The 72,089-nt window shown below is 37.1% G+C and overlaps 2 protein-coding genes across 3 annotated transcripts; one reads left to right on the top strand and one right to left on the bottom strand.

Moving 5' to 3' along the window:
* Nucleotides 1-18,073: 18,073 nt before the first annotated feature.
* On the top strand, nt 18,074-42,023 carry LOC104898863 (protein CHROMATIN REMODELING 4). Of its 2 annotated transcripts, none has more exons than XM_010685991.4 (11): nt 18,074-18,474; nt 19,143-19,564; nt 19,683-19,784; nt 19,904-20,698; nt 23,943-24,041; nt 24,175-26,811; nt 29,753-29,904; nt 30,845-30,959; nt 35,237-35,319; nt 39,007-39,625; nt 39,753-42,023. In XM_010685991.4, the coding sequence occupies exons 2-11, from the start codon at nt 19,322-19,324 to the stop codon at nt 41,670-41,672; spliced, it is 6,765 nt and encodes a 2,254-aa protein (XP_010684293.2). In that variant the 5' UTR covers nt 18,074-18,474; nt 19,143-19,321; the 3' UTR covers nt 41,673-42,023. The 2 variants fall into 2 exon arrangements, with proteins under 2 accessions (XP_010684293.2, XP_010684295.2); XM_010685993.4 differs by having other exon boundaries at nt 18,075-18,474; nt 19,143-19,543.
* A 12,752-nt stretch (nt 42,024-54,775) lies between these two features.
* Nucleotides 54,776-65,498, bottom strand: LOC104898864 (uncharacterized). Its single transcript, XM_010685994.4, has 7 exons — nt 65,239-65,498; nt 61,136-61,196; nt 60,947-61,041; nt 60,830-60,863; nt 58,353-58,407; nt 58,212-58,254; nt 54,776-55,067 (listed from the first exon to the last, which is right to left on the bottom strand). The coding sequence occupies exons 1-7, from the start codon at nt 65,419-65,421 to the stop codon at nt 54,996-54,998; spliced, it is 543 nt and encodes a 180-aa protein (XP_010684296.2). The 5' UTR covers nt 65,422-65,498; the 3' UTR covers nt 54,776-54,995.
* Nucleotides 65,499-72,089: the final 6,591 nt, after the last annotated feature.

Raw genomic sequence — 72,089 nt, 5'->3', positions numbered from 1 at the left:
CAATCGCCCGATCGGGCGAAGACCGAATTACGACTGGGCATAAACGCCCGATCGGGCCCGCAGCAAGAACATGAAATCTGTATTTCGCCCGATCGGGCTGGGCCGCCTGATCCTGTCGGGCCGATCAGCTTATGCATCGTTTCTTGTTCTTCCTTTGCTCAAAGTCCCGGAAATCATCCTCGGGATCTAGAAACTCGGCATCTAACCTCTCTAATCCACTGTGCAATCATGTAAAGTAGGTAATAGCTTCCAAAACCTACAATTCAATACAAAATAGCAAACCACAACTAGATGGAGAGAGTTAGTACCAAATGGCTCCTAAGAGCACCATAACCACAACTTTTAGCACATAAATAGGGGATAAAACTCCATACAAAACCATAATATCAAGGCTATGAAAGCCCACATTCAGGAGGAGCTCAGAGTGGAGATGACTCAAAATTTCAACGCCATGTTGGCACAGATGGGCTTACCGACTTTTGGTGCTTTCCAACAGGGCAGTGTTCCTACGCAGCCTGATCCGGTTTCGACATTCACGGTAATCACTTAATATCACAACTATTGTTCTTAAATGCATGAAATTCTTACTATATATATATGTTGTTTCATAATAGACTAACTATGAATAAAGTTTTTTTTTAAAGGAAGAGACACCATGTGAGCTATTAGCTCGAGGGGATGGTCATGGCAGTTTCATTCTCGTTGCTTATGGCCAAGCACAACCCCTAGGGACCGGGTACGATTGCACAACCAGGCAGTCGCTGATATTCACTATGTGGTCAGCGTTTTAGAGATTGTGCCCGGTTTCGAAGAATTACCTTTTTCGCTGCCGAATGCAGAAGTTAGTCTACAGTCAGTGACTGATGCCCTTGGCAGTTACGTTCTATGGCCGCGTGCATTAGTGCGGTTATCAGATGAGGTACAATGATTAACATAATATATATATATATATATATATATATATATATATATATATATATATATATATATATATATATATATTATATATATATATATATATATATATATATATATATATATATATATATTTATTGTTTTCTTTTATAGTTCCTATATATATGATTGTCAGTAATATCTTTTTAATTTGACTCACCAATTCCACTACTTTGAGGATACATCGACCTTCATTTCTAAGGTTGATATAGGAGAATTTTTACGTGGGGAAGAGTTGAATGTTTCGATGATACAAACATTCATGAGGTAATACTTTAGTATATAAATTAAATATGCATATTATATATATATATATATATAGTTTTCTTTTAATCAATATGATGCCTCAGGCTATTATACAATGAATTGCGTGCATCTAGTGAGCCAATGTTTGGTTGGTTCTGTCCAAGCTTAGTACGAGATAACAGTTGCTTAAATAACAAAAAGGAGGTGAAAGAGTATCTCAAGTCTTCTTTGAAAACATGTTCTCGTCTTGGACATAAGATTGTTCTTCTTCGTTACCTTGAATCGTATGCTTCTTAAACTCACTTTACTTTAATTAAATTGACCTATTAGCTGTTCTACGATTAAATAATAACTATATTTTATTGTTGTAGGAATCATTGGACACTGATTGTAATTTGTTTGTCACGTAATGAAGCTTACTACCACTTTGATTTTTTTGCGTAAAGAAACAATGCGGTCCTTACTAGTCAAATCATTGTTAAATAGGTAGCCTAATCGAAACTCAATATATGCGCACTTATTAATATTAAATGTACATCTAATCTTATAATAAAGTGTATTGATGTAGTGTGATGAAGGAGGTTAATGCAATAGGAATTCGACCAACAAAATCTCCTGTTTGGCATTCAGTCGAGGTAACATGACTAATTTTTTTTTTTTTGCTTATATAGAAACACATAATACACATCTAACATGAACCTTTGGTGAATTTAGTGTCCGCTACAAGAAGATAAACTTGCGCGTGGGTATTACGTCATGAGGTTCATACTCGATATCGTCAACCGTTGCAAACATGTTGATGATCTTCAAAATGTATGTAACTTATTAATTAATTTTTAGTATATGTTAGTTTCTGCCTATTTTGGTCTTTTCGCTCCCAAAATGTACTTATCAAGTGATTTAACCCCAAATATTCTTTGAACATGATTATATGAGGCATAATATAACTAGTATGTAAATTCTTAGGCTTTAATTTGTTGTTGGTTGCATTTCGGGAACGAAAAGGCCATTTCCGGCCTATTTTAGCCTTTTCACTCCCAAAATGTACTTATCAAGTCATTTAACCCCAAATTCTCTTTGAACATCATTATATGAGGCATAATATAACTAGTATGTAGATTCTTAGACTTGCATATGTTGTTGGTTGCATTTCGGGAACGAAAAGGCCATTTCCGACCTATTTTGGCCTTTTCGCTCCCAATATGTACTTATCAAGTCATTTAACCCCAAATTTTCTTTGAACATGATTATATGAGGCAGAATATAACTAGTATGTAGATTCTTAGGCTATAATTTGTTGTTGGTTGCATTTCGGGAACAAGAAGGCCATTTCCGGCCTATTTTGGCCTTTTCGCTCCCAAAATGTACTTATCAAGTCATTTAACCCCAAATTTTCTTTGAACATCATTATATGGGACATATTATAACTAGTATGTAAATTCTTAGGCTTTAATTTGTTGTTGGTTGCATTTCGGGAACGAAAAGGCCGTTTCCGGCCTATTTTGGCCTTTTCACTCCCAAAATGTACTTATCAAGTCATTTAACCCCATATTCTCTTTGAATATCATTATATGTGGCATAATATAACTAGTGTGTAGATTCTTAGACTTGCATAGGTTGTTGGTTGCATTTCGGGAACGAAAAGGCCATTTCCGACCTATTTTGGCCTTTTCGCTCCCAAAATGTACTTATCAAGTCATTTAACCCCAAAATTTCTTTGAACATGATTATATGAGGCATAATATAACTAGTATGTAGATTCTTAGGCTTTAATTTGTTGTTGGTTGCATTTCGGGAACGAAAATGCCATTTCCGGCTATTTTGGCCTTTTCGCTCCAAAATGTACTTATCAAGTCATTTAACCCCAAATTTTCTTTGAACATCATTATATGAGGCATATTATAACTAGTGTGTAGACTTTTAGGCTTGCATCTATTTTTGATTGAATTTCGGGAAGGTATATGTCATTTTTAGAACTACTAACTACGGTAAAATGATTGAATTCTTATATATGTGTTTATTCCTTGGTTGTTTTGTAAGGTTTATAAGAATTTCACACCAAGTTCGAGGAACTTCACCACAGAAGAAATAGATGAAGTTCGGGATAAGTTGGCGTCCCACATTACCGATGATTGCATATGATACATTTTAGCTCGAATGTACTATTTTCTATCAATTCTATGTACATTTTTTACATTATTAAATATATTTGAAGATAATTATTACCTTTCTCCACATGTCATATATTATTGCATTTTTTTTGTCCAAGGAAGGTTTTGGGTGGGGGGTGGGGATGGGGTGGTGGGGCTGCTGGGTGGGCTGGGGATTGGGGTGCAGGGTTAGTGGTTGGGGTGAGGTAGAGGGGTGGGCAGGGGGGTGTAGTTGGGGTGATGTAGAGGGGTGAGTTGGGGGCTGTGCAGGGGTGGGCAGGGGGTGGGCGGGGGTGGGCTGGGGGTGGGCAGGGGGGTGGGCAGCAGGTCTGGGTGGGCAGCAGGTCTGGGTGGGCTAGGGGTGGGTAGGGGTGTGGGCTGAGGTGGGATGGGAGCTGTGCAAGGGTGGGCAGGGGTGGGCAGGGGTGGGCTGGGGGTGGTTAGGGGGGTGGACAGGGGTGGGAAGGGGTGGGGGTGGGTGTGGGCTGAGGTGGGCAGAGGCTGTGGGTGGGAAGGGATGCATGCTGCAGGGTGCTGTATTAATTTACAAAAAAAAAAAATTAACACAAGGGCTGCGCTAGTTTTCAAAAAGCGCAGCCCTTCTTCTTAGAAGGGCTGCGCTTTTTGAACTAGTGCAGCCCTTCTAAGCAGCCTTTCAAGCTTAGAAGGGTTGCGCTTCTTAAAAAAAGCGCAACCCTTCAAGCTTAGAAGGGCTGCACTTTTTTTAACAAGCGCAGCTCTAAGCTTGAAGGGCTGCGCTTTTCAGTAAAACGCGCAGCCCTTCGTTGTGAAGGGATGCGCTTGTAAAGCACAGCCCTACTTAAAAAGTGAAGGGCTGCTATTGAAAGGGCTGCTGTCAAAAAGCGCAGCCCTACAGCCCATTTTCAGCGCAGCCCTTCTTCATTTTTCCACTAGTGTCAATTCAATATTGAAAATGATGAAGCCAAGAAGAATATATTTCTATCCGCGGTTGCCCAGAGATTCAGAGACTTCAAGTCCAAGTTAGTGTCGGGGTGGATCACGAAGCTAGAGAAAAGTAGTGGGTACAAAGAAGAAAAAAATCTACGGGGGAGAAACACACACCGGTTCTGAGGATTCACCGGACACATCATTTGAGGAGCCCTCCCAGTTACCATATCAGATATGGAGGCATATCACACCTGAGGAGTGGCAAGCATTTGTTGCACAAAAAACAACCCCGAAAGTTGTTGTAAGAATATTTTACTTGCTAAGATTTAATACTCTTAGATCCAGTATTATTGTATAACACCTAACCTTTGTTTATAATTGTGTGTTTTAGGCATCTCGTGAGAAAAGTAGCGCAAAATGCAAAAGCTAGGAAGTACTATCACCATCTGGGTGCTCAGTCGTACGGGCAGGCGAGAGATACGTGGATGTATAGCCATTACCCCACGATTGGGTCGACAACGGCAACGGGCACTAGCTCTACGATGACAGTTGCACAGCCTCGGCAACCAGATAGAGTGCTCGATTGGTGGTGTTCGATGCATGGGGTTGATGCAAAGGGACAGAGAGTCTTGCCTGATCCCGGAACACATCAGATAGCTAATGCCATTGTAAGTACATATTATAAGTTTTGATAAGGTATATATAATATAACTTGTGCACTCACGAGCATTTCTCTCTTATCCTTATGTAGATTGGCTTGAAGGAAAAGTAGGCAACTGGTGAGTTCACTCCTAAAGGACAAATTGATGCTTACACGAGACTTTAGGACGGGACCAATATGGACGTGTGAGGGGCGTAGGAGGTGTCCGCCTCGGGGTGAGAAAGGTGTATGGTGATCAATACACCTCTATGTCAAAATCCAGTGCCTCTAGTGTGAATTCGGCAGCTTCCATAGATGTGGAGGCTATGAAAGCTGCAATTCGGGAGGAGCTCAGAGCGGAGATAACTCAGAATTTCAACGCCATTTTGGCGCAGATGGGCTTACCGACTTTTGGTGCTGTCCAGCAGGGCAGTGTTCCTACGCAGCCTGATCCAGTTCCGGAGTTCACAGTAATCACTTAATATCACAACTATTGTTCTTAAATGCATGAAATTCTTACTATATATATATGTTGTTTCATAGACTAACTATGAATAGAGTTTTTTTTTAAAGGAAGAGACACCATGTGAGCTATTAGCTCGAGGGGATGGTCATGGCAGTTTCATTCTCGTTGCTTATGGCTAAGCACAACCCCCTAGGGACCGGGTACGATTGCACAACCAGGCAGTCGCTGATATTCACTATGTGGTCAGCGTTTCAGAGATTGTGCCCGGTTTCGAAGAATTACCTTTTTTCGCTGCCGAATGCAGAAGTTGGTCTACAGTCAGTGACTAATGCCCTTGGCAGTTACGTTCTATGGCCGCGTGCATTGGTGCGGTTATTAGATGAGGTACAATGATTAACATAATATATATATATATATATATATTATATTGTTTTCTTTTATAGTTCCAATATATATGATTGTCAGTAATATCTTTTTAATTTGACTAATTACTAGGGTTCGGGGAAGGCCGACAAGAAGGGAAAGAAGACATGTTCACCTCAGGAAGGCCGACGTGATGAAGTGAAGAAAGTAAATGTTTCTATGACAAAGTGTCCACTCATTACGGAGATCGAGGTGGTGCAAGGCCTTACTTTTCCGTGCTTTTGGCTACATGAGTGCGCTAGCGATGTAGCCGATGAAGCAATGATTGAGATTCAGTTATCGCACCACCAATTCCACTACTTTGAGGATACATCGACCTTCATTTCTAAGGTTGATATAGGAGAATTTTTACGTGGGGAAGAGTTGAATGTTTCGATGATACCAACATTAATGAGGTAATACTTTAGTATATAAATTAAATATGCATATTATATATATATACATATATATGCCTTAATTAAGTAGTTTTCAATCCAACTAACTTCCATAATGAGTAAGTTTTCTTTTAGTCAATATGATGTCTCGGGCTATTATACAATGAATTGCGTGCATCTAGTGAGCCAATGTTTGGTTGATTATGTCCAAGGTTAGTACGAGATAACAGTTGCTTAAATAACAAAAAGGAGGTGAAAGAGTATCTCAAGTCTTCTTTGAAAACATGTTCTCGTCTTGGACATAAGATCGTTCTTCTTCCTTACATTGAATCGTATGCTTCTCAAACTCACTTTACTTTAATTAAATTGACCTATTAGTTGTTCTACAATTAAATAATAACTATATTTTATTGTTGTAGGAATCATTGGACACTGATTGCAATATGTTTGTCACGTAATGAAGCCTACCACTTTGATTCTTTGCGTAAAGAAACAATGCGGTCCTTACTAGTCAAATCATTGTTAAATAGGTAGCCTAATCGAAACTCAATATATGCGCACTTATTAATATTAAATGTACATCTAATCTTATAATAATGTGTATTGATGTAGTATGATGAAGGAGGTTAATGCAATAGGACTTCGAGCACCAAAATCTCCTGTTTGGCATTCAGTCGAGGTAACATGACTAATTTTTTTTTCCTTATATAGAAACACATAATACACATCTAACATCAATGTCATTTATTGCATCCTTTGGTGAACTTAGTTTCCGCAACCAGAAAGGTGGACTTGCGTGTGGGTATTACGTCATGAGGTTCATGCTCGATATCGTCAACCGTTGCACACATGTTGATGATCTTCAAAATGTAAGTAACTTATTAATTTATTAGTATATGTTAGTTTCGGAGCTATTTTTGCCTTTTACGCTTCCAAATCGTATTTATTGATTCATTTAACCCCAAATTCATTTTAAACATGATTATATGAGGCATAATGTAACTATTGTGTAGATTTTTAGGTTTCCAATTGTTGTTTGTTGCATTTCGGGAACGAAAAGGCCATTTCCGGCCTATTTTGGTCTTTTCGCTCCTAAATTGTACTTATCAAGTCATTTAACCCCAAATTCTCTTTGAACATCATTATATGAGGCATAATATAACAAGTATGTAGATTCTTAGGCTTTCATTTGTTGTTGGTTGCATTTCGGGAACGAAAAGGCCATTTCCGGCCTATTTTTGGCCTTTTCGCTCCCAAAATGTACTTATCAAGTCATTTAACCCCAAATTTTCTTTGAACATGATTATATGAGGCATAATATAACTAGTATGTAAATTCTTAGGCTTTAATTTGTTGTTGGTTGCATTTCGGGAACGAAAAGGCCATTTCCGGCCTATTTTGGCCTTTTGGCTCCCAAAATGTACTTATCAAGTCATTTAATCCCAAGTTTTCTTTGAACATGATTATATGAGGCATAATATAACTAGTATGTAGACTTTTAGGTTTGCATTTGTTTTTGATTGAATTTCGGGAAGGTATATGTCATTTTTAGAACTACTAAATACGGTAAAATGATTAAATTCTTATATATGTGTTTTGTTCCTTGGTTGTTTTGCAAGGTTTATAATGAGAAGAAATCCACACCAAGTTTGAGGAACTTCACCAAAGAAGAAATAGATGAAGTTCGGGATAAGTTGGCGTCCCACATTACCGATGATTGCATATGATACATTTTAGCTCGAATGTACTAGTTTCTATCAATTCTATGTACACTTTTTACATTATTAAATATATTTGAAGTTAATTATTACCTTTCTCCACTTGCCATATATTATTGCATTTGCATATATTTTTTTGTCGAAGGGAGGTTTTGGGTGGGGGGGGGGGGGGGGGGGGGGTGGTGGTGGTTGCTGGGTGGGCTAGAGATGGGGGTGCAGGGCTGGTGGCAGGGGTGGCTGGGGTGTGGCGGGGGGTGGGCAGGGGGGTGTGCAGGGGTGGGGTGGGTGCTGTGCAGGGGTATGGCTGGGGTGGGCAGGGTGTGCTGGGTGGGCAGGCTAGGTGTGCAGGGGGTGGGCAGGGGCTGTGGGTGGGAAAGGAAAGGCTGGCAGGGGGTTTGGGTGGGTGTGCTGGGGTGTGGGCAGGCTGGGTGGATGTGCTGGGGGTGGGATGGGTGTGTAGGCTGGGTGTGCAGGGGGTGGGATGGGGTGGGCAGGCTGGGTGTGCAGGGGGTGGGATGGGGTGGGCAGGCTGAGTGTGCAGGGGCAGCAGATCTGAATTTTAAAAAAAAAAATTAAAACGAAGGGTTGCGCGTTTTTCAACTAGCGCAACCCTTTTAAGCTAGAAGGGCTGCGCTTTTTCAAAAAAGCGCAGCCCTTCTTGCTTAGAAGGGTTGCGCTAGTTGAAACACGCACAGCCCTTCTTGCTTGGAAGGGCTGCGCTTGTTAAAAAAGCGCAGCCCTTAATAGTATGAAGGGCTCATAGCTGCAGCCCTTCGTTGTGAAGGGCTGCGCTTTAAAAGCGCAACGCTACTTAAAAAGTGAAGGGCTGCTATTGAAAGGGCTGCTATTGAAAGGGTTGCTGTCAAAAAGCGCAGCCCTTCCTTATTTTTCCACTAGTGACACTTTATCCCTCGGACTCTTGTTCCTATGGAATCTTCATCTAATCTAGTTGAAGTTCCCATAAGAGTGTGAGTGATCTTTGAATTTTCAACGCCATATTTCTTTAGTAGTTCTTTTATGTATTTTTGTTGGTGAATAATTATTCCTCTTTCAGTTTGCTTAATTTGTAACCCAAGAAAGAAATTTAACTCAATCATCAAGCTCATTTCGGATTCATTACTCATGAGTTTAGAGAATTCTTTACATAGTGACTCATTAGTTGCTTTCGGTTTTAGAAACAAAGTTTTATCAAATCTTTTTGTTTTAAAATTATTCTCTATCAGGAACTTAGATAATCTCTCATATCATGACCTAGGTGCTTGCTTTAACCCATAAAGAGCCATATCAAGCTTGTAGACATGGTTTGGGAAATCATTATTTTCAAATTTAGGGGGGTTGTTCAATATATACATCTTCATTTAAATAGCCATTAAGAAATAATGCACATTTTACATCCATTTGATACAACTTAAATCCCATATATGCAACCAATGCAATTAGTATTTTAATGGCCTCAAGTCTAGCAATAAGAGCAAAGGTTTCTTCATAGTCAATTTCTTCTTGTTGATTATAACCTTTTACTACAAGTAAAACTTTGTTTCTTAAAATAGTTCCATACTCATCTAGTTTAATTTGTTTTTAAATACCCATTTTAATCCTATCACTTTTTGTTGTTTAGAAGAGGGAACTAGATGTGATACCTTGTTTCTTTGAAACTCGTTTTACTCATCTTGCATAGCAGTATTCCAATAAGAATCAGTTAAGGCTTCTTCATTATTTCTTGGTTCCATCATTTATAAAAACGCATGAAATGCACAAAAATTCCTTAACTGAGATCTAGTTTGCGTACCTTTGAATATGTCACTTATTATGAGTTACACTAGATGTGATTTTTGTTGTCTCCAAGGTTTTGGTTGAAATTCTCTTATAGGAACAAGTTGTTCCTCTTGAATTTCTTTAGAAGATGATGAGCCTTGTTCATTTGTTCCTCTCTTAGCCATTGTTGAATCAGTTCATTCAACATTTTCGTTTTTGGTAGGAACAGTAGCAGTTCCATCATCTTGAGGAATAGGAACATAATTGTTTTAAAGATTTTTTTCTTCGTTCCTTTCCAATTTTGTTCCTTTTTATTCCTCAATTGAATCTGCATCTTTTTCATTTGGTCTAGCCAAGCCTATTTCAAAATCGTCAACATGCTTGCTTGGATTAAAATTATCAGATTCATCAATAATAATGTGCACACTTTCTTCAACACAAATAGTCTTTTTATTGTGAACTCTATAAGCCTTACTATGTGAGGAATTTCCTAGTAATATTGCTTCATCACTCCTTGCATTAAATTTTCCAAGATTATTTTTCCCATTATTATAAACAAAATATTTACAACCAAATGTTCTAAAATGTGTAATATTGGGTTTCTTTCCAAAATAAAGTTAATAAGGAATTTTGTTAATGATAGGTCTAATCATGGCACGATTTTATTAAATGACAAGCAGTATTAACAACCTCAGCCCAAAAGTTCCTTGGAAGTTCACTAGCTATTAACGTAGTCCTAGCCATTTCCTTCAAAGTCCTAATTTTCCTTTCAACAACACCATTTTGTTGTGGTGTTCTAGGTGCAGAAAAATTGTGATCTAGGTCATGATCGATCTACTTCAGTCATCAAATTTATAATTTTCAAATTCCTTATCATGATCGGATCTAATATGCATTAATTTGTAACCACTCAAATTTTGAATTCGCTTTGCAAAGAAGGAACTCATCATAAGTTTCATCCTTCTAGAGAATAACCCATGCAAATCTAGAGTAGTCATCAACAATAACTAATACATACTTCTTACTACTTCAACTTTGAATCCTCATAGGACCACACAAATCCATGTGAATTAATTTCAGTGGCTTTGTGGTGCTCACAACAATTTTAGATTTGAAAGAAGATCTTATATGTTTCCCTTTGGGACACGCATAAGAAACTTGATCAATATGAAATTTTATAGATGGTAATCCCAAAACAAGATATTTTTATCTAAATTTGTCAAGTAATGACAAGTTTGCATGACAAAGTGGTTTATGCCATAGGAGTGGATTATCCTCTATAACACTAAGGCATGGCAAATTGTTTTTGGGAACAAGATCAAGATCCACAATATATGTGTTTCTTTTTCTTGTTCCTTCTAAGATGACACTCTTAGAATTATGGTTTATGATCAATTATTTTTCACTATTAAATTTTACATTATTTCCCCTATCACAGAATTAGGAAACGCTTAATAGATCGTGTTTGAGTCCTTCAACTAGAAATACATTATCAATGGAATCTGATGCTGACTTACCAACTTTACCCATGGCATCTATGTTACCTTTCTTATTGTCACCAAATGTCACACTTCCACCTTCATAGGTTGAGAGTGAGAGAAAATTAGATTTGTCTCCAGTCATGTGCTTGGGACATCCACTATTAAGATACCAAGTGTTGTTCCCACTCACTGCAACCTGCAAAAATGAACTAGTTGTTAGTTGTAGGGACCCCTTTTTCGTGGGTTCCTATTCTTGACTAGCATTAGTTTTAGTAGCCCATTTCAAGTTACTCATTTTCACATCTTGCCAATCATTCCGGTTCTTAGCTGACAGTGAGTTATGTAATGACCTATCTTTCTACAATACATGCAAATTTTGTCCCTAGGTAGGTCAACATATTTCTTAGGCTTGTTCCTCTTCTTGTGGTTTTTAAAACCAAGACCTTCTTTGCTTTTAGCCTGTGGTCTCTCAATCCACTTAGGAACAACCATCTCTTTGCCTCTGTTCCTTGAACAACAAGTTCCTTTTGAAGGTTATTGATATGTTCCTTTAAGGTAATTTTATCTTTATTCAAATTTTCGATCTCATATTTGTGACCTTTCAAAGGGATTGATCTTATATCAAAGGAACTTAGAACAGGGATAAATTCTCTTAGGTGTGAGATTTCTAAATTCATTAGATAATTTTCATTTTTCACACTCTCATACAGTTCCTTGATTTTTAAGTTTTTACCAAACAAATCAAAAAACCTACTTTCAACCTCCGTTCTCATTTTCTTAAGCCATTATATATGTTCTTTACAAACTTTAACAGCTTGTTCAGTTTGTTCACGTTCATCTCTACATTCAAGAATTGCATCATAAAGAAGATCATAAATTGTAGTCCTAGTTTTCCCATCTAAGTCTGATTCAAGAATATGTTGGCTTACGTCAACATTTTCTTCATCTTCCTTTATGTATGTGTTTGTCATGAAGCAAAGATTTGCAGTTTCTTCATTTTGTTGATCCTCTTCCTATCCAGTCTCTGAATCTCCCCAAGCTGCTATCATTGCCTTTTGAACGTTCGTTTTAGAGATATGTGCTTTAGTTTACTTGTTCCTTTCAGTAAAATGTTCCTTGTTTCTTTTTCTGGTTTTGTATTTTTTTCCCAAAGTGGACATTCCTTGATGAAGTGATCTAACTAACACATTTATGACAAGCAGCTTTGTTAGGAAACTTTTTAGCTTTACCTTTGAAGTTTCCATTTTTCATGTTCCTATACATCTTTCGAAATTTTCGGACCATGAGAGTTGCTTCCTCTTCTTCTGAGTCAGAGTCATCTTAATCACCAGCTTTCAGAGCAACGGACTTTGACTTAGAGCTTTTACCATACTCGGTATCAAGGTGGAGCTCATTCTTCATTGTTCCTTGTATCTTTTTCTCAATAGGGTTTCCTATTTCCGTGACTTCTAGCTCTAATACCAATTGTTATTTCACTAGGAACAATACAAGAGGAGGTGAATTGTATTTGAAGAAATAAACGTAACTTTTTGCGGAATTATAAAATTTGAACAAAGAAACAAGCTAAAAGAACACAAGGGATTTTTATGAGGAAAAATTTCTTGGGCCCAATAAGAAGAAACAACCTCGACAACTAGGGATTTTAAATACAATACTTTCACTAATTAGAAACAACTTTGTTACAACCTAATTCTACTCACGGGTCACACCTTGAGTTCCAAAATTCAAGTTCCTGAACAACTGTTCCCTTAACAGTTGTTCCCTTAACAATTGTTCCTCTTAACTTCTCTTGAAGTTTTCTCACTTTAACTCGCTTCACTCAAAGCTTTCTCTCTTATAAGACTTCAATCAAAATCCCCTTACCCCAGAACCAAAATACAATGATGAATAAACTTATTAGAATTAGGGTAAGAAGGTAAAGAACAAAGGGCTTTTATGATAGAATGAAAGCACTGACACTTACTTAGTTAAACTCACTAAATCACTTGGTTAGAGCCCAATTGGAATTTAATTAGACATTAATATATTATAGCAGTGATTACTTAAAACGTGAGATTAAAACATGATCAGTTAGTGGTAAAAACATTATCCCATGATATTCCTCAACTAGAGGAACACGTTCCTTTTTTACACCCATGATCTCCATGATCTTTGTTAAATGTGAGTGATGGAAATGATACTGCTTCCTTAGTTTTAGCAACCACTAAAGCGGTAAATCAAAAATCTGATTTAATTAAAAGGATTTTATTTTAATTAATGAAAACAAAATAAAATCCTTTTACCAAAATATTATATTCAAAATTAATTTCCTTAAAACTGAAAGGATTTTTATTATCTTATAATAATAAAATCTTTTCCTTAAAAAGATTTTTCTTAAAATCAGATTTTTACTAATTAAAAAAAATGATTACCTATAATCTAGGCATAAAACATTCAAGCGTCATATTTTAACCGTTGTACTGCTTCAACCTTTGTCTAGTTCCTTTTAAAAATTAGTTCCTTTAGCTTAACATGATAGTGCAAGTTCGTTTGTTCCTCACAAAGGAACATATAACACACATTCTCTTTTTAAATTGTCACAGTTCCTTACCAATTCTTACTCATTCCCTTACATTGGAACTAAAGACATAAACCGTGGCTGCTTTGGTCTTTTTGCTCCAACGCATCTTCAATACCAATTCCTTGAGCATCATCACATAGCTTTAAAATCGAAACTTGATTTCTTCTTTGAATTAGTATTCTCTTTACTCCTTTCATTGATACGTTGTAAAACTCATTCAGTTAACAACTTATTAGTTCAATACTTAGTTTGTATCTTTGTTCCTTTGTCATCATCAAAACTAGGGTTCAACAGTTTGCCATTGATGGGGCCCACATTGAAACTCGAATTAATTTTACCTATATTTTCCTTCACCGATTGTAAGAAAGTAGGGATGGTACTACATGATTCGGGGGATCGTTTGTGGTGGAATGATCCCCCGGATAGCGGCATACCTCAATTTGGGACAAGACCTTGCACGCTTAGAATCAAGCGTGCCTTTTGTTGGTCAGTCTAACTCATTGGATGGTGTGACTTTACAGCAGATGAAATTTATGTGTGGTCTTAGGAAGGGTCGTTGCATCTGGTTTGTGGGTGTCAAACCCTATTGTTATCAAAACAATGAGTTCATTTGGAACCCGCTCGCTGACTGTACTAACAGATGGCGTGTTCCTCCTACCCCTATTGACCATCGACATTGCTTCGAGTTGTCCTAACTTCAGTCCACCATTGTGGATAGGGTACCGAGGGCTCAAAGGCCCGACCACCACACTCCTGTGAGTGAGGAGGCCGAGCCTTCTTCCTCACAGTCCTTTAATATGGCCGCTATATCTCAAATGCAGGCTACTCAAGTGGCCAATCACCAGCATATCACTGATATTATTCTCCAGACCGACCTAGACCATGTGTCTAGGGTGGCTGGGTGAACTCATCTCGTTAGTGTCAAGTCCGAACATGAGCCACCGTTCCCTAACCACCCCCACTACCCTCCTGCATTTGACCCTCGTGAAGGGTCATTTGGGGATCCCCTTTTCCCCCCCAACCCCCTATTACCCACCTTACCACCAAGGCGGGTATTTAGGTGAGTTCTACCTTCCTAACCCCACTCCCAATGGGGGCGATGGGGGTACTACTATGTGCTCTTTTTGAACCCCCTCCAGTTCCCTACTTTTACAACTCCAAGCGCGGAGTTTTGCTTAAGCTAGGGGGGTTACATGTATGTCTATATTTTTGGGAGTTTGTGTACCTAGGTCATTAGTTATGTGGGCATTTATCGGTCTTGGTTGTGAGGTTGTGATTGGTTATTTTTGCTGAAACATAATGATTCTACTTGGTCTTACCCCCTTTAATCCAAATCACCCTTGTATAGCTTATTTTTATTTCTTTTCTTCTTATTTAGAAGGTTTTGTATAGCTTGTTTTTATTTCTTTTCTTCTTATTTGGTAGGTTTGCATAAAAAAAATACAAAAAAAAATTCTTTTTGGTTATTTTTCTTTATTTTTCCACATTTTCGGTAGCTTAGTTGCACACATTATATATTGCTAAGAGTGTTCATAAATTGATTGAAAGACCTTCATTGAATTTGACTTGATGGTTTTGGAAGCCTAATTGTGACTTTAGGTGATTTTTGTGATTAGTAACTTTTGGTAGACTCTTTTTGAAATTAGGTGAGTTGGTTGATTGGATTTTCTTGTCTCTTGTGCGATGAACTCCGAATGAGGGCCACAAACCTCGTAAGACTCATTTACAACCCTCACCATTGATTGCTTAACTTGTGACTTGCATTTAGCTCCCCAAGATTGCATATGACCCAGCTATTAGAAGGACGATTTAGGGCGTTTCATTTTGCTAGAATTAGGAGTTCAAAAGCCAAAAGCCTTTTATTCCGACATAATTATTCGCTTCTCAACCCATTTGATCTTTCTATCCTATTTTTGCTTAACCCTCATAATGACTCATGGCCAAACTTTCCTCAAAGTGAAGTACATGTCTAGTTTGTGTTGAGTTGAGTTATTTTGGTATTAAATCTTTGGTTGAAAGTAAGTTAATGTGCTTGTATAATTGCAAAAGTTGAAGAAAATTACGAGACAAGAAAAGAAAGAAGTCTCTTATTTCATTTGGATTTCTATTGAAAGAAAAGAAAGAGAGAGCAAATTGATGCGCAAATGAAAATTATGTTCAAAAAGTGAAAAAGAAAACGAAATGGTTGTGTTTAAGTTATCAAATTGAACCCGTGTTAGGATTAGCTTAGGGGAGTCTATTTCCCCTAGTTTGTACTCCGATTTACACTTTTTGCACCACATTCCTAAATTGATATCCGCACCCCTAACCTAGCCCCGTTACAACCTTAATTAAGTCCCTTTTGACTTATAGACTAGTGTTGGTCAATTTACTAGTAGCAGGTGAGATTTTGTGTAAGTCATGATGAGGTCATCAAAATATGATAGATGCGAGCTATTATGGTTAACATCCCTAAGAGGGAGTCAAACTCGTGACTTGGAAATGGAGAGGAGTGCGAAATCACTCTTAGAAAGCCTAGTCTTCAAGAAGACTCCCACTTTCTTCTCAAGTTTCTCTCTCCTTTTCCTCCTTGTTTAACTCTCCGTCGTGCTTAGCTTTATATTCAATAAGGTCATAGAGGAGGAGGTGATATTGGGGCGGACTAGCTTAATGTTGGGGGGAGGTGGTCATGGTGTACTAACCCTAGTAAAAAGGTTCAAAGAAATGAACATACCTCTTGTTTGCACTAACCCAATAAAGAAAAAGGACGATGGGGTGGCGAATTGGAGTGTGAGGTGGAGAATTGGAGTGTGGGGTGGTGGAAATAGAAGAAAACTCAATAATATGTCAAATCCTTCAATTTCTCTCTTCGTGTTTAGGATTGATGCATAGTTGCTGGTGCAGCGGCCCTTACCGGCGTTGCGCCACCCTAAAACGGTGTCGTCGGTGCTCTAATATTCATGTTCCTTTGTTCTCCTTCCTCTGTTTTGGTGTTCTATTCAAGCTTTCTTTATCCTCTATAATTTTTCACCAAGAGCAATGACCAAAGGTGGAATCTTCTGGCACCACACAAATCCAACAACCATCCCTAAGAACTTCACTCAATTGTGTTCCTTGTGAATTTTCTTTAAATGTGCTTTAGAATTGGTTAGAATGTGAGAATTTGATTGAATTTTGAATTATAAAATATAAGATAGTTAATGCTGGAAGAGATGAAATTTAAATTTTAATTACCATGGAGGAGGATAAAGAACGATTAAAGAGGATAAAAGGGGGGTTTGATAGCTGATTAATAGATTGAGTTAATTAGTTAATGGAATCAAACGTATGTTAGTAGTAGTAAGGTATTCTGATGTATGTTTGAAAAGTTCAGGGGTATACGATGAATTTAGAGACGTGGGAGGGTATATTTTAAATAAAATAATTTGTCGGGGGTTTATGGTGAAAAAACCGTTTTAGAAACAAATAAGTTCAAGATATAATGATATTATTATAGCCGGTAAATAGACCCGTGCATGTTGATGCGTCTCAAATATCCGATTCGAGACCCGTTCTTCACTCCAAACCGACCACTCGGAATAGAACAAAAACACGAAATAACCCGACATGGATATACCGTATCGAACATAACCGACCCGATGAATTTTTTTTGAAAGAGTAATTTATGTGTTGTATTTATTTGCTAGAAAAGAAAGCCGGCCTTACGAGAATTTACTTGACCCAAACCAACACCAACCGATTGGAACCTGCTCAATACTGACCCCACTCATCATGCATTCGACTCGAATACAAACTTACCAGAATATGACCCGACGTGGAATGACCCGACCTGTACCCCCAATCAGTATGACTCATTTGCCACCTATAGATATTTTGACAATTGGTGATCAAGGTTGCATTTTCAAGCTAACAACATAGAAATCTGGATTAACAAATTCAAATATCTAATTCTAGCATTCCTCATCAAATCCATTCTCCCCAACATTTGAATTCGAACATGTAGGACCTTGCAATTCAGATTTAGACAAGAAATTGTTAAATTACTTCAATTTCAGGTTAACTATGAGTTGACTGATAAATATTACATATTCATTAGGTAAAAATAATATAAGAATGATTGGACTTTAATTCAAGAACTAAAAACTGAAAGCATTTTTACTCTACTTGGGTTAAAAAAATTGGGTTCAGATAAAGAAAGCAGATCCAGCAAATAAAAAATAATCTGTAGGCAAGATTCCTTTGAACTTAATCCTTGTGATACCATTAGTTATGAAACTCGGTATTCGTTAATAAGACCCTTAACGACGAATCTAGTTGCCATACACGACGCCGATGATCGATGACTGAGAACATGAATGAACTACTTCTCTTGAATTTTGACTCACTCTCTCTCCTCTGTCCTCCCAAAGTGGGGAATGACGGAGGAAGAAAGAAAGAGGGGCATGCGTGCAGTGACTCCACGTGTTCACACATCATTTGCTCAAGAATTGTCCCTTTTCTCTCTCTCTCTACAACCAAAACCAAACTCCTGCCAATGCCATGTCAGAGTGCTCAAGCCCCGGCGAAATCGTATTACTTTCTCTCTCTTCCAAAATCTGTCACTCTCTAAAACTAAAAACTAAAACTAAAACTAAAAATCTCTCTATTTTACGTTTTCTCTCTCATCCTCGATTCTCACACCTGTCCCTTTTCCTTCTCTCGCATGCCCTAATACCTCTCTTCCTTCCTTCCTTCTCTCTTTCTCTCTCCTCCCTCACTCTTCAATTTCAATTCTACTATCTCATTTACTTTCAAATCTTTGCTTACTTTCCCAGATTTCGTGAGTTTCTGCTTTTTTTTTTTTTTAATACAAGTACTTTGGTAGCAAAATTAACAATGAAAGAGCTAATTTTTTGTTTGAACTCTTTTTGTCGATTTTTTGGTTTATTTGCTGTAATTTATGGTTGATTTATTTTTTAGATTTGCAGTAGATTCTGTCATTAATGTTCTTCTTTGCTTGCATTTGGTTTCAGTTCATTGAAATATGCCTAATTTCTGATTTTACTGTATATTTGCTTTCATGATTTCACTCAACTAAGATTTGAAATTTTGATATGGTATATTTTGAGTCAGGCAGCTAGTTTTATCTGCTGTATCAGCTTGTTTTTGATGTTTTTTCGCCTGAATTTCATATCTTAAAGTGCATTGATGGTGCCATACTTGGTTAATTTGCTGATTGAATGAAACTTCGTTTCCATTTTAGTGCATATATAAGTAATTTATATACTACCTGTTATGTGTCATTTCTTATTCTGGTTGAGTTGATATTTCACGCATCTGCTTATATTCTGCTCCTTGCCACTGGCAGTTGTATTTTCCTGTTTCGGTTGCAACTATACCTACGTGCTGTTGTAAACTTGAGGCAAGTTCTGTAATCGTGTATAATGAATGCTAGCTGTTGAGTCAGTTGTTAATTTTATGGTCATTGCTGAGTAGTTCCTTTTTCAGCATGTTCTGAGATGGCGTCTGCTGAAAACATTCCTTCGTGGTTGATGGATTATCGCTGATGGAAGACTTATCAGTTGTTACCACAGCTGCCTATTTTATTACCTGTTTGATATAGAAACCAATCACTTTCAAGGAATCACTGGCACTGCTTGTATAAATGCTGCACTTGAGGCTTGGAGATGAAGGAGAAGGGTCCACAACCTAGTAATATGATTAGTCGAAACTGGGTGCTGAAACGCAAGCGTAAGAAACTTCCATGTGGACCAGGTGTATCTGCTAGCAAGGACAAGGAGGAGGGTTTGGCAGCTGAATCTACTGCAGTTAATTGCTCAAAAAAAGATTTGCAGAATTCTGAAACGAATTTTGATTGTTTGACATCAAAGAAGAAAGGAAATGATGGGGTAATTGACATTTATAGCGATGTAATTGATGTTCAAAACGGCTTTTCTCTCGTCTTTTGTTATTGAGTTATTCTGTCCTTTTCCTTTTTCGGGGTTTAAATGTTGATCTAGGAGGTGATTTATTGCTCCATTTGTCCAGTATTATTATGAGTGTGTGATCTGCGATCTTGGAGGGAACTTGCTGTGCTGTGATAGCTGTCCAAGAACATACCATCTTGAATGCCTTGATCCGCCACTTAAGGTATTAGTAGCTTATCACATTGCCACTGACTTTTCCTGTCTTATGGGTTGTAATTGTCCTACTTTTATTTTTCTTCCCTTCACCAATAATAATCCTGATTCCCTATTATTAATCTTCAGCGTATTCCAAACGGGAAGTGGGAATGTGCCACCTGCTTGCAGAAAATTGATTCAGCGGATTCCATCAGTCACCAAGACTTGATGCTCAAGCGAGCTAGGACAATGACTATATCTGAGAAACTGAAAGCTGGAGGCAAGCCATCTAGTACTCTTAAAGTGTCTCAGTTTCTTGGGAGGTCCATTGGAAAAAAAAGATCATCCAGTAAAAGAAAATCTGGTTTACATGACAGAGGCCAGTCTTTAAAGAAGCTAGAATCTTCGATAATTGATGGATCATGCTGTAGCAAGATAGGATTAATGTCTCATGAAGGTACTGCGGGTGGTTCCTCGCCAAGTGAAAGTGCAGATGGTAAAAAGAAACTTCACACTGCTACCGAGGACATTGAAAAGATTTATGATTCATCAGCAGCTGGCAGGAAGTCTAACTATCTTGTGGAACATAATTGTTCCCTCCCTATGCATGCTTGTACTGAGCCAAAGAGTGAAGCTACCAAAAAAAGGCATGATTTCGCTAATAAAAGTCACAGCACTACCAATAATTCTACACCTGCACCAGGCGTTGTTTCTGAGGCTCACAAAAGAAAACAGAAACCTTGTAAAGATGGAAGCAAGAAAAAATCTAAGATGTCTACTGGGGAGCCTTCAGTAAATAGAGGTCAGAAGCGTAAATCAAATGCACATGTTTCTTCTCCAAAGATTAAAAAGCCACAGAGAAAACGTCGCTCTGTTCATCACAGATTTCATGTTTCACAGGATAATGCTGTGTCTGGGAAGACAGAAAGTCAGCAAGAGGAGGTATCATGATAATTTTTTGTCTCTGAGTTTTTTTCTTTGATTTGCCTGTCGTAATCTATTCTGTATAATGGTATTGTGTTCAGACAGTGATCATTTGTCTATCTCGAATTATGGTTATGCTTTAAATGGAATTTTCTTAAAGAGCCGTTTTTCTACAATTGTTGCTGGTTGCTATATATCTGCCAACTTGCATTGAGAGATTCGTGTTGAATGACTGGTAGTGTGGCACTCTTTTTTATGACATTGCTGAAGAAATTGCCCACCACAAAGCATAGAGATGTATGTTATATATTTATTTGTTAAGTTTTAATCGAGATGGGTCTTGGTAGTTTGAGGATGTAGACTACATATTTTTATGCACTTCTTTAACATTCTATATGTTTAGATGTTGTAGCTCCTTTTTTTTTTGGAGATGAGATGTTGTAGCTCTTATTATTTCCTGTTTTGGTTTTTTTATAGTTGCTGCTTCAAATGGTGATGTCAGTTACTGAGCCTCTTTTGGCCCTAAGTTCAACTGTTGTGCATGTTCTTGATACTTCCTGTTCTTTTTTTTTTTTCAATGGCTACATTTAGACTTTCATGCTTGCCAACAGAGTATTTTGACCATTAATATCTCTAATATTCTATTATTAAATATTGTAAAGAAGTTGGTTTTATGAAAATATTCGTTCAGATTAATCGAACATCTTACATGCTAATTTTTTGGGGGTATTTGGCAATCAGAGTTTTGGAGCAAAAAGAGAGTTTTGGGCCACTTTTAGAGTTTTGACTAGTCAAAAACTCTTAAAGGGGAGTTTGGTAAAATAGAGTTTTAGAATCAAAACTCTCAAAATGAAAAAGCTCCTAATAGCAGCTTTTTCTTTAGAGGATTAGGTTCAAATATGTTCAAAAACTTTTTTGTCTCTAATAATACTACTACACATTGTATTGAAATGTCTATAAATGTCATTTTACTCAAATAAACGGCAATAAGCTTTTAGCAATCAGTTAATTGTTACCAAACAAATTTATAAAAAAAGTTGTCAAATTAGCAATCAAATCTAGTGAACAAAAAAGTTAAAACTCTAACATATTTATAATACTCAATGCATGTAATAATCTACAGGCTAGAGATCTTTTAGGCTCTTTATCCTCATGTTTGCTCTTCGTGTCTTGCTAGTGAGGAGACAACATATCATGTGTTCTTGCCTTGTCCCGTGCTTTGGCAGCAGACTAGTGTTATTTAGGATTTTGGGATTTAGTTCTACTTTATTAGCTATCTGTAGATACCTTGCATGAAGGTTGCCAGGTGGAAACGGCATAAGGTTCTGTGGCAGGATGCATTGATGGCTATTTTATGGGTGATTTGTTTGTAGAGGAATGACTAGATTTTCCGTGGTCAGAAGTCCTCTTCGAATTCTTAATGGGAGCAAGTAGTATATTTAGCTTCTTTTTGGACTCAAGCTGCTATTAACCGATATATTGAAGAAGATGACGAAGAAATGGAAATGATGATTTTGATTGAGTTAACTGTAAGTGCAGTTTTAAAAGATGAACACTAGCATTCAAGATGCTTGTTCTCTCCCAAAACCATAGAGCTAAAGGAAATACTATATTCTTCAACATAATCTCTCTCTATTGTCCTTATTTATAGAATTTGATTCCTTTTGTCCTCTCTCTCTCCCTCCCCTCTAATTATATTTTCTCTTCAAGCTATAATGCTCACCAACTAATTATACTTCACTACAGTAGTGCGAGAGAAGATCATGTTGAATTCTGATGAGTAATCCTTTAAATTATTAGATGTTTTGGGAGAGAGCAAGACTCTTGCTACATAATTGGGTAAAATAACTAACAAGGACATGTGCATAATCCATTATTGTACCTTTTTACTGTTTATTAATGTAACTTTCAAGAACTTAAGGACATAAATGTAATTTGGCCTACTCATTTTGAAACCTCTAATTTCAAAAATCTCCCCCCAGCTTTTCCAAAAAGTGCTTTTTGGGCCCAATCAACTATTTGAAACCTCTCTCTACCAAATACTCAAATACGAGGATTGACTAGTCAAAACTTGTAATTTGAGTTAAAACCTCTTATTTTTTCCCCAAAGCTCTCTTTACCAAACAAGGCCAATATGCCAGTTCAGAACACATGCTCATGGGACTTTTCCGAATGTATCCTATTATGATGTTCTGCGAGATCGGAGCTCTTTATTTTTTAAGTTCATGTGCCTTTCATTTTTGGTCTTCTGGTTCCCTCTTTTGTATCTTTTACTTGCTGTATTAAATGAGTTTAATCATATTATCAAAAAATTGGTCTTTTAATAAGGTTTGTTAGCCTAGCAAATATTTTTTCAATTGTAGGAATTTGAGAAATGGCTCGACGTAGTTGTATAAAAGGTTTCTGGTGGATATTCCTTCTCAAATTTTATCTCTTAAGGGTTTTGTATGGATCCATCACTTAATTATCTGTCCTTCAGGTTAAAGACTATCAATTCTATCTTTGTTTAATTTGGTATTGAGCGTTATTCCAAGTTGTTAATGATGGACTTGTCGAGGTCTTGGAGTAAGGCATGATCAATGTTACACTCAAATGCTCTTACATCCTCTGCTATTTATGGCTGTCATTTCAACTTTTTAATTCAATTAGAGCACTTGTGTTTAAAACTGCAAATCAAACAGATTTTTATTAAGGTGTCCTGGAATTGCCTCAGTTTCATCCTTGGGTTCCATACACCAGCATCAGTTTTCTGTGTGTTTGATGGCTTACATTAAACTTCCATATTGTTTATATCATGATTTACTGCCTTGTTGTTCATTTATCAATGATGCTTGTCTTATGATTCCTTTCCATATAATATTATACTTGTCGTATGCGCATTTCTTGTTACTGTTTGTTTCGTCTTTATTGGTGAATATTTTTGGTTGACTTGCTTCTTAAGAGCATGTATTATGTTTTGAAAAGTAAAATTTCAAATTTTATCGCTTATGTGATATCTTTTGCAGGTTTGTTTTAAAAGATATATTTTGTGAGACATAATTCCTAGTCATCATTTCTCGTCTCCAAAGATATATCGTATCTGTGGCTTTTGACTTAGCTCAGCTCTTAGTACTTATAGTATATGTTCTGACTTCTGAGTGCTCTTTTTTAGAAATCTTGGGAGGTATCTGAAAAAGAGAGGGGAAGGAAAAGAGAGTTGATGAAGTAATCTTGATTTGCTTTTGTTCTGATATCTGTTGTTATTGTATGTATGTGGGTGCAGGCATATCCTAGAGAAGCAGCGGGGTTGTCAAAGAAAGAGGATATTGGACCTGATAAGATGATTATATCTGAAAAGAACTCTTTTGACGAAACATTACAAGTATACATCCATCTAAAGTTCTTGATGTATTTAGATATTTTGCGCTCCATCGTTTATCTGCTACATCTGTGTAGTGCTGTTTAATGAATTGTGTGGTTGATACTGCTGCTCACATTGAACATCAATGTTACAGGTTGATCGGGTCCTGGGATGTAGAGTGCAGGAATTAATTTCTCTGTGTCAAACATCTGAAATGCCAAGCAATGGGTTCTTATGTGAAGCTAAAATTTCGAAAAATGGAATGAGCAAGCCAGAGCATATAGCCGATTTGGAGGATTTAGACGATTATCTTGAAGATCCTTCTTTAATGCAGTGCCAATCAGCTGAAAAGTTTCTTGTGGATGATTGTTTAGTGGATACATTAGATGTATGCAGAAGAACTGTGACCAAAGAATGCAACCAAGGTGATCGGTTGGGTGAGGTAGGGGTAGAATTAAGTTCTAGTGTTGCAACTGGAGAAAAAAATCGTGAAATGCATTTTGCCAATGAAAATTTGCATGCACCTCGATCATCAGAAGACAAATCAGAGGCCAAAAATTCAGTTGCAAGTGATGGCAATTGCGATAAAAAGGTTTTGGAAGCTAGGTTGGATGAAACTGTATTATCCAATGGAGAACATATCTCCTATGAGTTTTTAGTTAAATGGGTTGGAAAATCTCATATTCACAATAGTTGGATTCCTGAGTCCAGGCTTAAAGTTTTGGCCAAAAGAAAGCTAGATAACTATAAGGCAAAGTATGGAACTGCAGCAATAAATCTCTTCGAGGAGAGGTGGAAACAGCCCCATCGTGTAATTGCACTTCGGTCATCAGAGGGTGGTATGACTGAAGCTTTTATTAAATGGTCAGGCCTCCCATATGATGAATGCACTTGGGAGAGGACAGATGAACCTGGAATCAGAAACTCATTGCAGTTAATTGATCAATTCAATCAGTTCGAGCGCCAAACACTGGAGAAGGATGCCGAAAGGGAAACATTATCTAGGAAAGATGATTTTCAACACAAGGAGGTTCTCGCTCTTGCTGAGCAGCCGAAGGAACTCAAAGGTGGTTCACTCTTTCCACACCAGCTAGAAGCTTTGAATTGGTTGCGCAAATGCTGGCACAGATCTAAAAATGTTATTCTTGCTGATGAGATGGGCCTTGGGAAAACTGTATCTGCTTGTGCCTTCATTACATCCTTGTACTTTGAGTTTAAAGTAAAGCTTCCTTGTCTTGTTTTGGTGCCTCTTTCCACAATGCCGAACTGGATGGCAGAGTTCGCTTCATGGGCTCCAGACGTGAATGTAGTGGAGTATCATGGAAATGTTAAAGGAAGAACTATAATTCGTCAACATGAGTGGCATGCCAGTCATCCAAATGAATTGACTAAGAAAAGTGCGGGCTACAAATTTAATGTTCTTTTGACTACTTATGAGATGGTTCTTGTTGATTCCTCTCATTTACGAGGGATTCCTTGGGAAGTTCTTATTGTCGACGAGGGGCACCGGCTTAAGAATTCTAGCAGTAAGCTTTTTAGCATGCTTAATTCTTTTTCCTTCCAGCACCGTGTCCTATTGACTGGCACCCCTCTTCAAAACAACTTAGGAGAGTTGTACAACTTGCTTAATTTTTTGCAGCCAGCTTCATTCCCTTCTTTGTCATCCTTTGAGGAAAATTTTAAGGACCTTTCTGACACTGACAGGGTAGAGGAACTCAAGAAACTTGTTGCTCCACATATGCTTAGAAGGCTGAAGAAAGATGCGATGCAGAATATTCCACCTAAGACTGAAAGAATGGTCCCTGTTGAGCTGTCTTCCATCCAGGCTGAATATTATCGCGCAATGCTCACAAAAAACTATCAGATTTTAAGGAACATTGGTAAAGGGGTTCCCCAACAATCAATGCTCAACATCGTTATGCAACTGCGTAAAGTTTGCAACCATCCATATCTTATCCCTGGCACAGAACCTGATTCTGGATCAATAGAATTCCTTCATGAAATGCGGATAAAGGCTTCAGCTAAGCTAACTGTCTTGCACTCTATGCTGAAATTGTTACATAAAGACGGCCATAGAGTTCTAATATTTTCACAGATGACGAAGCTTCTAGATATTCTGGAAGATTATCTGAATGTTGAATTTGGGTCCAAGTCCTTTGAGAGAGTTGATGGTTCTGTTTCAGTAGCCGATCGTCAAGCAGCTATTGCACGCTTTAATCAAGATAAGAGTCGATTTGTATTCTTGTTGTCAACCCGTTCTTGTGGCCTTGGAATCAATTTGGCGACAGCTGATACTGTGATAATTTATGACTCAGATTTTAACCCACATGCTGATATTCAAGCAATGAATCGTGCTCATCGAATTGGACAATCAAACAGACTTTTGGTTTATAGGCTTGTAGTTCGTGCTAGTGTTGAAGAACGTATATTGCAGCTAGCAAAGAAAAAACTGATGCTGGATCAACTTTTTGTAAATAAGTCTGGATCTCAAAAAGAGGTGGAGGCTATACTGCGTTGGGGAACAGAAGAGCTTTTTGGTGATTCTTCTGGAAAGGGCATTGGTGAAAATGATACGTCTAAGGATGAAGCAGTTCCAGATACAGAACAGAGGAGTAAGAGAAGAACCGGTGGCCTTGGAGATGTATACCAAGATAAATGCACAGAAGGAAGCAGCCAAATTAATTGGGATGAGAATGCCATCTTAAAATTGCTTGACCGTTCGAACCTTCAATCTGGATCATCGGATAATACTGAAGCAGATGCAGAAAATGATTTGCTTGGTTCAGTTAAGGTATGTCTCATGAATTTATTATGCAAGTCCTATATGTTTTAGTGCTTACTGTTTAATTAATTAATTTTTGTCACATTAGTAATAGCTGGATGGTTAAGATTGTGATTATTGGTAGTTTGAAATGTTATTGTTGTGGACTTCAAACTTGAGTACTTCTCTTGAGCTACTTTTAATATGTAACTTTAGTGGTCATTGTCTGTCATTGGTTGGAGGCACTACTGAAAGCCATCACGAGTATCTAGGCTTGCACAAATTAACTTTGTGATGTTTGTCTTCACTACTCATAGTCTTTTCGGGAGCTATGTGTTTGCATTTGCAAGAGGTTTTCTTAGGATTTTTACAAATCTTGGAATGTTCTTTTGATCCTGGTTACTTTGTACATGTTGCTTGGTATATGTATAGCCCAAAGTTTGAATTCAATTTTCCAGAGTTTTGTCGATTGTTGAGAGATCTGAGATATCAAAATTTAAATATCCGATTCTTGTCTATCACTCCCTAGGTTTCCTTAGTATTTTGGTTGATATGGGAAGAAAAACTAACAATGGGAAGTCGTACTTGCCTAGGTCTCCTTAGTTAAGTAATTTCCTCCATTTTATGGAAAGTAAATCTTCCTAGGAAGTTGCACTTCCTACATTTTTGTCAACTAAACAACCTCACCTTATTTTAGTTACTTTCTAGTAAGTACTACATCCCTTTGATTTTTTATGTTAATCAAAAAGACTTTTACAGTACAAATGATGGAGGGGCTACTAAAAAATTGGCAGACCAAGAAATGTTCATGAGCAATTTGGGCCGCAGTAATATTTTTGTTGTTGTTTGGGTCGAAAAGCACAAAACTAAGGCAACAGATAGCTCTTCAAATCATACTTTTGGTTTCACTCCATTTAAGAAGGGGAGAATTTAGAGGTGACATTTTTTGCCATGAGACTTTCTGTTGGAGGTAATCTGTGCTATGGAGGAGAGTGAATAGGAGTAAATGCTCTTTTGCTCACTCTCTGTCGTTCCATGTGCCGAAAATTTAAATGGCCGTAAAGATGATTCTAAGTTTTGTTCTCATGTTTTTATTAATTTAAAAGAATAATTAGAGGTAGTTTAGTCAACACTTTGTTTCCCTTTACAATTTATCATTCTTTAATCTTTGTGCAAAAACAATAAAACGCCTAAAAGAAACGAAGCAAGTATATCAAGACATAGCATGCCTATTTTATAGCTTTCACATTCCCATTGAGGCTCTCTTTTGTTTTCCTCCATTTCAAAACCCAATATTGGAGTAACGTTTAGTTGCTAAAAGCTCTATACGGAGGAATCTGCATAGTGATATGATTTAGTGGTTCTTGATTAGGGACATCTTCATTATGGGGACTTCCTTGGACTTTCACAAGTCTGCCTTTTGAAATATTTTTGAGCAACTGTTATACAAGGATTTGATATTTGTTTCCACAGGATTTGACAATCTCAGTACCTTCCTTTTTTTAATAAGTAATATAGAATTAAATTAGAAAGTCGCCAAGGGGGTATCCCATTTACAAAAGGGGGGCTACTGACAAAAGCCTCAAGCCCTCATGCTAACGTGGAGCATTTTATCGTCAAATTCAAGGAAAGTCAAGTGGCACACAATTCTTAGTTTTACAAGCGTGCCGTAGGTGTGCCTAGGCCAGGGGTGAGTTGGTAGGCTTGAGTCGTATATGGGATATGGGCTTGAGTCATGAGGCGGAAAAATTGAACATACCAATAAAATTTGAAATCTTCCCTTGTTCTAACCATAAAGTTCCTTGTTTTCGCGGGAACGGCTTGTAACGGGCAAATAGAACGTTTCGCGGCTGACGCGGCGTGAATTTTTTAAAAAAATTCACATAAATATGTTTCAACTTTATTTGCTTTTTTTAGTTTATGAAGCATTATTACAACATAATATAATCAAATCTTATAAAATATCATGTTTCATCAACTATATAATTAAATCATAGAAAGAATTTGGCCAATGTTTGAAAAAAACGGATGTAACGGGGATAAAAGCGTTCTAATGCAGCGAGTTCGCGTTACGGAACGGACAACGCGGCGAGAAGTATGTGAATTTTATTATGGCGTTCCGTAACGGGATTTCGCAGAACGGCAAATCCAAAATCCGTTACAGAAACGGAACGGGAGAGTTTTAATTCCGTGACACGTATTCCATATTGTATACACCTGACATGATACAACTAAGAGATAAATACGGGATATGTGGTTAATAATTAAGGCGATAATTGGATGTGCCAATAGCAATCAGAATAATGTCCTTGTTCAACCATAAGGAACTTCACTGATTGCATATCAATCTCTTGGGCCAGCACTGTTAAAAATAAAGAAATTTCAGCTAGCCTGTATGTAAAATGAATAATAAGATGTTTTTTATCCCAAAACCGGAAAAAAAGAAAGAACAAGAGAAGCAGGAAGCTGCTCTTTTTGGGGTTAGAGGCCAAGGGACATACCAGATGTTGCACTGTTTAAAGTAAAAAAAATCTCAGCCGGCCTGTATGTAAAATGAATAATAAGATGCCTTTTCATCCCAGCACTGGAAGAAAGAAAGAACAAGAGAAGCAGGAAGCTGCTCTTTTTTTTGGGGTTAGAGGCCAAGGGACACACCAGATTTTGGTGATCCTGCATTTTACTACCTTAACTTTTTTAGAAGTACGGTGTCCCCCCAACCCCCTGCCCTTTTCTTAAATTAAGTTGTAAGGAAGGCAGGCTAAAGCATTACACTTCAATTATTTTCCTAAGCTTGTATGGCTTGATGTGGAAATGTAGAATTAAGTAGAAATTCCTCTGATTTGTTGATTTTCATTGTTCTTTTTATTTGTTTCACGAATACTTATGATTCCAAAACTTTGGTACTTTTCTTTTCAAGAGGTTTCCTAATCAATTGTCTCATATAGTATAACCACACTATGATTTCAAGCAGGCTGTGGAATGGGCTGATGAACCAATGGAAGAGGAAGGAAAAATTGAATCACCTCTTGCTCTCACTGATGATGCTTCTGCACCTAGTTCTGATAAAAAGGATGAGGTCTGTGGTACAGAAGAAAATGAATGGGATAAGCTTCTGCGTGTGAGGTGAGGATTAATTGTGAGTATTTTGTTAATTATTTATTGATGATTTGTTAGTTGTACATCATTTGTGCCTTTTGCAGTCGGTGCTTAAGGTTCTTGTGGCATTTGCTGCAATTTTTTAATGTGATACTCTTTGGGCTAATTATGTGAGCTCAAGCTCAACTTGAAAACTCGTGAGCTTGAAAATATGAAGGTCAACTTGACGTCAAAACCTCAATAATAGAACTTGAGTTGGCTCTAATTTGTCTCAACTAGAGCTTGGCACAAAATTTGCTTGAACTCAACCCCGAGACCAGCTTGAAATTGTTTATATTATTTGAACCTTTCAAATTTTTTTAGAAATAAAAGGTACATTGTTTTAAATAGTAAAGGTTGAAATAAAAATTAAAATCTTACGGAAAAAGAAGGTTTCTCGCAAGCTTTCGAGTCTTAAATTGAGTAGCTCAGCCCGGCCTGTTAATATCTCAAATCGAGCTTTCAAGCTGTGAGTTCTAACCAATGGGCCCTTTACTGCCTTTTGCCAGCGCTCTGTTTTAATTTTAGGAATTCTAAAGGCATGCAGGATCAGCTGGTTGCATTTGATTTGTATACTTTTTCACATCTGACATGTGGTTGGTGGAGATCTCTGATGCATGGAAATGTGCAGCTGGCCGAATCAATTTTCCGATTGTTTCTCGATCTAAAGTGCCTGGAAATACGTTTTAAAGTGCTTTTGAACACTTCAAAAGTTTGGAAACATTTTTTTAAAGAAATAAGTATGCATGTCAGGGTCTATGATATGCACGTAAACTTTTGTGAAATAAAAATGAATCTACCTTGATGTGTATTGTGCTGTGTTGTATGTCTTGGTTGGGGGGGGGGATGGCGTGGGAATTGTATCTTACTTGTAACTATGTAATATGGTCAAATTGTTTTATTGACTGGTTATTTCTTTCTAATTTAGGTGGGAAAAATATCAAAATGAAGAGGAAGCTTCTCTTGGTAGAGGGAAACGTCTCAGAAAAGCTGTTTCTTATAGGGAAGCATTTGCAGCCCACCCTAATGGAACACTTAATGAGGTAATTCCTAGTAATAAGATGAGCTTTCATAGTCTTATCGGGATATTGGCCTTTTTCCCTCTTATTTGGATGTTGGGGGACTTAATGATTGCGCAAGATTTTGCTGATCATCTGTTCGATATCTTGCGTGGTGTGGAGTGTGATGCTATGAAGTTTCCTATATCTCAACTGACCATATATAAATTTTCATGTTATTTCTTCTAATCTTCTCTTAATTCATCGGTGTAAAGGTGCAGGAGGATGAATATTAGAAAATTGTGGTCTGGCTGGTCTAAAGTTGAACTTGAAACTGATGTTGTTCTGGATTAATGGGTCTTCAACATGGGCGGATAATTGGGTAAAATTTTTCAATGGTCAACAGAACCGTCCTGCTATGGCAAGCTGAGATGTCTTTAAAGTTGGAAAAGTACTTTAATCAGGCTTTCAGAACCTGACTGTCATCATACGTGCAAGCATTCTGACCAATGACTAGGTCTCAAGTCCATTTTGTCTTTTTTCTTACCTCAGCCTGGTCCTTGACACTATATCAATGATCCAATAGATTGCAATTGCACCGTAGTAGGCTCATCTGTTTTCCATTGACAGTCTATCCTCCTTCCTCTTTGATTGTTGCTCATGTTTTAACATGTGTAACCATGTATTTAGAGGGTGAAATGTGGCACCCTGTAATGAACTGACATGACCAAGGACTGAAAGGTGAACGTTGAGTTGATAACTGGAAATTTCAGGAAGTTAAAGATAATGTCAAGCTTTCGAGAGGCTTCAATTTCTCTAAAGAAACTATTAGAATTCTTAACAATATTCATGCCTTGCATTATGTCATCTCAGCTCCTATCCTAGCTAACTTATTCTCCAAGCCACTGATTACTAAGTCATGAAGCCATTACGTGAAAATACCCCTCTCCCCTATATCAGATTATTGCGTGACCCGCCACCCGAACTTCCACCTTTTCCTCAAGGTAGGCAGTAGTCTGCTTCATCTTCCCAGTGTTGGCATCATTCTGCAGCATCCAAGACTATCTTACTTTTAGTGAAAGACCATGTAATAACTGGTGTTGAAGTTCTTCCGTGGTTAGGTGTCAACCCACATGAAGTTGCTTGGCTATGGAAGGATATTGTCCGAACCTGTTGGGGGAAGGATATCCACCTTTTCCTCAGAATTATCTTATACAGAACTCGCTGCAAGCACGTGACTTTCTTGTGCATGTGATATGGCTTCTTGGGCAACTTCAGCTTTGCCCTTGCTAGCATCTTCCATAACTGGATTCCTCTCCAAGCCAACAAAGTTTTTAGTCCAACTGCTCCCATTACTGCCGCTGGCACTTCGGCACCAGTCCAACCTCCGAAGCAGCCGTCTGCAATATCACCTTGACCACCAATGGAACAACTCACTCCAAGATGATCCTTCTCAAATCTCGTTTCCTTACCAGAATATGTCCATGGATTTCACCCCAACTGGTGACTGTTAGTTCGACGTCCACCGACAAAACAAATACCAGTCCTACTGCCTCCACTGGTGGCTTCTCCTTGGTTTCCACCTCCGCGGGATCTGCTTTCTCCTGATCCACCTCTCTCAGAAAAATTCTTCCCATGGTTTCCCAGATTCACCACTCGTTCTACGGTTTACCTCTTTTGAGACCATCTCGACCTCCGACTGTAAATCCTTTGGCAAAATCATCTTGCCTTTCACTAGATTCACCGCATTCCCCCTCCGCAAAGCGCTTTCCTCTTCGGTTAAGGTCACCGTCAAGGTTTCTTGAACCATTATCACCTTCGTGACTGAAAGATTCTCCTCCGCAGAAACCACCATCCGTTAATTTCTCCAAATTGACATCACCCTTGTTGGTAACCACTTCTGATTTGGTTTGACTACTGTTCATCAATTGATGGTGGTGAAATATTTCACCCTCTGGAGGACCATAATCATATTGACCCCCAGACTCACTTGTCATCGAGGTGGTTCCATTCTCAGGGGTGGTGATTTGAATTTCATCACCGTACTTTCGCTGGCGACCAGGTATGAACAGTCACCATCTCTGCTTCTTACTAGATCTGGTGCCTGATTGTTCTTCTCTCCAGCTACTGGAATCATGTCAATAGTAGCTATGGTGGTGCTATTCTGGCTGGGAGTTTGCAGCACCTACTCCACTGCTTATCATATTTTTCCTGTCAGCCTAAAAATGGATGTTATTCAAAGCTACTCCTCGTTCAAGGCTCAAAGTTTCCTCCATCCTCTTAAAGTGTCTAGAATATCTCGTCCAGTCTCTCTGACGAACCTCGACTCTACTGCTGCCTGAACTTCAGTAGTAGCTGGGCGCCTGGGCCACGAAGGAACATGGTGCTGATACGAACTATGATGAACTTACATGCCTGGAACAATATGATGAACATGTCCTATGACTGAAAATTGACTTTGAATTGATAACTGAAAAGATGAAGATATTTTCAAGCTTTCGAGAGGCTTAAATCTCTCGCAAGAAACTACTAAAACTCTTTACAATATTTCCCATGCCTTCCCTTCTCTCATTTCTTCCATTTATAAAGTCCCTATCCTAGCTAACTTATTCTCCAAACCACTAATTACTAGTTCAGAAAGCTATTACCTAAAATACCCCTCTTCTTTATCAATTTATTGCGTACCCTTGTTGTAATTGGAGGGTTGATACATAATAGAAAACTTCACTCTCTCGATACATGTCTTGAACTTGACAAAGAAAATAAAAGGTTTGGTTTAGGATTGGGAACACAATGTTTTATATTGGTCGACACAAATAGCCTGTTCAATAAGTGGGATTACATTAGGGTTAATAAATCTAACCCAAATATGACGGACTTTAATCTGTTTCGACATTAGCATCTCTATCTTTTTAGGATAATTTGTGATGGATGTCACTAAAACACCCCCGTGTTCTCCTTGTTTTGCTCGCTGGCCATCGTGCTTTTTTGCACGCCCAATCTAACCTTATTCAATACTAGATGGAAACTGCAATGTAATGGATTCTTGAAACCTTTTTCATGAAGATCTAACAGATGTCACACCTAAAAGCAAATGGGATTCAAAACGAGCTCTAGCCTCTGGTAGCTGAATGTGTGATGTTATCGCTAGCCTTTGTTTAAAGAGCAAGGGAAATAGAAAAGATTAAGGGAAAATGGCAATGTTCTAGCCTGTTTTTAAGTATGTGGGATGATCACCTTAGGGGTATGACTAGCGACCTTGACAAGCACGGAACACTATCTTGTTTGATCCTTTTCTTAGTTTCCAAAAGCGCACCCAAGGCCCACACAGGAGTTTAGGCAATAACAAAAACGCTTTAACTAAGCCAGGCACAACAAGGCACGCGTAAGGCCGCCTTTTTCAACGCACAAGGCACGCCTAAGGCCGCCTTTTTCAAAGCGCAAGGCACACCTCTTTTTATAAGAAGCGAGAGAGGGGATATTTGAGCTTATAACATAAAAGAAGTCCAAAAAATTTCAAACTAATTCTTACCCGGTCCCTAAGATGTGATTTTGAGCAAAAGCCTCAATTAATTGCATGAAAGTACTTCATTTAAACCCCTAATTTTAGATCAATCCTAACTCACAAGTTGTGAAGCAAAAGAGCCAGTGACTCATATCCACATAGTAAATAATACTAAGTCAAGGAGAGATGATAGTTCATTCAATCATCGCCAAAAGCTTGTAAGGCTTAGATTTCGTTCACCTTTGTCTGATTCACCACAACCACTAAAAAAGCCGTAGTACCCCCAAACAGCACTCATCAACGCTTACCACGACTTTGTTGGGGTCGTAACCACATGTAGTTGAGTTTGAAATTTGTCCAAATCAGCTACGCTGTCCTTTCCCAAATTTCCCTCAATGCATCCATTGGACCACTTCCTGAGGTGGCTATTAATATTTCAAATACCACTCAATATAACAAACATTTGAATTCAAAATTGTAGAATCCTATCAACTATTGGTCAAATCATAGATGCTTCCACATTGTTTCAAATAAATGCTAGTGTTTAGCAAAAATTGTATGGAAGTGGATGAATGTAGAGGTTTAACGCTCAGCTTCTTTTGTTGATCTTGAATTATTAATATACTGCTTGTTTGTATTGTTAGGTGTGATATTTTTTTTCTTTTCTAGGTATCTCACCTCGCTTGTGTTGGCTTGTCTACTAAGTTTTCCTATATGATTTGGCATAAGGATATTGCTTATATTTGTAATTTTCATTGTTGAATATATATTCTAAAATAGAAGGTACAGTCTCAAAGTGTAGTGGGTTTTATTCCAGAATGGTGCTGAAGATGACCGAGAACCACAAGCAGAACCTGAAAGAGAGTACACATCTGCAGGACGTGCTTTTAAGACTAAGTTGTAAGTTGTCGCATGTTTCTGACTTTCACTTATTCTTTACATCTCGTTATTGATGTGGATAGCAACTTTATTTTTGATATACGTGCCTTTTCTTCCCTTTTCTTTTTTTTTGGGGGGGGGGGGGAGGAGAGAGAATGGAGTTGGGAAGAGGGTAAAGGTTTGGTCTATGTTACTCAGACATGGATTGAGTGTCTACTAGGATATAGGTGTCCATGTGTCTGACTCGGCTATTTTGTAGAAAAAGGTCCAGTTTTTAGTTTAAAATGAAGTATCCAAGTAAAGTGTCGTTTCGTGTCGGACACGTTACGACACCCCGTTTTTGAGGTAAATGAAGGTGTCGGAGTAACACTGGGTTGGGTCACTTGGGTGCTATGTAATTTAGGAATACCACATATTAATCAAAGAAGGGGAATGGGTCGTCATTTTTGTATGGCTACCAGTTATGTTTATGCTTTACTAGTAGTCAATAATAAAGTTTAAGATTTGCTGCTTCAGCATCTTTATAGTTGTAAATGGACTTGGAGGTATATGCGTTGCACATCCTCTTTGACTAATTTTTCCATTTTCTAATCTAAGAAGCTTCCTGTAGTTATTGTTGGTCTATAAATTGTTTTTCTTCTTCCATCTATAACTGTCATTCTATCCCTTCACTCTTTTGCTTACATGGTGAAGGAGAAATGTTCTGTCTTAGTTTTCCCTGTATAAATATACATACATATATAGGGTAAGATTTCGTGAGAACCACCCTTATGGTAAGACATACATATATAAGGTAAGATTTAACTCCTTACTAATACTGGACTCATAGTTTGAAAAAAGCCGATACTTGCATAAATAATTTATTTCCTCCAATAACCCTTGAAGATGTAGCTCGATTGAAGAGTAATTTCTAGTAATTCATTAGATTAAAGCATGTTTTCTGGTAATTCAGCTAGAAATCAAAGAAAAACCCTTATATCTCCAACTCCACCTTCAACTTCATCTTCTTCACTTAATCAATGACGAGAGTGTACGGAATTGGAACATACGATTTCAAACGTCATGGAGTAGCAGAATACCTAGTCGAAGTAGTGCACAATATCGCCGTAAAAGACCCCCATGATTCAAGAACATGGAAAGGAGAGAAAAAAAGGGTTAATGACCCCTAAAATCAATTTTGGTTATCCTAACAAATCACAGCATCCATTTTCAATCTAATGATCTAATGGTTAGAGCATGATTTTCACTATAAGGGTGGTTCCTAATTTTTTTTTTCTTTTTAGGGTTGTGTTTCCATGAAAACAATCCTTGAGGGGTGAGATATTTTCATGAGAACCGGATTTTGCTCATTTTAAGAAACTTTTGTTTATCTTAAGAAATCTTTGTTCATTTTATGTTTTTGCTCATTTTAAGAAACTTGTGTTCATTTTACGAAATATTTGTTCATTTCATGTTTGCTCGTTTTATGTTTTGCTCTCTTGTAAGAATCTTTAAAATGAGCAAAAATTGTGTGAAATGAGAAAAGAAAAACATAAATGAACAGAATTGTACACCGTGAAAATAAATAAATAAAATGAGCATAAACTTTGTAAAATAAGCAGAATTTTCTTAAAATGAGCAAATACATAGAATGAGAAGAAAAAACATAAAATGAAGAAAAACTTCGTAAAATGAGCAAGAACTCCGATGCCCAAGTGCTCAGCGTAAGGTGGTTCTATATGAACCTAAATCTACACAAGCGTGTCCGTGCACACATACGCATATATGAACCTAAATCATGCTCTTCCAAGGTTTAATTTTTGGTTTTCCAAGTGAAATTAGAGCATGTTACCAATTGAGCTAAGATCTTTTGGCAACTGTCGCAGTATGTGATGAAGGTTCCACTATCATAAACATTAATTATAACATCATATTGGTTTTTGCCGTATAAGAAAGTTAATTGATGCAGCTTTCATATATCTGTTTAGTGAATATAGAAGGAGGTATCACGTTATAATATTTGTTTACTTATCCTCTACAATGGGTAGAATTTCCTCTTTTTTTGTAAAATGTATGCTTTTATAAATTAGTGCCCAAACCTTCATAGTTCAACGTTGTCCAAGTTCACTCTAGCTCGCACGGTTTTATGTTTAAACCAACCAAAAAACACATCATAAGTCATCCAAGTAAGACATTTAAAATCCAAACTGCCTCAAGAAAATCGAGGACATTGCATATCCCTTAGTATAGACGTTAAGGGTGCTTCCACTATCCTCTCCCGAAAAGGAATTGATCTTTTGCATCACTGTTTCTTTTTTTTTTTGTTTTTTTTTGGGGGGGGGGGGGTATGACGTGGAAGACCGACACTCTTTATTGAGAGTAATGAAAACTACTAGATAAAGATGGCGTGGTGCTGAAGTTGGACGAAAGGTGGAATTAAGAGTTCATGGCTTAAAGGTCTCGTTGTTGACAGCTGTATTGGTTTTGGAGATGGCAAAAATATTTAAGCCATCTCTTGTGTTATTGTTATCTCTTGTGCACGTGGTGTATCTGGTTAGAGTTTAGCTCGTTACTTCAAAGGGGGAACAGGTGACTTTTACTATCCTCCAATGCAAGAGCTGTGTGCTGTTCTCATTTCAATACTGACACATGTTTGTTTCAAGGGGTACATTGTTACTCACATTGGATAGCTTTTGTTTGTTTGTTTGTTTCCTGCTTGTAACTTTCTTTATATTGTACCATCTCTTCTGGAGTGACCTAAGCTATGTTTCAGCAGAACAGAGATGGATGTGGAATTGACAAATTTAAATGGGTCAACTGTCAGAAAAAAAAAAAAACAAAAATGAATAAAAAAATTCAACAAAATCTTATCCATGTAAATTTCTTAACGAAGGTCTATCAGTTCTAACATATTTGGATTTTCTAAGTAAATAACATGACTTGTACCTAAAGAATGTAAAATACATGATTGCAAATAGAAAGGGATTTTACACCCTTCCTTGACTCGTCCTCTCAGCAAACTATTTACTTTGGCGATGCATTTCAAATGCCCGCCTCTTCCTGCAGCACATGGATCCTTCTAAATTTCCTTCCATGTTTCTCTCTTCCCCCTGAGTGTTGACAACCAGAAACCGATCAGAGACCATGAAGTGTCAGCAACCTTCTCCTCATTGTGACTGAAGTGCCTAATAATCAGATCTAACAATTTTATGTTTTTAGATCTGAATAAACTCATAGTTTGACAGATGAATCGGATAATAATTGTCAGGTCTATGAATTTATCTTTTGATTTACTTGCGGATTAATTCAGACTGGCTTGTTTGCGCTCCAAATTCTAGGCCAAAAGAGCAACGTGTATTGGATGTTTCTGATGTGTTGACGACTTGACGTTTCAGTTATTGAATTTTTTTCTGGAAATTTGTAAAGATTCTGGTGTAAATATGTCTTAACATATAGCTTTTTTCTAATTACAAGGGAGAAAATTTTCAGATATCAAGGAGCTTATTTCTACAACGCTTGTTTGCATGTATAAATATCATAGTGCCCTCTGGCACCTACTAGAGAATTAGCATTATTGACAACTTTTGTTACAGTGGTAGGGGATATCTGAACGCAAATCTTACTCCTTGAAGTAAAATGTCCAGTAATCTCGAATAGTGATTGATGATGAACTTGGATATGATTGATTTCCTTGTGTTTGTACAATAATGTGGTAACTTCCTGTACCAGTGCTAGGCTTCGTGCTCGGCAAAAGGAACGGCTTGCTAGGAGAAAAGCACTTGAAGAATCTTCTCTTGCCGGTGGTCCTCCTGAAACTGATTTGTCTCCGGAGGGCGCTCAATATCACGCGGATGATAAGGACGGAGCTTGCAGATCTGTTAAACTGTTGGGGGAAGAAGCTACTTCATTTGAATTGGAGGATAAAAAGTTGAGTGAACTGCAAAAGGCTGGAAAATATTTAAAACATAAATCCAGCAGTAATTACAATTCTTGCCCCAAAGTTCCTGCCAATTCTTCTTTGAATGTTGTTCCTGGTCAGAGTAAGGGTGCAACTTTAGCAGATTCAGCTGCTACGAACTATCGCTTGCCTGTTCTGGGACTTTGTGCACCTAATGCTTATCAGGCCGAGTCATCTTACAGAAACATTTCAAGGCCAAGAGAAACTAGACAAGTAAATCAGTCAGACTTTCTTTCAACAACATCTGCATGTTCTGGGACTTTTACAAAGATGGATGCAACGGGACTTGAGACAACTAGGGGTAAATCAAGACTTCCTGAAGCATCATCAGAGTTCACACCACAGTATCTGAAGAGCAGCTTTCAAGATAATTCCTTCTTATTGCCAATGGTGATCTCTCTTTCTTTTCCCCCGCCCTTCCATCAGCAACTCACTCGTCTTTCCAATTTCTGATTACATATTTCAACTATATCATGTTGACATGTTCTTTTTTTTTTTTTTTTTTTTTTTTGTGCAGTGCTCACCACCACTATTGCAGCGAAAGCTTCCAGATGGTGTAGAGAGCTCAAGATCCAGTTCAGCTGATATCCTGGAAAAAATAGGATTGCCCAAGTTGCCTTTTGATGATAAATTGCTCTCAACATTTTCGCTTCCACCTAAAACCTTACAGGGCCCAGCTCCTGACTTTGTAGGAAACTTGTCACTTGGAAGAAGAGATGATGCTGCAAATATGAATCCACCTCCCACAATGCCATTCTTGCCAAATTTGAAGTTCCCTTTGCAAGACTTACCTTATCTTAATCAGGAAGAGTTAAATATGCTAACCACACTGAGTCTAGGACACAAGCCAAATGCATATCCTTCATTCCCTGAAAATCACAGGAAGGTTCTTGAGAATATAGCTATGAGGACAGCAGGAACAAGCAACCTACATAAAAGAAAATCAAAAGTAGATGGATGGTCAGAAGACGAACTTGATTCCCTCTGGATTGGTGTCCGTCGATATGGGCGAGGCAACTGGGATGCAATGCTTAGGGATCCCAGACTCAAATTCTCCAAGTACAAAACTCCAAATGACTTGGCTGCAAGATGGGAGGCCGAGCAACAAAAGATAGTGGATGCTTCTCCAGCCACAGGATCTATTAAACATGCAAAAGCTCACAGGTCTGCGCTGTTCCCAAGCTTTTCAGATGGAATGATGGCGCGGGCTTTGCATGGAAGTAGGCTAGCTGGGCCTATCAAATTCCAGAGTCACTTAACAGACATGAAATTGGGATTTGGTGATCTTGTAGCAAATTTTCGCCCTTTTGAACCTTCCAGTTATGCTGGTTTTCATGATGAAAATTATGTTCCTATTCAGACTTTAGGTGTTGAAAGTTTATCAACCAGGTTCCACGGGTACCCATCTACCGTTCTCTCTGATATTCACAGTACTTCAGCAAATGTGCAGGTGGAGCCACTAGGGCCTCATAGTGCTTTTGGGCCCAATTATTCGACTACATTGGGATTAGTTTCCACAAATGGGTGTGCAATACAGTCCCATGATCATTTGGACGTGCATACATATCAGAAGATTCCTTGCCAGTTGGATGGCTCACTAAAAATATCCCATCATCCCCACAATGGCGTGTGCAGTAGTGAGCCACCAGCTTCCACTTTGTTCCTTAATTCAAATGAGTCAAATCTTTCTGGCTCTAAAGGGAAAGAAGTCGTAGCAGAGAGTAGCTCTTCGAAGGACAGGCTACCACATTGGCTTCGGGAAGCTGTAGGAGCTCCTTCCAAAATTTCAGATAGCAAACTTCCAGCTACAGTGTCTGCAATAGCAGAGTCAGTTCGTTTGCTTTATGCTGAAGAAAAGCCTTCCATCCCCCCATTTGTTGCTCCGGGACCACCTCTTTCTCAGCCGAAAGATCCTCGGAAGAGTTCAAAGAAAAAGAAAAAACGAAAACCTCACATGCTTGGGCTAATTCCGACCGAGATTCCTGGAAGTAGCCAGGACTTCCATGGCAGCTCCTCTGGTGATAGTCTGGCCTCAAAATCAGTTTCTATTCGCTCGTCTTTTCCAGTGCTTCCTCCAAATGTGGAGCTGACAAACCCCTCGCCGTCTTTAGTTTCTGACCCCGTTGATGAAACAAGTTGTGAATTGCGTCCCTCTCCTGAGGCACTGCAGCCAGTAGCATCATGTGGAGCTCCAGTTCCATGTTTACCTCAGAACTTGTCTTTGATCTCCCCGGCTTTCTTTGACAATGAAAAGCACCTCCCCCAAGAACTGGAAAATGATGGAACCAAAGATGCAGTGGTAAACTCCCTACCTGTAGTGGGGATGGACCTCTTGTGTACTAGGAATTCTAGTAAAACTCAGTCTGACCCTTCGCATGTCAATCATCCAGAGGGCGAGGAAGTATCATCGGAGAATATTGTGTCTAATCAGATATGACATTGAAAGATAACTCTGGGATCTTTTGTAAATGCAAATTGCAGGATGAGAAGTGTAATACTGTGCCATAGACAGTGTAGACTTTTTAGGGTGTTTTTATCAGCTATCTTTATAACCACAGGTGACAATAGAGGGCCAATTGGTCCTTTTGTCATGTTTAAGTCTTAGGCCCGTAGTTTATAATTTGATCACAGTTTTGTAGGTACCTTTGAGGTTGCGAGTGTGCAGTGTGCACTTGTAGCTCTAGTACAAGGAAAAGTCTAGGAAATATCTTGTAAAGCTTATGTATGTGAAATGAAGTATATAAATGTACCCCATCTGGCGTGGCATATGCCACTCATTATCCTTCCATTTACGTTTTTCTATATTGTTGACATATGATTCTTCTTATACAAATGTGCATGGATGATTTGTGGATGTCTTTGAAATGACCTTTTGTCCATATTTTAAAAATGAATACATGATGGTGTTCTGTTATATAAGTTGAGCGGTAATGGATTGGTGACATTATAGGGAAATAATTTTCTACCTTCATTTAAAACTTATTGTACTTATTTGAAGTTTATGGAATTTATTACATCTTCATTCTATCGTCGATTGAGAAAGTGAGGGATAATTAAGTGATTAGAGCATTTTTTCTGGTTCGAAAAGATTTTGGGATCATTTCTCACTCGTCAAGGTTTCTCCCTATAAAGGATAAGTAAAAATACAAATATTTTGTCGTTCACAAAGTCTTAGGGTGTAACTGTTACACAAAAGCTTATGGGGTAACAGTTACCTCACACGCGTGATTTCTTCCACCATCGTCATCCATCTTTTCTTTCAATTCATACCCTCTTTCTTTGTCTCTGTTTCTCCAATCCTTCCAACACTCTCCAATGCAATCAACGATTGAAAACTTGATAAATCAAAAAATTCAGGCTGACCGCTTTCAAGAAATTCAATTGACAAATTGCAAATTTCCAGATTTAAGACATACTCCCTCTGTCCCAAATTATTTGCTACATTTGCTTTATTAGAAAGACCAAGGAGGGAGTAGGGGCCACTGACAGAACAAGAATTAACAAAAAAACAAATAGGTAAATTGTGGGACCTATGTACTATATATAGAAATATTTAGAATTTTTTCCTTGAATAATGCAAAAGTGGGTTTTAATTCCCAAAATATGCCCCAAAAACAAAAATTCCCTGCGTACCGTCCACGTAGGACAGCACGCGAGAAAAAAAAAATTCGCAGCGCATATTCCAGCTTAAGTTCTAGCTTAAATTGCATCTCCACGAGCCCCTCATCAAACTTGGGTTCGAACCCAGCCGCGACCCACCCGCGAAAGAAGCTTTCCAGCTCCTCGCGGCGTACCGAATCCTCCATTAATGGGGGTTCCCGAAGTGTGTCCGCCAGCTCCCCCTTGCCTTTCTGTATAAGAACCTTTTGAATTCGTCGTACCAAAGGTTTGGACGGTACGCAGGGAATTTTTTTTTTTTTTTGGCATATTTGGGAATTAAAACTCACTTTTGCATTATCCAAGGAAAAAATTCCAAGTATTTACAAAATCAAAGAGGGAGTAATAGACAAATTTGTAAATAAAATGTGGGACCTATGTACCATATATGGAAATATTTACAGATGTAGCAAATAAATTAGGATACACCTAACAAAATAATGTAGCAAATAAATTGGGACGAGTAACACAAACAAATTTGAATCAAGAGAAGCCAAAATTATATTGCAGATTCGAACAAATTTGAATCAAAGAAATGTGCAACAAAGAAATTTCCAGATTTTGAAATTTTGAATCAATAGCAAATTTCTAGATTTTAAACGTACACACAAAGAGGAAATTTGAATCAAAGCGCTGCTCTCCTCTTGCGAAGGTGCTGCAAAAGTTATTTTCTCTCTCCTCTGGTGATCGATGGTTCTTTTCTCTCTCCTCTCGCAATCGGTGGTTCTTCCATGTTGGCGCTCGCTCAGCGGATCTCGAAACCAAGGCAAAGGCGTTGTGTGATAGTGCCCGCTAGTGGCTCGTGTTCGCTGGTCGCCGGTGGTCTCTGGTGGTGTGAAGGGGAGACAGGGTGAAGGAGAAGCAGAGAGAACCTATCAACTGAAATTTTAGATCAAAGAGATTGAACGAGATTGTTATGCATTGAACGAGATCGAGAAGAGAGAGATTAGAGGAACAAGTGTAGAGGTTTTGTTGATCTTCAAAGTTTTGTTTACAATTTTCTCAATCCTCCTCTTTTTCTTTTCTACATAATCAATACCTTAACTCCAAAATTACACGAGTTTGGTGAAAAATATTACTCCCTCCGTTTTTTTTTATTTGCTACATTTTGTCATTTAGAGGTGTCTCAATTTATTTGCTACATTTGCCAATCTTACTACAAATGATTATAAACCAAATCCCTCAAAATATCAGCCCATAATATTTAGCCCAACTAAACCCCACCCAACCCATTTAATCCCCAACCTCCCCATTAAATCCCCCAACTCCCCCATTTAATCCCCCAACTCCCTTTATAATCCTTCCCTCCAAACCCTAATCTCATTTGTTCCGTCACTTTCCTCTCTCTCCTTCTGACTCTCTCTCTCCTTCTGACGCTCACTTTCCTCTCTCTTCATCTTCTTCAAACCCTCAGATCTAGGGTTTTACACTCCAAATTTGTTGAAAAAAACAGTAGATTAATTCTCTTCTCTTTTCTGCGATCATTATAAACCTAGTTTTTGTGGTTTTTGAGTGATTTAAGAAAAGCGAGTCCCCTGTTTCTTGTATTTTTTGGGTATATGATGGATGAGTTAACTCTGAATTCAAAGAAACGACTCTTTGATTTGATGGACGAGTTCGATGCTGAGGCAAAAAAATCTAGGGTTTAAAAAAACCCTTGGATTTTGGTTCGTTTTGTTGGGCTTGTGGCGCGCATTCAAGGAAACCACCAGATCTTCAATTTGGTGGTGTAGTTGAGGGCAAAAAAGGGAAAACTTGCAAGATCCACCACCGGAAGGCTTTAAATCATGGCGATCTTACCTCTGTTGGTATAAAAACCATCTCGAAATGGTTTTCCAGCGTCCCCTTTCTAAATTTGGCTCAGATCGGTCCACTCCTTAACTTAAATCTCTGTTTTTACAATTTTAGGAAGCTTTTTCAACATGCTTTGTCTGTGGGGTTGCGTTTGATTAGATTGCATGTATAGGTTTTTGTGTTTTTTACTTGTTTTTGCCTTGATTTGTTCATACGCATGTTGATTTTGCCTTGATTTGTTCATATGCATGTTGTTTTTGCCTTGATCTGTTAAAACATGTAATTTTTGGCCTTGATTTGTTTATTTTTTCCTTGATTTGTTCGAAAATAAGTTTATGTAGCCTTGATTTTTTTATTTTTTCCTTGATTTGTTCGAAAATAAGTTTAGGTTTGCCTTGATCTGTTTATATAAATGTCATTTTACCTTGATTTGTTCATACGCATGTTGATTTTGCCTTGATTTGTTCGAAAATATGTTTACGTAGCCTTGATTTGTTAAAACATGTTATTTTTGCCCTTGATTAGTTCTGTTTATATGTTATGTTTGCCTTGATCTGTTAAAACATGTTATTTTTACTTGATTTGTTCTGTTTATATGTTATTTTGCCTTGATCTGTTAAAACATGTAATTTTTGGCCTTCATTTGTTCTGTTTATATGTTGTGTTTGCCTTGATCTCTTAAAACATGTAATTTTTGGCCTTGATTTGTTCTGTTTATATGTTATTTTGCCTTGATCTGTTAAAACATGTAATTTTTGGCCTTCATTTGTTCTGTTTATATGTTGTGTTTGCCTTGATCTGTTAAAACATGTAATTTTTGGCCTTGATTTGTTTTGTTTATATGTTATTTTGCCTTGATCTGTTAAAACATGTAATTTTTGGCCTTCATTTGTTCTGTTTATATGTTATGTTTGCCTTGATCTGTTAAAACATGTTATTTTTACTTGAGTTGTTCTGTTTATATATTGTGTTTGTCTTGATCTGTTAAAACATGTTATTTTTGGACTTGATTTGTTCTGTTTATATGTTGTGTTTGCCTTCAACTGTTAAAACATGTTATTTCTGGCCTTCATTTGTCCTGTTTATATGTTGTGTTTGCCTTGATCTGTTAAAACATGTAATTTTTACTTGAGTTGTTCTGTTTATATGTTGTGTTTGTCTTGATCTGTTAAAACATGTTATTTTTGGACTTGATTTGTTCTGTTTATATGTTGTGTTTGCCTTCAACTGTTAAAACATGTAATTTTTGGCCTTCATTTCATCTGTTTATATGTTGTGTTTGCCTTTATTTGTTAAAACATGTTATTTTTGGACTTGATTTGTTCTATATATATGTTGTCTTTGTCTTGATCTGTTAAAACATGTTATTTCTGACCTTCATTTGTTCTGTTTATATGTTGTGTTTGCCTTTATTTGTTAAAACATGTAATTTTTGGCCTTGATTTGTTCTGTTTATATGTTGTGTTTGCCTTTATTTGTTAAAACATGTAATTATGGCCTTGATTTGTTCTGTTTATATGTTGTGTTTGGAGGGAAGGATTATAAAGGGAGTTGGGGGATTAAATAGGGGTCTTGGGGGATTAAATGGGTTGGTTGGGTATTAGTTGGGTAATAATTGTGTGTGTGTTGGTGTGATCCTCTATGATGAAATAGGATGTTACATCCAAATTTTACTCCATTTTGCATTTAATCAGTGAAAATGATTAGAATTAGTAGATAAAGAATTGATGAGGCATTTGTGTTATATTTTGGTTTTTGTTTGGCTGTCCAATAGATTTTAATGACATATAGAAAGTTTACATGAGAGGTGCACTATGTTCCTCAATGATGAATGAGGTCTGATGATTTATACTTTGGACATTATGCCTTTTAAGACCAGTATACTCATGTTGCCACCAATTTTTTGTGCTCTTCTTTTCAACTTTTCCTCTGTTTTAATAGCATGTGTTGAGTAATATGGATGAGTGGGGACTCCCTGAGAGGAACTTAAATCATGCCTAACTTGTGTTTTATAAATTGGCCTTCATTATCATTTTGTCTTAAATATGATTGAGAAAAAAATGAAATCTAATTGAATTTTTCTTGAACAATGTTTAATTTGATTTTCTTTTTTCTCAATCATTTGTTTGATACAATGATACCCTGTTTTTGTTCTTAACTTCACATGAACTTTTTTTTACATAACTTCACTGACTTTTATTACTAACATGAATCTACTGCACTACTGTTTTTTTAAACCTAATAACTGAACTTTTTTTTTACTAACTGTTTTATTATGGATGTTATATGAATGTTTTCTTTTTTTAACTTAACATAACCCAAAAGTTTACATATTATAAATGTAAAGTTTAGTACAAAATGTTTTAACTACATATACAAAATGTTTAACAACCTATATATGTTGTATTTTACTTACAAAATGTTCTTGCACTCTAATGCCCAAAAAATTGGCCTTCAAATGCCCATTGCTTGCTGTTTTTGCTTTATATTATCCCAATACCATCATCTGAATCTTCATCCCCATAGTTTGCTTCTTCTTGATCATCTTCAAGATGACCTTCTTCTGCCCATTTTGCTCTCTTCTACTAATTGTGGGCTAATGACAATACTGTTGGTAACTCACCCCTCCTCTCAAGTGATTTCTTCCCCATATGTGGTATGTGGTAATTGTTGTTACCCTTAACTATTAGAGTCTCCTTCATCACTTGTTGTAGAGTTAACCAAATATGATTGCATAGCTTAGGATCATAGTTGTCAATGATTGTTGTCACTGCCTTCACCAACTGTTTCACACTTCTAGGTGCTATTTGATCTTTTAAGGTTTGAATTGCATTAAAAAAACCAAGATCTAACACATTCATATCTGGTGACTGTGCTGGCTGATTGATTAATCTGATATCAAAACCATCTTTATTTTTGTGCTTCCAACATGAACTGCTCATCATTACTTGTTATGTGTGGCCTTGCATTGTCTTGGACAATCCATATTTGCTTGCATCCATCCTCTGGCCACTTTTCTTATAGATGGCAGTATGTGCTTTATGATTTCTCCCTTATGACATCTTTTGTGATGCTTAATTGAGCTTTGGTTTCAATCACCCCAGCATCTCTGTTACAACTTGACCTCTTTGCTGCCACCTCTTCTATGAATGGGAAGATTCCTATCTTCCCATCAAAACTGACCTCTCCATCAGTGAATGTGTGGCCTTGCTAGTGCAGCTATGAACATACTTTGACAATGAACCTCTTGCTTTTGCATCTTCTATATGGCTCTCTTTCACCGGAGCTAGGTAGTACCTTTGAGAAATTTTGCTCATGCAAAACCATTTCTCATCCACATGACCAAATTATACATGTTGCTGAATTTTGGTATTGTTTGGATAGTGTTTGGTATGATAGAACCCAAACACCACAACACCCTTGCAATTTATGTGCTGGGTCAGATGTGGTTTTATGGCATTAGTGTGTTTTTTATTGCCCCCTTTTCACCAACCTGTGCAATGTAGACCTGTGTATGCCTAGGGTGCTGCTGTTGCTCTTATAGTAGTCCTCTTTCTTAGAGGAATTGCCATTAACCTTTGAGGATCAATTGAATTCTTTTTCTTCCTACCCTCCCTGTTTTTCTGTGATTCACATCTATTCTTGCATTTTCTTGAAGTTGTTGTCTTACATTCTTCCATATTCTTCAATTGTCCACCTTGAAGTATTCAATTCAATTGGCAATTCTTTTTATAGCCCCCTGTGGTATAGTGAATCTGCCATTAACTTTTGTGTAAGCTACTTGTTGTAGCCTGTTTGCAACATGACATCTTGAATGGTTGTGCAAAAAATGGGTCATGTTGACCACTTGTTCTGGCTGTTGCTGTTCTTCATCTGATTCACTATCTGTCCAATCATATTCTGAGACGTGAACATCTGAGTCATCATCTAACCACTCAGCAACAACCTCATCTTCACCATTTCCATGTTCCATTGCTGTGAAGAAATTTTCTTCTTCTTCACTTGATGCTGCTGGTGCTCTGTTAAGGTCAAAGGCCTCTTGTTGTGGCTGAACTTGTAATTGTGGTAATGGTTGTGGTACTGGTTCTGGTTCTGGTTCTGGCAGTGGGTCATTCAGATCAAAAGTTGGGTAATTTGGTGATGAATTAAGAGCTGATGGGGATGGTGTTGAAGTGTTATCAGTAGAACTGTCTAGGGGGGCCATAGCTAAGCTATGGATGCCAGACAATGTTCAAGCGGAGAAAGCTTCCACACTATCCTCAAGTGAAGCTAATTAATCAGAAATGGCCTCTATAAAACTCTATGATGATTTATCTGAGAGTTAATCTACCCAAACCCACCCCCTCCCCAAGAAAATGGCTACTGTTTGGTGTTTTTTATGGTGGTTTAGGCTGCTGGTTGGTGTCTTTGATGGTGGTGGTGGCTGGCTGCTGGTTGGTGTCTTTGGTTTGGTTGATGGAAGTGGTGAAGAAATTAAATGCAAGTGCAAAAGTGGTTGTGTATATATAGTCCACAGTTTGTTAGGATTTTTTTTCATGTTTTTTGGGGGAAAATTCAATTCCCCCTTAATTTCGAATTTTTGGGGAAAATTTCAAAACCCTGTTATGTAATCTAGCTTAAAAATTTTGGAGGGAAAATTTTAGTTCCCTTTGGTTGTATAATTGTAACAGAAAATTTTAGTTCCCTTTGGTTGTATAAAAATTTTGGAGGGAAATGAAATCCCTCCTTCAATATATGTGGCGCCTACTTTAAAAAGAATGTGGGCCAACTGCTTTTTTTGCCTTTTAATCTGCTTTATCACAAGTTAATTAAGCACCATTACTTTTCTTTAAATCACCAACTGCACACCCTCTGCACAGTGGTCCCCACCCTTTTCCTTGGTCTTTGTGAAAAAGTGCTTGTAGCAAATAAAAAAAGACGGAGGGAGTATAATTTGGAGAAATGACATAAAAAAATTATAAAAATATGAATTACATAAATAATGACATAAAAGTTAGCAATGAAAATTTCCTCAGGTATTTTTAAGGTTTGACATGATTCTCAAATTACTTTTAACATTTGGAAAATTCCCCATATACTCCTCAACTTTGACTTTGTGTTCAAAATACTCTTACTAGGGGTGTTAATGAGCCAAGGTGCCTCGCAAACTATTCGAGCTATGCTCGGTCAAAGCTCGGTCAAAGCTCGGCTCGAGAAGGCTCGACTCGAGTTCGGGTCGGCTCAAGACCCTAACGAGTCGAGCCTGAGCTACCTTAAACTCGACTCGAAAGCTCACGAACAGGCTCGATTGTTTTTTAATAAAAATACTTCCTTTGTTTCTTAATAAGTGCAACATAGAGAAAGTGGGGGAATACCAAGAAATGTAGATAGAGAAAGTTGGGACCACAATAAAGTAGAGTAATTCAAGTGATGAAACAAAAAAATTGTGGTCCCCTCTTGCTTTTTTGGTGGCATATTTGTAATAATTTTGAACTTTTTTTACCATTTTGAGCTTGGTTGCACTTATTGTGACTATTTCAAATAAGGGAAATGTTGCACTTATTAAGAAACGGAGGTAGTATTTCATTAATGTTTAATATAAGATAAAAAAAATTAATAAATAATCATGGTTAACAGCAGCCATGTTAGTAGTCATAATATTTTCAAAGTCGTGATTTTTGGTTTGAATAACAAAGTTGAGATAGCCGCTAAAATCCCACTTGTATACTTTTCCACTTCATGGATTGGGACAACTAGGGATTGAGGCGGATCCAATATTTTAAGTTTGGGGATCTTGAACAAACCATCTAATAAGAACACATTGAGAAATCAAACAATAATTTTATGATGCACATATCGATAATGAGAACCAAGTTAATAATTAGATAGTGTACAGGTTGTAAGAGAGATAGTATTACTTATTTATTAACTAAACAAATATAAGGAGTTGATAATTAGATAGTATGCACAGAGACTAACAAGTAGTTCAACATACTATATAATAATTTTTTTACTTAGTCAAATTTAGTATATAAAAAGTGAATGTAGTCGAGTTATGATATTTTTTTAAGAGCAAATAAATTAATTGTTAGAAATGTATGATTGAAAGATCATCTGTCAAAGACTTGGAGCACATAAAAACAAATGAATTTGTAGTCTTAAAATTTGTTTTAAAAAAATGGATATTAGAAAGAAGAAAAATGAAAAGAAATACTAGAAATGAATTGCTATTCTCTCTCTCTCTTCCTATTTCATTGTTGCTCATCAAAATAGACAAAAGAAAGAGCAAGGCTATATAACAAATAGAAAAAGTAAAGGCAAAGCTTCTTCGTAAAATAACAAATTTTCGCAGTACGCAGCATCATGCATCCCACATCGGTGGGTTAGCTGAGGACAATGGTTTCATGCGGTTATAAAAGCAAGTCCTTAAGCTCCTAATTCCCTACAGCATGCTAGCTATTTGCTTGGGCTTTGCTGACAACAATTGTTTAGCAATTGGGCCCTTGAATTATTAAGTGTTTGGGCTTATGATATCTAACGTTGTTTGAAAGTGATTTTCGAGCTTCTCGAGCCTGTCGAGTTTGGAAGTGATTTTCGAGCTTCTCGAGCTTGTCGAGCCGAGCCGAAAATTTACAACTCGAGCTCGAGCCGAGCCCAATATTTTTAAGCTCGATGAGCTTCGAGCTCGAGCCGAGCCTAATAAAATGTGTTTTCGAGCCGAGCCTAGTAAGGTTTGGTCGAATCGGCTCGTGAACACCCCTAACTCTTACTATTGATGGAACTCTAACGCCGTTAGAGTTTCTTTCTCTTATTCCTCTCTATCTTCATCTTCTTCATCTCTTGTCTCACCATCTTTCATTAATGATATCCTAAACTTTCAATTTTCTCCTTTGTTGGGCCTCTGCGTGAGTGTCCTATGCGAAGGCAGGGCATCTGCGTGAGTGTCCTATACGAAGGCAGGTTAGAGAAAAAAATTTCTTACCGTTCTAAATAAGGAGCCCATAAAAAGTGTTAGATGTTTTATGTCAATACTTGTTTTATTAGTAGATGTAATGGAGTAATTTTTTTTGTTATTGTAGTTAGGCTTTGTTCTTTTAAAGTAATTAAATCGTAAATCATTTCAGTTCAGTTCAGTTCAGTGCAGTTCATTCATTTCAGAGTAAATCAGTTCAGGCAAATTCATTTCAGAGTAGATTAGTTCAGACAAATTCATTTCAGAGTAGATCAGTTCAGACAAATTCATTTTAGATCAGTTCATATAAATTCATTTCAGATCAGTTCAGTTCAAACAAATTTATTTTAGTTAAGTTCAAACAAATTCATTTGAATTCAGTTCAAACTTATTCAGTCCAAAAGAATATAGCCTTAGTGACTTGTAAGGCCATAACTTTTTCACCGATGAGTAGCCCCAAATTATATTAATACTCTCGGGTATATGTAGAGGCTAAATGACAATGAATCTAACCAAATGAGCATGTATACTTTCAAATGAGTATGTATTCAATCAAATTAGTATATATCAAATGAGTATGTACTCTTTCAAATCAGTATTATGATGAGATGAATATTTATCTTTTCAATTGATTACAAATTTTTTACATTTTGTGTTTTTGTTTCTTTTTTTTTCCCTCTTTTTTGGTAAAGATCTTGATGGTAATTTTTGAAAAAAATGAAAACAACCTTGCAATTGATGTCCCAATTAACGAAAGAGAGATCCCAGTAAATGAAGGGGGTGAATGAGTTTGACATCAGGAAAAAATGCAGCAAAAACCAATTAGTGTTCATTGGACTATAAATATATGTTCGTTGTATTATTATAATGTACTTATTGAATTCGTGTTGGTTATATGTTTATTATATTTTGCCTTATGTGTATTATATGTTTGTTCAAATGTTAGATATATTTGTTCATATGATCATTGCATGTTTGACACATATTAATTGCATTAATAACATGAACTATGACATATGTTCATTGTCCCATTAGCATATATATGTTCGTTGAAATATCTGTTGGTCAAATGTTCGTTGCATTTCAGTCATATGTTCATGTGTTTGTGGTATATTCAATGAAATGAATGAATTAATGATGGGTTAATTATCATACATTTATCTACAAATATTTGATATTTGTCCAAATGTTCTTTTTATGATTATATGATGTTTGTTGTACTATTTATGAGTACAATGTGCACAACTTAGGTCAATGTTCATTGTATTACTAACATGTATTCCCTAAAATCATTTTAGTCCCATGTTCGTTATATTTGGTCATGTATTTATTGTGTGTCTAGGAGCATGTTCATTGTAATATTAAAATGTGTTCCTTGTATGTTTGAAAGATTATGTTCATTATATTATATCTTGAAGAATTTTGTTTTAACTACTTCTCCTTTCTTTCTTGTATCAGTTCAATTCGATTAGTCCAGACAACTAATGATATGTTACAGTGTCGAAATCTCAACAATCAAATCAATCGGAAATGGGAAGAAGCAAGCAAGAACATCTTAATGAACTCAATAGTGTTTAGTGATCAATAAATCTTAATTTGTAAGATCCTGGTGTTCATATGGGATATAATGTATTGTATTGGTTATATTTATACCTTTAGGTACATACTATATTTTGAATATACCATCTTTTGTAGTTACTTATTTTTAGATATATAATCATATAACTATTCAGTTGAGTTATTCATTATAGATAATATGTTGTTTATTGCAGAATCATATTTGTACATTACAAATAATTATAATGAAAACATAAATATTTATCACACTGAACATATAAGTAATTTGACAAAACATTTTGAAGAACTTAGATGAACAAAATAACAATTTGAACCAACAGTAGGTTGAATAAAGTGAGAAATAAACAATTGGTGAATTCGAAACATATTTTGAAATTTGAATTTTGAAAATCAACAGCAATTCTGAATTTTGAAAATTCGTAAACATACTGAATTTTGGAATAACTCGAAAATATTCAACCCAAAATTGTAATTGTTCATTCAAGAAAAAGAATGTGTTTTTTACACTAAATTTTTCATAAACGTTCATTCCGAAATTGCAAATGTTCAATAAAAATAGTGTGTGTTCATTGTACTACAATGTTCATTGGAATAAATTGGATGTTTATTGGTTTGCAATGCACATGAGGTGAAAAAGTTAAAAATGGATCCCACAAATGTTCAATCCAAAATTACAAATGTTCATTAAAATAACAAAACGATACCGTTTGTATTGTACGCACCATTTCTATGGTAGACTCACATCTCATTTGCAGTGAAAGAGGAACGACAGGAGTCTAATGTTTGGGTTTTTCATTTTATTTTATCTTCTTTTTCCCTTTTTTCTTTCCCCTTCTTTACTCCTTTTCTTTTATATTCCCTCTTCTTACTTTTCTTATACAAGTTTATTCCTTCTTTTCTCTTAATATTTTCCTTACTACTTTTAGTTTGTATAAATACTCTTACTCTCACTTGTTTAGGGAGGAAAAAAAGTAGAAAGCAGAAAATTATCACTCATTTTTTCTTTAGCTTAGATTAGTTTTAGAGTTTTAAAGAGAGTTACCTCCATAGCAAAGATTACAGAGAAAAAGTGAGAAAATTCAAAAATAGATTGAAGATTTTGAAATCCAAAAAGTGATAACTTGTATTAAAATTTGGATTTTTTAACAGAATAATATAAAATTTTACCCGTTCTCTCATGATAATACAAATTTTTAATTATTTTTTAATAATACAAACTTCTGATTAAAATTCCTCTAGTACGACAATGCCGGTTGTTAACTTGTTGTAGGAGGTAACAAGATGAGGTGGTTGAGGTGGGTAGGGGGTTGGGGGAGGAAGGAGAAAATATAAAGATCATTTTGAAAATTTTTTTGACCTGTTTTACCGGTTACAAGTCAACTCAACATACTGGAGAAATTTCGATGTAATGGTTGTATTATTAAAAAATAATCAAAAATTTGTTTTATCACGAGAAAACGGGTAAAAGTTTGTATAATTGTTGTTAAAAAATCCTTAAAATTTCAACAATTAATCAATAAACATTTTCAACATGATATATAATGCTTCTTAAACATATTTCCAATATGATTCAAGTTGAATTTCCAACAAGAGTGATGCATTATATGATTTCAGAGACCACAGACCACAATAAAACGTAGCAAGATCATAATTCTTCCAAAAATTTACATCTGATAGCGAATAGTTCAAATTACGTCCACAAGATAGAGAAATAGCACACAACCCCACCATATTACAAGTTTACAACTACTTGGCTAAAAGACCATAAAGCTGGTGTAATATACTAGTATACCAAGCCATCTACATCCCGTTCAGTGTAACTACTACTTTACGGGGAGTTGGATAATCACGGTGCTCGCACAGCCATATTCCCTGAGAGACAAGCAAATAAATAACATCAGATTGAAAAAACTATACCATTGAGGCTTTCAGCAAGAGCTGACTCAAATCCAAACCCTAATACCCTAAATAGACAACAAAACATTATATACATTGCTTCTATATTCATTCATATAGGTAGGTTAGTAATACATGATTACATCTATGGTATACATTGCTGAAGAGAACAAATAACAACAGAACTACTATACCCACTGAATAGATTACCAATATGAGATGGGCAATTTGGTTGGAGACCCTCCTTCCACCCCTGTGACAGGGTTTCGATTCTTGCCCCTCGCAAAGTTCTCTACCAACCGCTGTTATACTAATTTCTTTATGTTTGGTTTTTAATGCACTATATAATTGCTCATATAGGAACTTAGAATCCTCCAGGAAAAGATAATAATCTGGCAGACTTTTGAAATCAATTTCTTGAGGTGATTCTGGTTGTTGGAAGAAGACACTAATGTCTAATGGAGGAAAAGACAGCTCAGAAAAGCCAAAATTTAATTGTTCGCTAATTTACTATGGTTGGAATTTCGCTGAAACAGTTTGAGGCTTGGTGGGCAAGATTAAAGATGACCTGATGATAGAACAGGCCTAACCTAATCAAAAGCAACCCAAACTATCTAAGAGCCAGTAGTTAACTAGTTATGGACTCTACATTAATACCTTCTACAATTTAATTTTAAGCTTCAATTTGTCTTAACATTTTACTCAGATGAAATTTTAATTGCCTGATAAAGTTTGGTGTTGGTTTTTCGGTGAAAGATGCCAGAACAATGAGTTGGATGTCGATGAAGATAAACGAAGAGTAGAATTGCTGAAAAAATTAAGTTCCCTACCTCTCCTGATCTCGCTCACTCTTGTGAAGTTGTGATTGGTTTGGTTGTTGCTTTGTCAAAATTGTATCAAGTTGCAGATTAATTACTATATCAATTCTCCGTGTTTGGTTTATTCCCATGCCTAAATTCATTTTGCTAACGGGGTATAATGCTGATTTCCAACTTTCAATTGCAGATTAGCTTTAGAGAATATTTTGTTTGCATCAAATAATAGAATGTCAAAAGAATTTGCATCACCTGAATCTGAAAATTTAGCTTGAAATGAATTGACGGTTGGAAGGTGAAGCAAGAAAAGTGTACAAGTTCTACAAGTGTTAGAGTCTGTTCTTTGGGACTGAACTTATGTTGAGGAAACTGACTGAGCTGAACAATAAGTCTAAAAGAACAAGGCCTTAAGCACACGCCTTGAGAAGGAAGGCTTATCGATGATATTGACACAAATACTGATATTCCTATTGGTAGAGATCCGTTATTGTGAGTACTCTGCTCCACATTTTATGGAGTTTCATGTCTTTTATCTTTGTGTACTAAGTTTAGGATCACAGCTTCATTAAAAAGGCTATGTAGAGTCTAAGATCACAGTTTCATGCTCTACTCCACATTTTATTGATGCTCAACACTTTTATAATTGCTTAAAACATATTTCAAGTGACATAAATGATAAATCTACAAAAACAGCCTGTTTAATTACGAGGGCCAGACCTACATTGACACAGTAACTACTGTGTAGGATCATTACTCTTCAACCTATAAAGGCTGAGACGATTGCAGCATCAATAAACTCTATCCTAAAAAAGAACAATCTGTCCAGATCTTGTGCTATGTAGAGGGTGAAGGAGTAGAGATGTTCTGTAAATTTGTTACCGGCATCAGGGTTTGCTCACATCAGATCTCAACTCTTTTCTCTTTTTCTTTTTGAGAAGACAGATCTCCACTCTGAGTTATTATCAAGGATGCTCATAGTTGGACACTAGGGAATTAATGATGTCAGCCAATAAAAATGTAATCTTTAATATGTCAACCAAAACTGTAATAGTTCTTATGAAATTAATATGTACTCCCTCTGTTTCTTTTTAATTTACTCACTTTACTTTGGGGAGAACCAAGAAGGAAGTCCAAAAGTGAGAGAGAAACTGAAAAGTGAGAGAAACTAAAAAGGTGAAGAAAGAAATTTTAAGGCAGGTATATAAAAAAGTAAGACCACATGGGTGGAAAAAGAAGAGAAAAAAGATGATACATGTTACCAGAAATAGAAAATGCAACAGTGTGCAGATTGAAAAGAAACAAACCAAAAAGAGAAGTGTGTAGATTGAAAAGAAACAAAGGTAGCATATATTCTAGAGAAATTGGTTTAAAACAACCTTCTATAAGCAACTTTTTGTTAGAAACAACCTTTTAAAAAAAAATTTGTCAAGAAAAACCTTAAACCTAAAGAAAATTTTCAGAAGAAACCTGATGGTGTCGTTCCGGCATCAACCAATTTTTTCGACATTGACTCAGTTAAAAATTTGCTAGAAACAACCTTTTATAATAACTTTTTTGTCAGAAACAACATTTTATAATTTTTTTTTGCAAGTTAAAACCTTATACTAAATTTTTTTGGCAAGATGAGACCTAGCTAGCCTATTCTCCGGTGTTGACTTAGCCATTTCCAACGTTGATCCGTGCATGTATTTCACATGACCTTTGTAAAAGGTTGCTTCTCGCAAATTTCCGGGTCATTAACTGAGTTAATGCCGGAATGAGGTCATAAGGTTTTATGACAAAAAAATTTAGGTTTAAAGTTTCCTTTGACGAAAAAATTTTAAAAGGTTGTTTCTGACAAAAAAGTTGTTTATAAAAGGTTGTTTTTGACAAATTTCTCTATATTTAATTTGGTTTTCGCGTGAAATTACTTCTACTGGGCACTTAAATTTTGCGGGTTTTGTTTATTTTATTTGGTTTCCCTTCTCAAATTACTTGTAATCTTGATGCTCAAAATAGCCCCAGGTCATATTGAAGCAACGGAACAAGTGTATTGGTCCACAAAAGCAGACCAATTTCACTAAAAGAGAGATTATTTCAATCACTGGCACCAAATGTATCACCAAAATGTATCTTGCCAATGGTAGTAAAGATGCAACATCAATATTTCTGCCCCAATCAACCAACTTAGTGCCGATATTGTCATGACTCATGACACTCCACTTCTCATCAAACCCACCCCCCTCCCAATTTAGAACCCTATTATCAGTAGCTATATGTTAAAATTGATAACTGCAGCAATTGACATCATAATAATCGTGGTTACCTGCCAGGTTCCCATGTTAAGCTTTCCGTTAGTGATTGGAATCCTGGACCAAAGATAAAGTAATGTGTAAGCAACAACATGCAAGAGTATCTGACGGACTTGAACTAAAAAACCTCAGACTTAGAGCATCAGAGAATGTACGTTAATGCACAGCCAAACATTGATGACTTGATATGTGCTGGCATGTCATCAGGTCCTGCAAACAGAAATCAGAGCAATGAGCAATGATGACAAACAATACGAAAGGATGTATGGAAACCAGATGACGTTTCGCATGTTGCTTTGTGCTTCCTAACTTGCAGCTATCAACAATATATCTTCTGACAAATAATACCAAAGGCACCAAAGATTAGGTCAGCAATTACTTCCTCCGTTTTCTTTTACCCGCAACACTTTTCTAAAAGGGAAATAATTAATTACTTGCAATAGTTTCTATTTTTGTTTTTCCTTTCTCTCTATCTCTCTCTAATCACATGGGCCCTCTCTTTTTTTCCTCTCTACCTCTCTCATACCCCAAAATTGCATTGGAGTTGATGAAAAAAAAAAGTGTTGCGAGTAAGAAAAAACCCAGGAAGTATTTACTTTGATCATCACAGGTCAGCTAACTTTCAGAATTTCAAGTTTCAAACTTATTCCAGCAGAGCGCGACCGATTGGAGCTGAGGAAAATCAAAACATAAAGAAAGAGAAACCAAAAGAGCACCAAAACACAACTGGGATTTGAGATGATCATAAACTGCATCATGTAAATGTCATAGGGAACTTGCAAAACAGCAAATAAGAACTTTAGTAGGACTCTAGTGAATTTTCTTTCAAAAACCTAACTCGCGCTGACCTTATGCTGTCCTAGATCTTTTTATAACATCTTATCTTTTTCTAGGGCAAGGAGTGACAATCGTTTACCCAGAAACACGTCTTCAGCCTCGCGGGCCCCTTATTTCCTATATCGGGTGATAATGGTATTCAAGCCACTTGTCAGGTACAAACATGAGCATGCATATAATTCAAGGTAGGTATAACTCTTAGTTTTAAAAGGCACTAGGAGCACCGAGGTTCAAGGCGCAAAGCATTGAGGTGCAAGGCGAAGGTGCACACATCCCGTAGGCGAAGGCGCACACATCCTGTAGGCGAAGGCGCACACATCCTGTAGGCGAGGCGCACCTTTGGTGCTAAAAAACTTAGAAATCAAATAAAGAATCATTGTAACCCTTAAAACAAGATATATATATTATATTAAAGAACCGTAAAAAGGTATAATAAAGCATACTTCATCACTAGTCAAAGTACCAAGTAGAAAGAAAATCAAACAAGGTTTCAAGTTTAGTCCACTAGAACTTGAAACCCAAATTTTCATCATCAACAATCAACCAGTTACAATTCAAATGATATCCCAACTCAAAAACTAATTAAATAAAAAGCATATAAATGGATTAAAAAAATTAACTAGTCGCTAGCAGTCTGCCACATGGGAAAAAACGCAGTGAAGATGTATAAGAAATAAGGAATCAAATTCTGCTATAAGAAATAAAGAAGGGTCTTGCTATAAGGTATAAAAATACCCACTGGAGAAAAACAGGAAGAAGAACTAAAGAAAGAAATAAAAAACCATCGTAAAAAAAAAAAAAACATGCAGTGAAAAATAAAGAAGAAAGAAGGAAGAAAGACCGAAGAAGCCATGAAAAAAAGACCGACCAAGAGGAGAAGAAGATAGGAGAGGAAGATATGAAATAAAGGAGAAAGAAAGACAGAAGAAGAAGAAGAAAATAAGGGAAATAAAGAAGAAGAAAGAAAGACAGAAGAAGCAAAGAGAAGAGAACTTACCCCGGCGAAGACAGGAGACCACCGGCGGGGAGGCGGAAACCAGTCGGCGAGCAGTTGGTCACCATCAGCGACCACCAGCGGCGAAGGAGTGTCGAGGTAGTGCAGAGTAGAGTGGCGTATCTTGTTCTAGCGTTTCAGCCCTATGTGAACCAAAAGCCGATCTCAAGCAAAAGAAGTGGTAAAATACCTAAAAAAGGTAGGCGGTGGCCAACACGCGCGCCTCAACACGAAAAGCGACCGCTTTCTGTGCCTCTCGCCTAGCTCAAAGGCGCCCTAAAGCGCGTGCTTCCGTGCGCCTGTCGTCATGCGCTCCGCCTGGCAGTAGGATGCGATTTGCTCGCCCTGTCGTCACGCGCTCCGCCTGGGCATTAGGATGCGATTTGCTCGCCGCCTGGCCTCGCGTTTTAAAACTAAGGTATAACTAGAAGCCAATAGACCTTTAAAAGTGATTGGCATATCATAACACAAAGAGTGAACTGATCATTGTTACATGGTACACATAACGTTTCGGAACGTGTTACGGAAACGGGAACGCGGAACGCAGCCTCTAGAGTAAACCAGATGGACTCCTAGACCGTATACCACGTTCCGCATTCTGGGACATGTCTCGTGGAACGTGGAACGTGGAACGTGGAACGTGGAACGCGGCCACGTACCGCGTTCCCGGAATCAATGGAACTGATGCAGCACTGTCTCCAAATAACTAATTCAGGTGAGGAAAAGAATAAGTTGTTCATCAAAAATAGGCAAAATTGAACATCCAGAACATAATTCGGAAAAACCAGTCTATATACCGACCTTCCAGTGTGTGCTTCCAAGGTGCGGAACTACCCTGAAAAAGACATCAAACGGCAGATAAGACATACTGTCAATACAGCAACGAAAGCTAATCAATATTTGCACATGAATGCTGACCTCTGGAACTACCCTGTTAAGAAATGTCTCTGTGTCCTCTCGAACATCAGCATCGTAATTTTCATTTATGGTCAGAGAAGCACTAGTATGTTGCACTGGACATTTACGAGCATAAAAGCACATGAATGTAAAGCAAAACCCTTTCAACTCAGAAGCTGTGAGTCTACCTAATTTAAAATGGATTCTTACAGAAAAGATGAGCAAGCCCACACTTGAATTCAGACAATTCTTGTCCAATTTCCTTCAGTACCTGATACGAACATTTACATCATTAGCAACCATAAGCGTGTGACTCAAAACGACCATATTAAGACTACTAAAATAAGGAAGACTACTAAAATAAGGAAAATGGTACAAGAAGGAAGAAATCACATTATATCATCTAGTCACATCACACCCCACCATGTTGAATTTCCAAACAAATTATATATCCTCCTTGCTCAAGCATATTGCTAATTAAAAGATAAAAAGAGCTTAAAAATTCATTTCTCCCCACAAGTAGTCAGCACAAGTTTCCAGCTACATCCAACCTTAGCTCAACCTTCAAGAAAGTTGTAGTACAAGATTGCATCAATTTTCCCCACTTGAAGTCAGCACAAGTTTGGAGCTTTATCATTGTTCAAATTTAACAAATATTCAGTAAGGCATCATATCATATCAAGGTAAACATCTAATACACAGGTTAATGAAAGGAATCTGGAAAAACATCCCCACCCACAGCAACTAAACTTCAACGCAACAGAAAATCACCAAAAACCTCTCACCAACATCATCTCGGTTGTTTAACTAAAATAATGAACAATATAGCGCATAATAACTATTTCAATCATGATGATCCTCCTCAAACAGACAGCAATAACTATACACATATGCAGTAATGCATCAGCGCTAACATTTTCTAGAAGAAATAAAAACCATCCAAGAAAATCCCGAGAAACTAAGGTGAAAGTGATTTCATTTTGGGATGATAATAGTTTGTGGAGCAAAGACAAGAGGTTATTTTAGCAAGATCTTGCAAATTTCCATAAGTTGATACCAGCATTTTTGAAGGCTAGAGAAACCTAGGACCAGTGTAACATAATTAGCTTTTTTCACTTCCCCCAAAACGAGACAAATATAGGCAAAAGCCGACCATAATTTGCCTTTCTATGGTTCGCAATGCGCGGGAGATTAGGGAATTATGTCACACGGCCTAGGACATCCAAAAATTCAAAAGAACAAAAAAAAATTATATGAACAGTAATAATACTAGGTAATACCCGAGTAGTTGTTTTAGGAAAAATTGACAAGGACAATCCCAACTATGGTTGTTTCGCTTTTAATAATCCTAATTATGAGCATTCCATTGTAGTCACAACCAGTGTTACCTAATTTCCTAATTCCCCCGCGAATCGCGAATTGAGAAAAGCGAATTATGGTCAGTTTGGACTTTTGGTTCATTTTTGGCTCATTTTGGGCGAATTGGTGAATTCAAAAGGCGAATTAGATAGCGAATTAGGTAACACTGGTCACAACTATTATGTGAGTCTTCCAAAAATGTTCCATGACTTAAATTTACATGTTAAAGAGGTCATGTAACCATGTCGCTTCATTTCAATGGCTCCCCAACTTTTTATATTTCTTGAAAATCTCTTCCCTTCTCTCTCTTCCACTGCTATCCCCCACTTGATAGGCTCTTCTTGAAAACAATCCAACCACCACCCTGCCCTACTATGAACCTTCTCACCACCACTACTCATAAAACGAGGCATGTGGCGAAGATGAAATAGGAAACTAACTTTTTTTCTACATCCTAAGCAACCCTGACTGACATACCACATTTCATTATGTAATTTCATGGCTCAAATCATATCATTCTATGAATCGAAGCTAAATTTCCCTTCAAACTCACTCTTTTCACTCAAAACACTTTGGAGGAGGAACTTCAACAGAAATACACACGCCCACGAACTCATGTACAGTTTGTGGGAGATCAAGTTGAATTTGGCGGTGACAACATTGAATTCAACTTGTTTGTCAATGTCATCGTTCTCAAGATCTTGCTTGCCTAATAAAACATCGTCCTCTGAGAAACCCCGTCCTAGAATGAAGCTAGCAATGAGATTAAGTCATAAATGGTTGCATAAGAATCAAACTGAAGATTAGAAGAAGCTCGCTTCACCAAATTGTGGTGATAATCAAATGAAAGAAAAAGGGGTCGTGGGGTTGAGATGGCACCAAAGAAAGGTGGCCAGAGGGCGGTTGGCTTAGGTCGGAACTAGGTAGAACTAGGAGAGAGAGAGAGAGAGAGAGAGAGAGAGAGAGAGAGGAACAAAAAAAGAAAGCATATAAAAAAAAAGTAACCTGCTAACCGGTTGCAAGTCTTCAGGGAGCATATTTAAGACTCCCCTAGTTGGGATTATTATGGATTAACTTGTAGTTGGAATTATCAAAAGGGAAATGCACATAGTTGGGATTATCTTTATCCAATTTTTCATTAGGTCATTAGTATTAGTGCAGGATGGACATTCACTTATAAATTTTAATTTTTACTGCAATTATAGTCAAATTCAACAGTAATTGAACTTGAAAACAAATTTTCAAAGCAACGAGCAATCAACTAATTCTCATTAAGACGCTGCTTATTATGTTCAATGCCTTGATATGTTTAGGAGGAAACATCAACTACATATATCTATCAATGCTGCTTATAACATCCGCTTTAGTATATATAGATATCAACTATCCAGTTTATCCTACTTCGAGAATAAATCTACTGCAGAATATAATGAATGGAATCTGGAAAAACATCCCTACAACTATATTACCAAGTTAAAAGATAGAATAGACCTCCTCAAGCACCCTTCTGGTAGTATAAGCCTTCTAAAGATAATCATCTATGATGAACCGTAATTCAATATTGGGTAATAAGACGTAAAAAGCTACTTTTTCTAAAACTATATTTCAAGTAGGCCCCAGCTCTATATTATTTTGCGCACTTGCTTTTGGCACGGAGATTAAGAGTAGTGCAAAAAGAGAGAGAATAAGAAATAATGCGGGAGAGAAAACGCAAAATAAGGTTCAACAAATATTCAAAGCTTTACAATAATAGGCAAAGAGAAAAGAAGCAAGAGAAAATGTAGAGTTATGAAGTGAAAAATGACATTCTGTGTAATCGGAGAGAAAAATGTAAGAGAATGTTAGTTAATAATGCAAGTGTGCAATTAATTCAGATAGCCAACGGAGTATTAGATAGAAACTAGGAAGTGATGCAAAAAATCGATGTTAAAAGCGAAAAAACCCATGATAGAAAGGCAAGGCAACAGTACTTTCTCATCCACTAACAGTGTGTTCGGTTCATTTTTAGTAAAGGAAAGGAAGAGAAGAGAAAGGAAGGGAAGAGAAAAGAAAAGAATGGAAGAGAAAGGAAAGAAACCTTAACTTTCCATGTTTGGTATAAATTTTCTTTCCTTCCAAATTCCCCCACCGTTGGGAGAAAAGAAAAGTGAAATTTTATTAAAGAGTCTTTCCTTCCAATTCCTCCCATTTCCTTTTACTTAATTTTTTTTTAATGAACCAAACATTGGAAAGTAACAAATTTCCTTCCACTTCCTTTCTTTTCCTTCCAAATCCTTTCTACCAAACAAGTTGTAATCGTCCCTCGCCTCTCTCTTATCTTGCTACTCGCCTACTCCTTCTCCCTTCGGTTTGTGTCTCTTATTTCTCCTTTATGATCTACCTCATCTTTTTCTCTTCTGCATCAAGCAAACCTTGAGCTTATCAAGGGAGGAGGGTGTGGATGTCAACAAGCATTATATGCCGCACAGTCATTATAAGAGAGATAAGTCATCAATATCACTTCAAAAAATCAAGGAGAACCGAACCCTATAAACCTTGAACTTATCAAGGGAGGAGGGTGAGGATGTCAACAAGCTTAGTTGGTTAAAGTCGAGGAGGTCGTACCACCTCTAATCAAATCCCGTCTATATCATTTGCCCTTGTGTTCTCTCCACACCGAAAAATAGTCAAGGGAGTAGGGTACTAAAGTAAAAGCAATCAGAATCTTCAGACAATGATTCATCATCTCATCCACATAATTTTGACCTCAACCAATACGACTCTTTACTCTTATCATGCATTTCAAAAAAAATAACTGTTTCAATTGAAAATCAAATATAACTGTATATAAATTATAAAACGAAATCAGAAAATAATAAGAAGAAAAAGAAAAAAGTTTCTTCAAATTAAATGGAATATCAGATAAGAAGAAGGCAAAAGAATTTGAAGAAGAGAACAGAAAGTGGAATAATAACCTTGGAAGTTACAAGATGACAGCCACGAGGGTGAGGAGAGAGAGTGATGGTCTTCTGGGCCCACTTAGGTGTAGTCGACGCCATTGAAGTAGAAGAAGTGGTGTCGATGGTAGGACTATGAACAGCTCGTATTCGATGAGATGATAGAAGTGGCTTAACCCCCAATATAGACGAAGCCATCATTAACTCTACAGTTTTCTCTCTCCTCAAAATCCCACCGAATTGGTTTTTTTTTTCTTTTTCTTGATTAGTACATGGAAGTATTTAGTATTATTGGTTGGTTTAGTTTGGTATTTAGTACCACAAAACTTGTTTCGAATATATGTGGGGGCAAAGTAAGATTATTTAAAGGTTGTCATTTTGTAATGGAGAGATAAGGAGAAACTATTGGCGCATACTCGGTATGTGTCAACAGTGTTTATATCGGGGTAGTATGTTAGGGGGCGTTTGGTTGCTATGGGGTAAAGGGAATGGAATCAAGAAAGGGATAGAAGGGCAAAGGAAATCAAAACCCTTAGATTTAGAGTGGTGTTTGGTTAGTACAATATCAATCATCTTTCTTCCTCTTCTTACCCTTCTCCCACCATAGCACCACCACTCCTTCCTCTTTTACTGTTCCCCCGCCGCCTCCCCACCCAGTAACGCTACCTCGTCCCCCCTCCACTTCCCGTCGTCGTGTCTTCCCCCTCCCTCCCATGACCGTCGCGTGTTCCCCCTCCTCCCCTGAGCCGTCGCGCGTTCCCCCTCCCTCACCTGATCCGTCGTGCGTTCCCCTCCTCCCCTGAGCCGTCGTGCGTTCCCCTCCCTCACCTGAGCCGTCGCGCGTTCCCATTCCTCCCCTGATCTGTCGCGTGTCCCCCTCCCTCCCCTGACCGTCGCGTATTCCCCTCTCTCCCTGAGCCGTCGCGTATTCCCCCTCCCTCCCCTGCGCCGTCGTGTTCACCTCCTCCCCTGCGTCGCGCTGTCGTGTTCACCCCCTCCCCTGCACCGTCGTTTTCACCCTCCCCTTCTCTACGGCATCGGTGACTGGTTTTTGGTGGTAGGGTGTGTTGGGGTGGAGGTGTCGAGTTGTGGTGGTAGGGTGTGCAGATGGTGTGGTGTGTGGTCAGATGTGGTTTAGTGGTTGGTTTAAGTGGTGGTTGGGTGGTCAAAGATATGGTCAATTATGAGTCAAAGAAAGGGTAAGTGAAACCCTTGGGGGTAGGGAATGAAAGTAGAGGACTTTGGGGGTAAGGAGAGGGTAAAGGGTTTCATTGATTTGAACAAACAAACAACAAGTAAGAGAATCAGGTTCCCTGATTCCCTTACCCTTTCCAAAACACCCCAAACCAAACGCCCCCTTAGTAATTTTGTTAGAAAAAGATACAAAAAAAGTCGACTTAATGGCAATTTAGACAACTCTCTTTTTTTTTTGTGAACGAAGAGGGAAACAACCCAAAGCACTAGGCCAAGAAAAACAAAACTACAGCTAGAAAGAAGAAAACAACGAAATTAAACTACCAAAACACGAACAAAACACTAAAAAACAAAAACACAACCAAAAAGATCAAAGAAGCATTACGACACTTCAAGCCTCGACCACGCTTCTAGGGACCATTCTTGGCCATGCCACGCCACTTGTATCCTCCAATAAAACGGCAAGAAGGTCCTTCGGGACCGCCTCAATCAAAGACAATGGCTGGTTAAGACCCACACCATGATTAGCCAACCAATCGGCCGCTTTATTAGCTTCACGGTAACAATGAGAGCAATTTAGACAACTCTGATCATGTAGGAGAGAAATCAGATCAATTGTTATATGAATCAGATCAACTACAATGTGAATCAGATCAACTATAATGTGAATCAAATCATGAATGTATGTAAGTAAAAACTCAAAAAAAAAAATATAAAAAAAACAAAAAAAAAACAAAAAAAAAAGAAAAAGTTGTATTTATTTACAACTTTGCCACGGTATGGACAAACAGTGTCCATACCGGGTATGTGCTGATCAGCGCTCGAGGGCTAAGAGGGGAGGAATAGGAATAATTAAGCAGGAATAGAAGAAGTGTTATACTCCCTATTTTCTTCTATCACTAGTTTTTTTTTTCATAATTGCTAAATACAACCTCACTTTACTGAACACAACCCTTTTCCTCATAACTCATTTCTCTCTCTAACAACTCCTACCTCCATTTTTCGTCTTTGTAGTCTTCGTATGTTGTCCAAATTGGGGCTGGTTCTTCCAATTCTACATAATTATTCTTCCAATTCTCCATAATTTGTAGTTTTAATTCTCCTTTCTCCCTCTTCCTCAATAGGTCCTTCTTTGTCCATTTACATGCGGTAAAACCAACATAAAGTTTTTCATTCGATGAAACCAATATCATTTGGGGAGATTTTCGAGAGTTATTGTGTTCTTACTAAGCGAATTGGGTCTTGATTTTTCTGGAAAGTGCACGAAGACACTGTCTCGTGTGATCTCCATGAAATAAAAGAGACTTTTTCGTGCGATCTGTAAGAAACAAATGCATCTGTCTCGTGCAATCTACACGAAATAGAATAGACTGTTTCGTTCAATCTGCACGAAACAGATTAATTACTTTCGTATAGATTGCATGCAATAGGGCAAATCGATGCATATAAATCGCCTAACATTGCATAATTATGGGGGAAAAAATGAACAACTTACATCAGATTAAAATTCGTTTGGGTCAAAATTATCGTCCATTGAGTATAAGATTAAAATTTGTGAATTAGGTCTTCTATAAATTTTTCTCTCTAACAGACAGTTAGAAAGGAGGAGGAGAGAATATTTTAAGAGTGAAAAGTGTTTTTTAGGAAGGATATCATAATGAGAGTTTTTGGGTTGCGTTAGTAAAGTGAGGCTGCGTTTAGTAACCCTTTTTTATTTTAAAAATGTAAAACATCGAGAAAAAGAAGAAAACTAAAAAAGGAAAAACAAATTAGTAATGATATAAAAATAAATAATAATAATAATAATAATAATAATAATAATAATTAGTAAAATAAATTATACCAACATAATAATAGTATTTAACAAAATGGTTATAAAAGAATGTAGCTTAACTGAACTGAAATGAACTGAACTGAGCTGAACTGATTGGAGCCGAACTGAATTGAACTGAACTGAACTGAAAATAAGTTGGGGAGAACAGGCCCTAACTAGACTAATTAGGGAGGAATAAGACGATGTATAGACACCATCTTATATCTTCATCAACTATACTACTAAGGCCAATAGGGGACGACTATAATCCCCCGTAAATTTATGAATTTTATAAATATATTTTAGTATATATGTATTTATATTTAAATATAATTTAGTATTAAAATAATTTATTTTCTTAAAAGGTTGACTATTCGAAAGTCAAAGGAATCATTTTAATAATTTAAAGAAGTTAAAATATTTTGTTTAAGCATGCTTTGAAAAATATTTGAAATACTTTTTGGATTTCGAAAAGGAGTTTAAGTGAGCTTGAGGAACCCAAACACTATTTAGATTAGAAAAAGGACTTCTAGTTGTGTAAGTAGATCCAAACACTAATTTTACTCCTTATTAAACTTTATTTGAGCTCAATTACCTTTTCCTAAGCCCACAAGGAAAACATATATAAACCCATTAAACCCGTATTTTTTCCCACATAATATTTTCTCTCTCCTCACACACAAAAATTTCAGCTCTTCTCTCCCTAATTCTCTCTCGAGTTTTCTTTTCTTCCTTTCCAAGTAACGCTTTCTTCTTTCACAAGTAATCTCCCTCCTCCTTGCCAACCACAGTGCTGACACCGCCACCTTTGACGGCTCGTTGCTCTTTCTTTCTTCTTTTGCTTTGGTTTGATTACTTTTCTTCCTCCTCAAGTTTTTATTTAAAGTTTATGTTTTTAAGATTTATTTTTAGTTTGATTATGTTTAAAAGCTTTAGTTTGATGATTTGATTATGAATCTAAGACTATATAATTTATGTATGGAAGAAATAAAAATTATGATTTATATATTATGTTTAGATTGGATTTTTAATTATCAAAACATAAATTTTTAGGGTGTTAAAGATCGGAAAATCATAGTAGTATGTTATAAACTATAGAATTGATTATTCTTATAAGTTTAATTATGTGTAAACATGTTTAAAAGGGGTTTTACCAGATTATATGTTGCTGAAATTCTAAAAAAGGTATTATTATTATTGGAATTTTAAGGGTTTAAATAACTGGTGTAGTAGTACTATACTAGTAAGTATGAATAATTGAATTTTTTAATGATGGGTGTTGGTGCAAAATCAGTTGGTTGACTTTGCAAACAAGTCAATGCACACCTAATAGTTAGATATTGAGCGCTACAGGAGTCTTAGTTCCTGGGGGTTACCGGTTTTATTAGATAAAACCTTGCTAACGTACTTTGTTGTAATCTAATTAATTAAACTACAACGCCTAATAAATTCAGGCGAGAAGTATTAAATAGAACAAAAGGGGCAATAATTAATCTATTAATCAAAGCTGAGTATTCCCATTCAAATCACAAACTTCTAGAAAAGCTTTGTATAACACACATGAGGATAATACAGGCTGGACAATTAAAGGGAAAACACAAAGATGATTACCTCAATGAGTTCCGGCTAAAACTAGAGATAAACAAACTTGTCACTAGTACATGCTCTAGATCTAAAAACTAAACTATAACCCTAGAAGGGGGTTGGTTAGGCTAGGCTAAGGCTACACTAGAAAGAAAGTAAATTGCACATTATTGTGTATTGTGTTTGTAGTCTTTTACTTGATCCTTTCACTTGCATTTATACTCCATCATGATACGTAACTTTCATGCCTCTTTGGAGGGAAATGATTTGAATCATCTATGATTCAAATCATAACTGCCTTTTATGGCGCTGGAATGCCCATGTTCAAATACCCACGTAGCTTGCCTCATGATCAGGTTATTGCTTACCTACGTCTTGTCGTCATTTGACCTCCATCTCCTGAACATTTCATTTGACTCTTGACTTCCTTTTATGGACTTTGGTCCTTGACTTTTGTTGACTTCCCTTCATGGGCTTTCTAATATGAATGGGCCTCTATATATATTCAATCTCCAAGAGATTTAAGACTTAAGAATGGGCAAAGCTGATGACGATGATTTATGGTTCCTCGTGTGCTCCACATCAGGATCATCATCATCCGAATAATCTTCATCCAGAGGCATTGGATATCCCATCTCCAGCATGTGTTCTTACCATAAAAGGCATGTACACTTATATTGTATTAGCTTTTTGAAGCTTGTATTATTGTCCAACTGAATAACTCTATATTTTCTCACAAAGACCCTTAGGCTGCTTTCACATATGATGGATCTATGATACATAAAGGCGAGGTCAGGAGGAAAATATTGTTACACAATGTTTTCACCCCATGCCTTACAGACCACTAGGAGATAGAGTAGGTCATCTTTTCCTAATTTTGGTCCTTGACTTTTGTTGACTTCCCTTCATGGGCTTTCTAATATGAATGGGCCTCTATATATATTCAATCTCCAAGAGATTTAAGACTTAAGAATGGGCAAAGCTGATGATGATGATTTATGGTTCCTCGTGTGCTCCACATCAGGATCATCATCATCCGAATAATCTTCATCCAGAGGCATTGGATATCCCATCTCCAGCATGTGTTCTTACCATAAAAGGCATGTACACTTATATTGTATTAGCTTTTTGAAGCTTGTATTATTGTCCAACTGAATAACTCTATATTTTCTCACAAAGACCCTTAGGCTGCTTTCACATATGATGGATCTATGATACATAAAGGCGAGGTCAGGAGGAAAATATTGTTACACAATGTTTTCACCCCATGCCTTACAGACCACTAGGAGATAGAGTAGGTCATCTTTTCCTAATTTTGGCCAAAGGTTTGTCGCCAGAAGTCTATGTCACTTCCTATGTTTGTGGCGCTTGAATCTTTTCCTCTATTTCTTTCTTTTCCCGTTTTGAAATTCTGGGGTGTTATAGTCCCATTTGTAACACCTGATCATCCAGAGTCGACTCTATCATCACCAATGCGCATTCGGGGCCAACAACTGTCCTCAATAACCAACACAAGTTCTTCCGGCGCATTTTATCCTCACTCATGCACACTCCGGGAAACTTCCCAGGAGGTCACCCATCCTTGGACGACTCCCAGCCAAGCACGCTTAACTGTGGAGTAACTAAGGAAATGTGCTCTCTAAAAGAAAGATGCATCTTGTTGGAATGAGTAGCCTGCTAAATCTCTTTAAAGCAATCATGAGGGACATTACAACCTCTATCTTAACAAATTTGCCGAAGATGGAAATCTTCCACTTGATTTTGTGAAACATAACATGATTATCTATATCAATCAAGTTAAGTTTAAACAACAATTTAATATATAATTGAATATACTCATTGAGATTTTCCTTAACAGATGTCTGTGACAGATAAAATAAAAGTCCAGCTGGGGACAAAAGGTGAGAAGAACACTCCTCTCCATTCCAATAGCTTCTAGGGCCTAAAATGGAATAAAAGAAGAGGTTCTTGGTTGAGAAGAAATTTTTCCTGTATAGCAGATTAAAACCCAGATTAAGACTTTAGAACTTCTGATTAATTTGGATACTTTAGATAAACATCTTTCAATTACAAAAGTGATTGGAACTAGAAAAGAAAATACCTTGAGCTTAATAGATAGTCTGACTACCTTGGCTTGCTTGAGTTCTGACAAGGAGAAGAAAGCACAAATTAATTTCTTTCCAGACATGAAACACCTGAGGTCTTTGAAGGTATTGACATCAAAGAAATGTACACTAAAAAAGGAAAGGAAAGAAAGCTAGGAAAACATAAATACATT

Source organism: Beta vulgaris, chromosome 7 (assembly GCF_026745355.1).
Source record: "Beta vulgaris subsp. vulgaris cultivar EL10 chromosome 7, EL10.2, whole genome shotgun sequence".
In the NCBI taxonomy this organism is placed as follows: Eukaryota; Viridiplantae; Streptophyta; class Magnoliopsida; order Caryophyllales; family Amaranthaceae; genus Beta; species Beta vulgaris.
This window is presented reverse-complemented; position numbering and strand designations above follow the sequence as displayed.

Excerpts from the sequence above, each read along its gene's own strand:
- LOC104898863 (XM_010685991.4), top strand. The coding sequence starts at position 19,322 with ATGAAGGAGAAGGGTCCACAACCTAGTAATATGATTAGTCGAAACTGG. Across the intron at positions 26,812-29,752 it reads ATTTGCTTGGTTCAGTTAAG|GCTGTGGAATGGGCTGATGA; the intron begins GTATGTCTCATG and ends GATTTCAAGCAG. Across the intron at positions 29,905-30,844 it reads GATAAGCTTCTGCGTGTGAG|GTGGGAAAAATATCAAAATG; the intron begins GTGAGGATTAAT and ends TTTCTAATTTAG.
- LOC104898864 (XM_010685994.4), bottom strand. The coding sequence starts at position 65,421 with ATGATGGCTTCGTCTATATTGGGGGTTAAGCCACTTCTATCATCTCAT. Across the intron at positions 61,042-61,135 it reads TGGGCTTGCTCATCTTTTCT|TGCAACATACTAGTGCTTCT; the intron begins GTAAGAATCCAT and ends GTAAATGTCCAG. Across the intron at positions 60,864-60,946 it reads TTAACAGGGTAGTTCCAGAG|GGTAGTTCCGCACCTTGGAA; the intron begins GTCAGCATTCAT and ends TGTCTTTTTCAG.